At 37.4% G+C, this 72,089-nt stretch overlaps 1 protein-coding gene across 3 annotated transcripts; it reads left to right on the top strand.

The window, feature by feature from the left end:
- Positions 1–44,188: 44,188 nt before the first annotated feature.
- Positions 44,189–71,305, top strand: LOC121984548 (general transcription and DNA repair factor IIH helicase subunit XPB1-like). Of its 3 annotated transcripts, XM_042537521.1 has the most exons (20): positions 44,192–44,361; positions 44,445–44,497; positions 44,561–44,621; positions 44,719–44,887; positions 44,966–45,188; positions 45,291–45,347; positions 45,986–46,129; positions 46,206–46,286; positions 46,503–46,590; positions 63,438–63,775; positions 64,545–64,620; positions 64,726–64,919; positions 66,457–66,620; positions 66,700–66,772; positions 67,027–67,140; positions 68,071–68,151; positions 68,346–68,405; positions 70,630–70,713; positions 70,802–70,944; positions 71,040–71,305. In XM_042537521.1, the coding sequence occupies exons 1-20, from the start codon at positions 44,346–44,348 to the stop codon at positions 71,131–71,133; spliced, it is 2,313 nt and encodes a 770-aa protein (XP_042393455.1). In that variant the 5' UTR covers positions 44,192–44,345; the 3' UTR covers positions 71,134–71,305. The 3 variants fall into 3 exon arrangements, 2 of the variants coding, with proteins under 2 accessions (XP_042393455.1, XP_042393456.1); XR_006112940.1 differs by lacking the exon at positions 71,040–71,305 and having other exon boundaries at positions 44,189–44,361; positions 68,346–68,439; positions 70,802–70,867; XM_042537522.1 differs by lacking the exon at positions 45,986–46,129.
- Positions 71,306–72,089: the final 784 nt, after the last annotated feature.

Genomic DNA, 72,089 nt, shown 5'->3' with positions numbered 1-72,089 from the left:
GGCTGATCGATCCAGACTGGTCAATCGATCCAGTGATCGATTCCAGCGCTCTCTGTTCGCGGGAGCGATTTCTCGATCGATCGAAGGATCGATCCCCAAACTCACTGTTTGCGACAGAATATGACTGGATCGATCGGCTGATCGATCCAGAAGCTTACTGTTCGCGGAACCAGGCTCCCAATCGATCCGCTGATCGATTGGGGTTTCTGATTTCGCAGCAAACTCTGATTTCAGCACTGATTCGTTCCTAACACACCTACAAGAGTTCTATAATAGCTGAAAACATACTAATAGCAAACAACTAGCATCCTAAACATGGTCACTGACAATCTAAGCAGATTTTCTATAATTCCATGCATTTCGATAACTAAATAAGCAAAAGTAACATGGTAAGAAACACTAAGTTCTTAAATGTTCTAGTTCTTCCAAGGTCTTTATTCCAGGTTCCATCCACACACATCTTCCTTGCATTAACCTCCAGCCTCCGCTAGTCCATCTGTCCCTTACCTTTATCTGCAGTATAAAGAAAGAAGTATCTGTAAGCTTTAGAGCTTAGTAAGAAACCATCTACCTCACTAAAACATGCATACGATGCAATTTATGTTTTTAAAACATGCTGTTTGAAACATATGAATATTGAACATGTAAGAGCATAGCATGGCATACAAACAAACTGGTCATGGCAACAAGTGCTAACATAAGCTATCATATTGTATCAATAGAAAACTAAACCGATACAAAAACTGAGCTGAGCAAATTCTAAACTAATGCTAAAGCTATACTAAATTCACATAACTATTTGTGAGAGTTCGAAAACCATATATATAATAGATGAAAATACTAATCATGCTGCTGATGGGCCCGGCAACTGTACTTGCTATGCGTGCATCCCTAACTAAACCCGGGGTTGCAAATTCCGAATCAAGTAGGATTTACTAGGTTAGCTCAACCTAGGGACGACTATGGGAGTCAAACCCAATGGATATCTAATCCAGTACAGTGCCACTGATAAAATAAAATACTAGTTATAGCTGAATTTTGCTGTTCTTGCTATTTCTAGGTTATCTGAATCCAGAGTTAGGTTATCTGAACCTAGTGGCGACTATGGGAGCCCGCCCATTGGACCGTAGTCCCATATAAGCTGTAATAAAGCTAAACATACTGAATGAATGCTTCTATCGCATTTAGCTAAGCTAGTAAAATGCTTAAGTTGCATTTTAACCGTGCTAATAATTTAATCGAACACTTGGTATGCGCTAATTCGCATCCTTTGTGCCGAAAATCTACATACTACTAAACTGAAGCATAAAATTCACACGGAAGCTACTTATACTGCAGGTGAGGGGTTTCTTACATCCTGCGCTAGATTTCCTTACGATCTGATCGCTAGATTTCCGATGGAGACGATCTTCTCGACGATTTTCTCTCGTCCACGCGTTCTTCTTGCGGAGAGAAACATCCTCGTGTCGGAGTCGTCGCCGGAAGGTGCTCCTGGAACCCTTGAGACGGAACCATAGCCCTTGGGGCTTGGTGCGCCGAGAGAAAGAAGAGGAGAAGGGGGCGGCGTGACTAAGGTGAGGAGAAGAGGTAAGTCACGGTAAAATTAAAACTCCTCACTTAATTCCCTATTTATATTAAGGAGTTAATTCACTCAACTCTAACTTAAATAAAATTATTCCCCTTTCCTTTCAGCACGGCCCTGCTGGGTTCACTTGGTTACTAGAGTCCACTATAAGTCGTAGGACCCAATAGGTCTCGGGTTCGATTCCCGCTTAAGCTATTTTACATTTCTATTTATTTTTGCTACTTCCGCTACTCTAACAATTCCATAAAAATATTCTAAAATTCCAGAAAAATCATAGAATATTTCTAAAATAATTTTGAGAATTTTCGGGCGTTACAATCCCCCATACCTTATAAAAAGTTCGTCCTCAAACTTAGAACAATTCTGGGTACTTCTGTCTCATACTAGCTTCTGTCTCCCAAGTTGTCTCTTCTGCTGTGTGATTTTGCCAAATGACTTTTACTAATGGTACCTCCTTGTTCCGTAATTTCTTAACTGCTCGGTCTATTATCTGAATAGGTCGACTATCATAGCTGAGGTCTTCGCGGACTGGTACCGACTGGGGCTCAATCACCTGGGTGGCATCTGGGATATGCTTCTTCAGCATAGAGACATGAAATACATTATGGATGGCTGACATCTCCTGTGGTAGCTCTAGCTCATATGCTACCTTGTCAACTCTTCTAGTGATAAGATATGGTCCCACATATCTGGGACTCAATTTGCCCTTCTTCCCAAAACGCATTACTCCCTTCATGGGAGCTACTCTGAGAAACACTGAATCCCCAGCTGAAAACTCTAAGGGTCTGCGTCGTGTATCAGCATAGCTTTTCTGGCGGCTCTAGGCTGTCTCTATCCTCTGGCGGATTTGCTGTATAACTGCTGTGGTGTCTGCTACTAGATCTGTCTGGAGTTCTAGTTCCTTCTGCTCACCACTCTCATACCAGCAGATTGGAGATCTACACCTCCGCCCATAGACAGCCTCATAAGGTGTCATACCGATAGTGGCCTGATAGCTGTTGTTGTATGCAAATTCTGCTAAACTCAGATATTTGCACCAACTTCCCTTGAAGTCTAGGGCACATGCTCGGAGCATATCTTCGAGTACCTGATTTACTCGCTCCGTCTGACCATCTGTCTGAGGATGGAAGGTTATGCTGAATTTTAACTTAGTGCCCAATGCTGACTGTACACACTCCCAGAAGTGTGACGTGAACCTACTGTCTCTGTCTGAGATGATAGTCCGTGGAACTCCATGCAGTCTGACGATCTCTTTGAGATACAATTGAGCTAACTGCTCCATGGAGTAGGATATCCTGATAGCTAAGAAGTGGGCTGATTTAGTTAACCTGTCGACTATCACCCAGATGGCATCAAAACCATTCGTGGTTCTGGGTATTCCCACTATGAAATTCATAGAAATATCCTCCCACTTCCACTCCGGAATCTGAATAGGCTGCAGAACTCCTCCTGGTCTCTGGTGTTCTGCCTTGACCCTCTGGCAGGTCAGACAGGTGCTAACATATCTAGCGATGTCTCTCTTCATCCTGGCCCACTAAAATCGTTTCTTTAGATCTTGGTACATCTTGGTGGAACCTGGATGCATCGCATAAGGAGTCCTGTGAGCCTCATCTAAAATCTTCCTCTTTAGTTCCTCCTGATCTGGAACACAGAGTATGTCACCGAAGTATAATACCCCACTATCGGACACTCTGAATTCTCTACTTTCTGATTCTGCTAACCCTTGCTTGATTTTCTGAATTTCAGGATCCTGTTCCTGAGTTGTCTGAATGTCACCAAGCAGGGTAGATGCTAATGTCATAGTAGAGAGCTGTCCCACTATAAGTTCGAGACCAAAATCCGTGATCTCCCTCTGTAGGGGCGGTGACATGGCTGCTAATGATAATAAGGTAGCACTGGATTTCCTGCTAAGCGCATCTGCTACCTTATTGACTTTTCCTGGGTGGTAGAGGATATCTATATCGTAGTCTTTGACCAGCTCAAGTCATCTGCGCTGTCGCATATTCAGATCCTTCTGAGTGAAGAAGTACTTCAAACTCTGATGATCTGTATACACTCTACACTGAGCTTCATACAAGTAGTGTCTCCAAATTTTGAGAGCGAACACTAGTGCTGCAAGCTCAAGGTCATGAGTAGGGTAATTCTTCTCATATTCCTTGAGTTGTCTGGAGGCATAGGCGATCACCTTACCATTTTGCATCAGTACTGCTCCTAGTCCCAATTTAGAGGCGTCACTATAAATATCAAAGTTGTCTGTGTTTTCTGGTAGAGCCAAAATGGGAGCACTGGTCAATCTCCTCTTTAACTCACTGAAGCTGTTCTCGCAGCCCTCTGTCCACTGAAATTTTCTGTTCTTCCTGGTGAGAGCTGTCAGTGGGGAGTCTATCCTGGAGAAATCCTCTATGAACTTTCTGTAATAACCTGCTAGTCCCAAAAAGCTTCTGATCTCACTGGCGTTCTTGGGTCTTTTCCAGTTACTCACAGCTTCTATTTTACAAGGGTCTACCAGGATACCATCCTTTGAGATGATGTGACCCAGGAAGGACACCTGATCTAACCAAAATTCACATTTCATGAATTTGGCGTACAGCTGGTTTTGCTGAAGAGTCTGCAATACTATTTTCAGGTGCTCTGCGTGTTCTTCCTGAGTTCCTGAATATATGAGAATGTCATCGATAAATACAATAAAAAATCTATCTAGGTAGTCCCTGAATATTCTGTTCATGAGGTCTATGAAAGTAGCTGGAGCATTTGTCACGCCAAAGGGCATGACTACGAACTCGTAATGTCCGTATCTAGTCCTGAATGTTGTCTTGGGTATATCCCTTTCTTTAACTTTCACCTGATAATAACCTGACCCGAGGTCTATCTTAGAGAACACTGCTGCTCCCTTTAGCTGATCGAACAGGTCATCTATTCTGGGAAGAGGATACCTGTTCTTAATCGTAACTTGGTTCAGTGCTCTGTAATCTATACATAGGCGCATGCTCCTGTCCTTCTTCTTCACAAACAATACAGGCGCTCCCCATGGTGAGTGACTAGGACGTATGAAGCCCTTGTCAAGCAGCTCCTGTAGTTGCTCATGAAGTTCCTTCAGTTCTGCTGGAGCCATGCGGTAGGGTGCCTTAGAGATAGGATTTGTACCGGGAATGAGGTCTATCTCAAATTCAATCTCCCTATCTGGTGCTAGACCTGGTAACTCCTCAGGGAAGATTGCTGGGTAGTCACATACGACTCGGACCTCTGCTAGCTGTTGGTCCTTGTCCTGACTGGCATTGACTACATGTGCTAGGAATCCCGTACATCCTGAATCCATTAATTTCTGTGCTTTTAGAGCTGAGAGAAACTTCTTGGCCTTTCTCTTTGGTTCTCCGATGTACTCGAACTGTACCTCTACTTCCGGTTGGAATACGACTTTCTGTTTACGGCACTCTATAGAGGCACCGTATCTGATCAGGAAGTCCATTCCAAAGATGACATCATAATCAGTCATATCTAGCACTAGCAGATCACAAAAGAGTTCTCTGTCTGCTATAATAACTGGCACTGCTCGGAGCCAGCGCGTGGATGCCATAATTTCTCCTGAAGGTAGCGTTGTCAAAAATTGGCTACTGAGTACCTCTGGAGGTATTGCCAACTCTTCGGTGAATGCCCTGGATATATATGAATGAGTTGCCCCAGTATCGAATAAGACAGTTGTACTTTGCTGTAAAATACTGATCTGACCTATAACAACTGTCGAGGCATTTGCTACGTCCTCTCTGGTGAGTGAGTAGATCCTCGCATTGGTCGTAGCTGGAGGGGCCTCTAATCTACCCTGGCTGATGTGTAGACCATCTAGAACGGCCTGCATCTGATGTAGCTGTGCTGGCTGGCCTCCGTACTGAATCGGCTGTGGTTGAGGAAGAACTGTCTTGTTTGGGCACTGCTTAGCCATATGCCCTTCCTGTCCACATTCAAAGCATCCTCGTGTGCCCTTACGACAAATCCAGGGTGGAATTTCCCACAAGTAGCACATTTGGGATAACTAGGCTGTTTACTAGCTGGTCCTCCTTTCGGGTAACTCCCTGGTTTACGCTTGCTGCTGGAGTTCCCTTTCCAGTCAGAGTTGTGGCTCTGTTGTTTCTGAGTACCTGAACCTCCTTGTCCTTTGGACTCTGAGAGGACTTGCTTCTGCTGCTTGATATTATTCTGGTAGTGCTCGGTGGTCAGAGCACTGCTGACTAGTTCTTCGGTGGTTTGCGGCCTATGAACGTCGCCAGCCACGTTCATCGCTATTTCCGGCCTCAGCATCTTGAGCATCAACCGAACTCGTTCTTTTTCTGTGCTGACTAGTTCAGGGCATAGACGAGCCAATCTGTTGAATTTCTTCACGGCTTCCTCCACTGAAAGGTTGCCCTGGCGAAACTCAGTGAACTCGTCGTAGTGACGGTTTGTGACCCGCATGTGAAAGAACTCCTCGAAGAATTCTTTCTCGAAGTCAGCCCATGTCATCTGGTTTACTGGGCGCTTCACTCTAATTCTCTCCCACCACATGCGTGCGTCTCCTGTTAGACAGAATGAGGCGCACTTCACCTTCTCGTGTTCTGGCCAGTCCAGAAGCTCCATCGTGCTCTCCAGTGTTTTGAACCAGGCTTGAGCATCCCATGGTTCACTGGTGCCTGAGAAGATAGGCTTCTCTCTTTGCCTCTGTTGCTGGGGCTACTGGTGTCGTAGGCTAGACTGGTGGAACCTCTATAACTACTGGGGTTGCTATGTTTGGTTCCGGGTGACAGTGGGAGTATTCTGCTGATTAGCCTTTAAGGTGGCTATCTTCTGTTGCTGTTCAGCTAGCTGCTGCTGTAACTAAGCCACTAATGTTGTAAGGTCTGGGGGAGGCACTGAACTGTCTGCCTCGTGCTGGGGCTCAGTAGCTGGTGCCCTTATAGCTGGGCGTACTCTTGCCATTTCTAAAGGAAGAGAGGACATACATAACTAATACTATCACATTTAACTAATTACTATAATCAACCATGTTAAACACTATCATATATCAACATGCTTTAGCTATCTATAAACATGATAGTAAGAGAACATAAGTAAGAGAAGAGGTGTTCTTACTTGGAAGCTGCAGGTTCAATGCTGATGTGTGTGAAGGAAGTATGGAACTTGCTCTGATACCACTCTGTAACGACCCGCCTTCTACTGGCTAGGCTGTAAGGTCGGACCGTCGCATTATGCTGTGCTAAGCTATATCCATGACCATTACTAAGTCTAGGTGCGGAAAGCTGTACCAATTTAAAACTTTACTAAGCTAACACAAGTTCTTGGTCCTACATGTGCTAAGGGATGCAATCTAAGGTATTCATGGCATACCCTACATCCTCTATGGTCAAGGAGCTGAATTACAAGGTCTCTTGGTCGAAACCCAGCTTCCCAATCGATCCAGATTGAACTCAATTGATTGCAAGCTGTTGAATCGATCCATGGATCGATTCCGATGGCTACTGTGCTCGGGTTAATATTCTGGATCGATCGGCTGATCGATCCAGACTGGTCAATCGATCCAGTGATCGATTCCAGCGCTCTCTATTCGCGGGAGCGATTTCTCGATCGATCAAAGGATCGATCCCCGAACTCACTGTTTACGACAGAATATGACTGGATCGATCGGCTGATCGATCCAGAAGCTTACTGTTCGCGGAACCAGGCTCCCAATCGATCCACTGATCGATTGAGGGCCCCCAATCGATCCGCTGATCGATTGGGGTTTCTGATTTCACAGCAAACTCTGATTTCAGCACTGATTCGTGCCTAACACACCTACAAGAGTTCTATAATAGCTGAAAACATACTAATAGCAAACAACTAGCATCCTAAACATGGTCACTGACAATCTAAGCAGATTTTCTATAATTCCATGCATTTCGATAACTAAATAAGAAAAAGTAACATGGTAAGAAACACTAAGTTCTTAAATGTTCTAGTTCTTCCAAGGTCTTTATTCCAGGTTCCATCCACACACATCTTCCTTGCCGTTAACCTCCAGCCTCCGCTAGTCCATCTGTCCCTTACCTTTATCTGCAGTATAAAGAAAGAAGTATCTGTAAGCTTTAGAGCTTAGTAAGAAACCATCTACCTCACTAAAACATGCATACGATGCAATTTATGTTTTTAAAACATACTGTTTGAAACATATGAATATTGAACATGTAAGAGCATAGCATGGCATACAAACAAACTGGTCATGGCAACAAGTGCTAACATAAGCTATCATATTGTATCAATAGAAAACTAAACCGATACAAAAACTGAGCTGAGAAAATTCTAAACTAATGCTAAAGCTATACTGAATTCACATAACTATTTGTGAGAGTTTGAAAACCATATATATAATAGATGAAAATACTAATCATGCTGTTGATGGGCCCGGCAACTGTACTTGCTGTGTGCGCATCCCTAACTAAACCCGGGGTTGCAAATTCTGAATCTGGTAGGGTTTACTAGGTTAGCTGAACCTAGGGACGACTATGGGAGTCCAACCCAAGGGATATCTAATCCAGTACAGTGCCACTGATAAAATAAAATATTGGTTATAGCTGAATTTTGTTGTTCTTGCTATTTCTAGGTTATCTGAACCCAGAGCTAGGTTATCTGAACCTAGAGGCGACTATGGGAGCCCACCCATTGGACCGTAGTCCCATATAAGTTATACTAAAGCTAAACATACTGAATGAATGCTTCTATCGCATTTATCTAAGCTAGTAAAATGCTTAAGTTGCATTTTAACCGTGCTAATAATTTAATCGAACACTTGGTATGCTCTAATTCGCATCCTTTGTGCCGAAAATCTACATACTACTAAACTGAAGCATAAAATTCACACGGAAGCTATTTATACTACAGGTGAGGGGTTTCTTACATCCTGCGCTAGATTTCCTTACGATCTGATCGCTAGATTTCCGGTGGAGACGATCTTCTCGACGATTTTCTCGCGTCCACGCGTTCTTCTTGCGGAGAGAAACATCCTCGTGTCGGAGTCGTCGCCGGAAGGTGCTCCTGGAACCCTTGAGACGGAACCCTAGCCCTTGGGGCTTGGTGCGCCGAGAGAAAGAAGAGGAGAAGGGGGCGGCGTGACTAGGGTGAGGAGAAGAGGTAAGTCACGGTAAAATTAAAACTCCTCACTTAATTCCCTATTTATATTAAGGAGTTAATTCACCCAACTCTAACTTAAATAAAATTGTTCCCCTTTCCTTTCAGCATGGCCCTGCTGGGTTCACTTGGTTACTAGAGTCCACTATAAGTCGTAGGACCCAATATGTCTCAGGTTCGATTCTCGCTTAAGCTATTTTACATTTCTATTCATTTTTGCTACTTCCGCTACTCTAACAATTCCATAAAAATATTCTAAAATTCCAGAAAAATCATAGAATATTTCTAAAATAATTTTGAGAATTTTTGGGTGTTACATCTTAGACAAGACTTTGGAACCCAATATAGGTTCCAGCCAACTGAATTAATTAAGAACTTTTTGGGGACATATTTCTTTGAAATATTTTTAATTTATCCCTTGTGATATCTAAAATACTAATTTAGACTGTTAAATTTTCTATAACTTGTATTAGATGAGCATGCATGGTTTTTTAAATATCTACTTGTATTTTCAAATTATCATTTTCTAATTTTAATTTATCATTTTCTACTTCTAATCTTTTAAGATCTTCCAACAGACAAGATTTATCTAAAGTTAATTTTATCTTTTTATTTTCTTATTCTAGCATGCAGTAATCTTTAGTTAATAATTTAACAAATTTAAACATTTGGTCAGATGGTAGAAATTGTACCTGACTTACCTTGTCAATTTCTGATCCTCCCCCTATAGAGCTATTTTCCTCCGACATTGCTCCCCCTTCATCGATGCTCATTGAGGAAGGGTTGACTGTGTCCTTTGGAAGGAATTCAGCTATAAGGGTTGTCCCGGTAATTTCTTCGGTCTCGGATTCTTCTGACGATGACTTAGTGTCCATCAAGGAGTCGGATTCGGCTTCAATCGATTCTTCTTGGAGCTTCAAGAACTTTTCCTAGAGTTCTTTTGTACTTTGGTACTTGTTGATTTTGTCGAGATCCTCCACCAGTAGTACACTTATGAGATGGTATTCAGCCTTACCGTTTGACATGAAATCGTCGCGCTACTTTTTGGTCCATATGTGTTTTTCAATTTCTTCTCCGTTCGCATTCTTTGGTGCTTCATAACCATATTTCATTATTAGTAAAATACTGAAATCTGTTTTAAGAAATACCTCCATTTGTCGCTTCTAAAATGTGAACTCCCCCTCGAACGTTGGTGGATAGATGTTAGCTCCGGACATCTCGTTGCTTCAGTCGGTGGTTAGTCCTTCTGAGGTATCCTAGCTCTGATACCACTTGTGTTAGGGTCGAAATGTGCTAGAGGGGGTGAATAACTCGTCGTGCGCTCATCGTCTTGCTTCTTGGTGATGATAGGCAGCGGAAAATACAAGAAACAAAAATACAATGCTAACACGAAGGATTTACTTGGTATCCACCTCAATAAGAGGTGACTAATCCAAGGATCCACACACGACACACACTCTCCACTATAAAAATACTCCTTTACGGTAACTACCGAAGGCGGCGAAGCCTTGTACAAACTCACACAATAAATACAACTCACACAAGAAGAAAATATAAAATATGCAAATAAAAACTCCTTCTTCTTGCTTACTTGTTCCTTGTTGTTGCCTCTTGAACCTTAGTAGTGTACCTACACTTGTCTCCAAGAGCCTTTAAGATTTGGTTGTGAGAGTGAAGAAAGTGTTGTGAAGATCGGAGAAGAATCGCAATTGTAGCCGTGTAAGCCGTGCAAAGAAGAACGCTCGCCAACGGATATAATCTGCGCCAACGGTTGGATCCCAATCGATTGAATTGCTCTCAATCGATTGGGGAGGCTTTGGATCGATCGATTGATCAATTTAGAGCGCCTCTGTGCTCTCTGGAACTCGTTTTAATCGATTACTCGATTGATTCACTAACCCTCGCGTGATTCCAGTCTCTCAATCGATCGCTCGATCGATTGGAGGCTCCCAATCGATCGGGTGATCGATTGGGAGTGCTTCTGTGCGATAGCGACGCTCCCCCAATCGATCAGTGGATTGATTGGGAGAAGTTTTAGTCACGGCACCTCACCCAATCAATCAACCGATCGATTGGGCATGAGTCAATTGATCAGTTGATCGATTTGGCTCATTAGTGACTTGTCAAATCAAGTCCAAAGTCCCTAAAACTAACATCTGGTCAATCATGACCTGTTGGGACATCATGCCTAACATCCAGTCACCCTCGACCTGCTAGGACTTCCGCACCAAGTGTCTGGTCAATCCCTTTGACCCACTTGGACTTTTCTCCTCGTGTCAAGTATCCGGTCAACCCTTTGACCTACTTAGACTTCTCAATACCAGGTGTCCGGTCAACCTTGACCCACCTGAATTTCCACGTGTCTGACTTCACTCACCAGGACTTCCCTTCTGCCTAGCTTCACTCACTAGGACTTCCCATCTGCCTGGCTTCACTAACCAGGACTTTCACCTAACTTCACTCACTAGGGTTTCCCATCTGCCTGGCTTCACTCACCAAGACTTTTCCTCTGCCTAGCTTCACTCACTAGGTCTTTCACCTGGTTTCACTCACTAGGATTTTTCAACTGCCTTGCTTCACTCACCAGGACTTCTCAGTCAAGTATGTAGTCAGTCTTGACCTACTTGACTCTTCTTCACATCTAACTGGTCAACCTTGATCAGAGGAGAATTGTACCAACAATCTCCCTAAATGAACGATTGCCCCTACAATCTCCATGTATTGTCAGTCTCTATGTATTGTCAAACATCGAAACCCAAACATTAAGACTCAAACTTGAGCCATCTCAAGCTTAGTCAACCAGGTCAACCTTGACCTAGGGAATATTACACCAACAACTTGTTGGGACCGTTGGTGGCCAACTAGAAGGGGGTTGAATAGCCCTGCACAAAATCAAAACACAGCCCTTCTTGGACTTTTAAAGTAACACTTGCATAAATTAAATAAAGAACGAACCTGAAAAGATGAGGCTCACAAACTTGACTTGGTTACAATCGGGGAGGTTGTAAATCCAAGGAATGAATTACACTAAGTATCTCCTTCAGGCGGAGAAGCCTCTTACAGCAATGAAAGTAGAGAAAAGATAAGCTAAACTAAAAATAGAAGTGCACAAGTGTTGTATTGCTAATTGCTTAATCTATCTAGCTTCTTGGATCAAGGTTATATTTATAGCCTTGGTCGGGGTGCCTAGAGGGTTCTAGGCGCCTAGAAGGGAGATAAAGTTTTATCCCCTTCGCAACGGATCATGGTTAAACACAATCTAGTCAAAATCAGGTTCCAAGCGCCTGTAATCGCTCCGGGCACCGTGACTGGTCCGAGCGCTCGGATTGGGTCGGGCCCTCTGCTTCGGTGCTGCTTGCCTCGGTCCGGGTCTTCCGCTCTAGCTCCGCTTGCTTGGGTTATTTCAGCCAACCAAAATAAGGCTCACTTGAACCCAATTTTGGCCTTCTCGAGCAACCTTTCGCTCTAGCTTCTCATCCCTCGGAAACGCCATATGCTTCCTTCTCGTCCGCCCGCGTACTCTTCCGCAGCACCTCATCCCTCGGACGCATCGAGCCTGTCGACTATCTCCCGTGTCATCCTTCTCACTAGCTGTGTCTTTTGCTCACTTGACTTCTTGTGTTCCTAAGCTCCTACACACTTAGACACAAGGTTAAACACCAAAGGACCTAACTTAACTTGTTGTCCACATCAAAACAACCTTGGGGTTCCAATACCCACCTGGATTTCCACATGTCTGACTTCACTCACCAGGACTTCCACCTACCTTCACTCACTAGGATTTCCCATCTATCTAGCTTCACTCGCTAAGACTTTCACATATGTCTACCTTCACTCATTAGGACTTTCACCTAACTTTACTCACTAGAATTTCCCACCAAGTGTCTGGTCAACACTGACCCACTTAGATTTTTATCTTCTGTCAACCTTCTTGTTGGACTTCCCTTGCCTAACCTCCAATTTGGACTTCCCAGTCAAGTATTCAGTCAACCTTGACTTACTTAACTCTTCTTCATATTAAACTGATCGACCTTGACCAATCTATCCAAACGGACGATTGCTCCTGCAATCTCCATACATTGTCAAAACAATCTTCACATATATTGTCAAACATCAAAATTCACACATTACAACTCAAGCTTAAGCAATTCAAGTTTAGTCAACCTGGTCAACTTTAACCTAAGGAAATTGCACCGACATATTCATCCATCACTCACTAATTTCCACGTATTATAAAGAAGGAATCAGAGGAACCGTCTTTGACATTTCCCTATTTAATTATTGCCATGTAAACTTTGTCCATGATGAATCAGCCATAGCTGATCCTAAGCCTGGATAAAGGAGGAGGATTGCGTTAGGTTGCCAGCAAATGTTAAAACTATGACAAATGTTCAATGAATTGATCTATTAAACTATTGTGATAATGCTAGGTTGTTCACTGGAAGTAACGTGTTGCAGGGTCTAATTGTAACACCTTAACAAGGACTGCTACATCTCTAGAACACATGTGTCGTGCTAAATATTCAAGAGTTTACGTAGTACTGTCCGACTATAATATATCGGCAAGGACCACTACATCTCCATGAGAACTTGGGTGTAGTGTTAAATAGGCAAGAGTTCTCACATCATAGGTTGGATAAGAATAAATAGGATAGGAAAACTAATAATCTAAGATTTGAAATATGGAATATATGAACTCTCGCTGTAAATCAATGGAGATAGTAGATATGATGATTAGGAGAAAAAAATAATATTTCATGTGTACAAGAGATAAAATGGGTAGGCGAGAAGGTAAAAATGATAGAGAACTCGGATTTTAAGTTATGATACATAGGAAAGAGTAAAGCAAGAAATAGAATGAGTATTGTTGTAGATAGTTTGTTAAATAATAGAATTATAGGAGTAGTTAGAATAAAGGATAGAATTATATAGCCTTTAAAATAATAATGACGAAAGAAACTATGAACATATTAGCGTATATGCACCATAAGTAGGATTAGAAGAAGCTATCAAATTAAAGTTTTAGGATGATTTAGATGAGAATATTACCCGACGAACCTCCCCAAAATTACTCTGCAACCTTTAAGTAATATTACCCTGCCGACTTTGATAATATTGTCCTATAAACCTCCCCAAAATTTCTCTACAACCTTTAAGTAATCTTGCCCTGCAGGCTTTGAGAATATTGTCCGGTGAACCTCTCTAAAATTACTCTATGACCTTTAAGTAATATTGCCCTACAAGCTTTGACAATATTGTCTGGTGAACCTCCCCAAAATTACTCTACGACCTTTAAGTAGTATTATTCAGCGGTTCTTCGTAAGAACGCTCAATCATATTCCTCCAACCCCCAAAGAAGGAGATTCCCCTATATTGCTCAGGAGAATCTATTACATCCTCTACAATAAATCCGGTTACCATCACTAATCTATAAAAAAGAAAAAAAACAACTAAAATATGGTAGAAGAAAATATATATGTCTCAATTGATCCTAGTGAAAAGCTTCATCCTCGGTAGGATTTTAGATGTTGTCAGCGTTTTGGAGTTTTTTTAGAATGCTTGGAATTTTGGAGTACTTTTTCTATGTCGGGAATTTTGGAGATGTCGAAACAATGATTTACACTAAACAAAGTATGACATTTCAATTTTAAGGATGCTTTGCCTACCGGATGATTTGAGCGTTGACCCAAAAAAAAGAACAGAGTTGAGTTTCGCTCGATCGTTGCAATCGCAGCTAGTTGAGAGGAAGGTTGTGTTTCGCTAGTTAGGACTTCAGTGGTCGGAAGGTGAAGGTTGTTTGTCTTCATTGTGTTGCGGTGTTGTGCTATAGACCGTTAAAAATGTCGGTGTTGGAAATGGTGTGATGTTTATGTTCGGATTTTCTTATTTTCCTTTTTGATGAAGGAGGTGCATTGTTGTCGGCCATTGGTATTGATTCGGATGGACGTTGCAAGAAAAAATCGAACGTAGTTCAGATTTCTCTTTTGATTTGAATGGACACGACAATCACAAGGGATGATGCGAAGGGTAAAAAAGGAATCACATACCTGATTTGGTAATTTTCAAACTCACATACATAAATTCACACCCAACATAATTAATTAGAGAATCAATACCGCTAGGAAATAGATTTGATTGCTAGCTCATTTTAAAATAAACTATAATAATTTTTATTAATATTGTTTGCTAATAACAGGTAACATTTAAGGTCAGTCCTCGTACTTTTGAAATTGATGGAGTTCACCTATCATATCATTAGAGGTAAGGGTAAAAAAACTCCTTCCATCCTTTGATTACTTGACGGTCGACTATAAATTGATCTTATAATTTATTTCTATTCACATAATCTGAAGATGAATTATGAGGAGTGTTTAACATGAGTTTAATCACTTTTTGCTATAATTAGAAGTACTAAGTGTAGCAATTCCATGCAACAATCATAATATCTCCATGTTGTATTATGTGTTTAAATTTATGGCATGAATTTTGTTGGATTTAGCCCAAAAAGTATTATGTAAATAAGACTAGGGTTTGACTTATCCTTTTTGTTACAAAAGTAATTACGTTCATCCCAATCGTTCTTCACAATCCATTATTTCAATTAGTAAGAGGGATCATGGATTAAGAAATAAACCTAGAAGCTAAAATAGAGTATCATGAGCAATTGCAAGAATTGGATTCATTGATATTCCTTATATAGAAGATGCTATCACACATACAGTCATATTCAATTCTATGGAATTGTTTGATCATAAAAGAGATCTTTTATAATTTCACACGTAAGGGGCTATTTCTTGATTTTATCCGATCATTAATTACTTGATTATTTTTAGATAATAGTAGATGGAAATCGTGCTTGTAGGGAGTCTTATTGAAACCAAAAATAAAATAAAATATAGGACTAGACAAGTCTGCCATCCACGCTAGAATAAATGGAGTTACATGAAAAAAACCTAAAACTCAGGAGATCCTCTAAGCATAAAAGACATAGGGTTAAAAGAGAGCAAAAAAAGGATTTTTCATGTATAATTTTGTATAATCTCAAATATTACATAGACCAAATAATACAATGTGATCTACAGCAGGGCAGTCCTGGGTGTTGGGAGTTACACTTGGGAGATGAAAGGGTTCGTCCCTTTCGCTACTGCAAATGCATGTGTGCTGCAAACGCCAAGGAGACGAAGGGGTGTTCTTTCCCCTTCGTCTTCCTCAGCCTTCATATAAAAGGAGCATCCAAGTGGAGATCAAATGGAGTAGCTGAGCAGAAGCTTCACGAAGGTGATCAGAAAGCAATCGTGATTAGAGGTGTGCGAGCAAAGGGAGAGCATACAGAGGCTGGGATTTGGCTCGTGAACCTTGAAGCGCTTTCCGGCAGCTCCATGATCGTGCTTCCGACAACGGCAATCTCTTCATCGACCGGCGTCTTCTGTTGCGATTCTTCGGGAGATCACTGTGAGTGATTATGTTTTACTTCATTTTAGTTTTCATGCTCTCAAAATTACTAACAATAGTATCAGAGCATGCATGGTTTTGAAAGCATGGAAATCGACGTGAAAAAGCTCGTGTTTTTCTTCTGCTGTCGCGAAGAAGAAGATGAACAGTAACACTGTTCATCAATTGAATCGATTCAATTCAATTGAATCGATTGAAATTTCATTTCAATCAATCTAAAATCGTGAACAGTGTCGCTTTTGACGAAGCACAGTGTTGAATTGATTCAACACTGTGCATGGATCGATTAAAAAGCACAATATCTATGCTGAATCGATTGAGAAGAAAAAAACGAAGTGCACAGTAATTTTTTTTGGAAGTACAGTAAATAAATAAAAAACGCATGCACTTGAATCGATTAAGATTAGGCATGAATCGATTCAAGAGTGAAAAACAGTATTTTTTTCGAAGCACAGTAAATCATGCAAGAAAAAAAAAACGTGAACAGTTTGAAAATTTAATTAATGATAAATTTTTTTTTTGCATGAAACGTGAACTTTTGGTGTTCAAATTTAATTAAATATATTTATTAATTAATTAAATACATACTTAAATGTATTATTAATTAATAAATAAATATTTAATTAATTTATAGTTCAATTTGCTGAGAATAGAACCAGACCAACTTATCCGATCAAACCCAATCTGATTTAAATTATTAATTGATTTAAGTAGACCAGTTTGATTCAATGATACCTAAAGCTGGTTCAAATTATTTGTTGGTTTAACCATCTTGGTTTATTATTGGACTAATTAAGGTGATCTTGATTACAGAAGTTGGGTTGATCAAATATGACCGGATTAGTTCTAGTGTGTCAGATTTAATCATAAAATTAGATTTGTTTTAATGGGTATGACGAATCAAACGAACTTGAGTTTGGTTAATAAGTCTGAGATTGACTCAAATGAGCTTAAACAATAATAGAACATAGGTCCAATTAGATTAGTTCTAATGAGGTCAATAGACTAAACTTAAGATCCGGATTCCTGATCAACCGATCCTATGTGTTAGTCACATGAGACTCCCAAAATAAGGAAATTCGTTTTTCTTAATTGTTTGTGTATTCTGTATATTTTGTTCTATATGTGGGAATTGAATTAGACCAGTTTTTGTTACTGGTCTGTCGGTTTTGTATTGACATCATGATTTTCAATTCCAGATATACACGATGACTGGTCGCTATGGATGACAACATGAGCTATGGGAGGAGATCAAGAAGCTGGAATATGACCCAGATCACGGATTCGATAGGCTTATTGGTCGGCTCGATTGGTTGTTTTGGAATCTCGAGCAAGAAGGGTATCCAGTTAAGGAAACAGAAAGAAGATGGTATCTGGTTTATTCATTATCGGAACATCTAAGGCAGATAGCATTCCAACTTTGGGATGAGTCTGATTGGCACATCTCATATTTAGAGATGTGCAGACAGTTACTTCATTTGGAATGAGTCCTGATGAATCTGAAGAGAATCCAGATCCCGAAGATATGGACCTCAAAGAATCTGAGGAGGATCCATAAATGGATTCTGAAGATTTAGAGGAGGATCCAAATCCCGAAGAATCTGAAGATGATCCGGAAATGAACCTCGAAGAATTTGAAGAGGATCTAGAGATGGATCCAGAAGAATCAGAGGAGGATCCTCAAGAATGTGTAGAAGATCCAGAGATGGATCCGATGGATATATCTAAGGCTGATCCACCCATCATAGAATCTTGGATGAACGGGATGCAATTACCCACTGCTCTAGCATTTATTCTAGTGGGAGTAGTGCTAGCTTATCTAGTTTACTAGTGTTCTGTTTACTATCGTTATGTACGAACAGTGTTAGCTCATCTGGTTTTTGAGTCATGTAATAATTTCTGTCATTTTGTACGAACAGAATTAAATAATGAAAAGTTAAATTATATGTTAACTAACTTGGAAATGATTAGTTCATTTCATGACATGATTAGTTCATGTGAATATGATTTGTTCATATATCCATATGATTAGTTCACATGAAAAATGATTAGTTCATTTTAATAATGATTCATTCATTAGATGGGATATGTGTAATATGATTGATCAGTGTTGATTAGATTAGAATATACAAATGATGAGTGGAAACAATGTTATCACTTGATTTTGTAAACTAACTCTAATTTACACTGAGTCAATAAATAGTTGCACATATATGAATTACACTGAAATGATAAATAATTTATTTATTTATGTAGATCATGGCAACTAAAAACATCATAGCTGAAATCAATAAGGGTGAGAAATTATATGGGGATAACTACAAAATATGACACCTCAAGATACAATACGTTCTTGAGGAACAAGAAGTTCTAGAGGAACAAGAAGTTCTAGAGGTTGTAAATCAAATCATGGAAGAATCGATTGATGGTTCTGCAGCACAGCACAGACGTGACCTTGATGCCTATAAGGCATGGAAAAGGAAGGACTCCATTGCCAAGGGCATATTGATTAGTTCAATGGTGGATGACCTGGTATTTGAATATGAGCAATTACCATCGGCTCATGCTGTCTGGGTAGCCCTTAGAGAGAAGTACAGTGGAGTCAGTCTGAGTAAGCTCTGTCAGCTAACTATCAAGTTTGATAGTTGTAAAAAGCGCTCGAATGTTACCATGTCCCAACATCTCAGGGAGATGGGTAACATGATTCGAGAGCTTAAGACTGCTGGTTATACGTTGACCGATAAACAACAGGTTCAGGTAGTTATCCATTCCCTTCCTGATTCTTGGGAAATGATGAAACAGAACCTGGCTCATAGTGAGAGTATCAAGACTTTCACTGATGTCTCACGCCATGTGGAACTTGAGGCGGAGAGGATTGAATTCGCAAGGATTTCGGGTCAAGCTTTTGTAGCTGAAGGTTCTGTTTCCAAGAATAAGAACAAGTGGTTTAAGAAAGGAAAGGGGAAAGGAAAGGAGGCTAATGTTGTTGCTGCGAAAAACCAAATCAAGAAGAAAGGAAAAAATATGGACAAAAACCTAAGAGCAGGTTGACTTGCTTTAACTGTGGCAAGAAGGGTCATTTTGCTCGGGATTATACTGAGCCTAAAAATGTAGATCCATTTTTGTCTTCTTTCCACGAGCAATATGTTGCAAGTACAGTGTTGTTAGCTGATTCATATCCTTTGTGGAATGTAGATTCAAGAGTAACAAACTGTTGGAACCCCAAGGTTGTTTTGGTGTGATCAACAAGTTAAGTTAGGTCCTGTGTTGTTTTAACCTTGTGTCTAAGTGTGCAGGAGCTTAGGAGCACAGGTAGTCGAGCGGAAGACGCAGCTAGTGAGAAGGAAAGCACGCGGTGCGTCCGAGGGACAAGGTGCTGCGGAAGAGTACACTGGCGGACGAGAAGGAAGCGTAAGGTGGTTCCAAGGGATGAAAGCCGGAGTGGAAGATTGCTCGGGGAGCAAGAGATGCAACTAGCGAGAAGGTCGGCACGAGGTGCGACCAAGGGACGAAGACTGTGGATGAGTACGCTGGTGGACGAGAAGGAAACACGCGGCGATTCCGAGGGACGAGAAATCGGAGGGAAGCCTGCTCGAGAAGACCGGAAGTTGGGTTCGGGTGAGCCCTTTTCTGGATGGCAGAGATCACCCAAGTGAGCGGATCCGGAGTAGAAGACCCGGACCGAGGCGGACCGAACCGGAGCAAAGGTCCCGACGGAGAAAAGTCAACATCTGTTGACTTGGGGGGTCCGGGGCGCCCGGACCAGGATATTTGACCAGAACGTGTCTAACGCATTTTGAACGTTGGGGGATAAAGTTTTATCCCCCCAGGGTGCTCGGAACCCTTCGGGGCGCCCCGACCAAGGCTATAAATATAGTCTTGGTCCAGAAGCTTTAGAACGAACTCCAAGTAATTAATTTCAACGCTTGTGTACTCTAGAGTTGTAGTTGAGCTTCTATTTCTGTGCGTCAACATTGTAAGAGGCTTCTCCGCCTGAAGGAGTATTCTAGTACTTTCAACTTCCTTGGATTAACAACCACATTGGTTGTAACCAAGTAAATATCTTGTGCCTCGTTCTTTTTAATGTTTTTAATTTACTGGTTTGCTTTATTTATGCAAGTGTTAGCTTAAAGAGTTCGAGGAAGGGTTGTTTATTTTTGTGCTTATAGGGCTATCCAACAGCCCCCTCCTAGTCGGCCGCAACGGTCCTACAAGTGGTATCAGAGTAGAGACGCCTCAGAAGGACTAACCGTCGTCTGAAGCAACAAAATGATGGCCGGAGCTAGCGACTACCCACCAACATTCGAGGGGGAGTTTACTTTATGGAAGCCACAAATGGAGGTATATCTAAACTCTGATTCTGATATTTTTTCAATAATGAAATTTGGTTATGAAGAACCGAAGAACGCGTACGGAGAAGAAATCGATAAACGTCTTTGGACCCACAAGCAACGTGAGGAGTTTATGGCAAACGGGGCGAGCTAAATTTCACCTCTTAAGCACAATACCAAATAAAGATCTCGATAGAGTTGGCGAATACAAAAGTGCAAAAGAACTTTGGGAAAAGTTCTTGAAGATTCATGAAGAATCAGAAGAAGTCGAATCTGAGACTAAAGAAATTGTCGAAACAGCAATCATAGCAGAAGACCCACCTAAAGATGAAGAAAGCTCAACCGAGACAAGCATCGATGAAGGGGGAGAGTTTTCGGAAGAAAGTAATTCAACGGGGGGAGAACCAACGGCCGACGAGGTAAGTAAGGTATGGCCTCTACCCTCTGAATAACTGGTTCAATTAATCAAAAAATTCCCTAAAGATATTTGTGAATTAAAAATTGAATCATCGAAAGAGTTTTTCGGATTAGAAAATCAACTGCCAAACACTTCTTGCAAATTAAGAATATTATCGAAAGAATTTTTCGAATTACAAAATGTTTTGACGAAAGATTCTTGCGAATTATAAATTATTTTGTCAAAAGAATTTTGCAAATCAGAAATATTACCAAAAGATTCTTGTAAGCTACAAAATATTTTGTCGAATGAATCTTGCAAATTAGAAAAATTGTCAAATGAATTTTTATCAATTATTTTGTCAATACAATTTCTTGCATGTTTAATATTTATTGCTTTAAAGTTGAAAGAAATAGTCTGTCGATTAAAGTATCTCGACAAACTATTAACAGATATTAACATGATACAATTCTTCGCATGTTCAAATTTTCTTACTTCAAATTTGAGAAATTGTAATAAGTTAAAATGGAAATTTAAAACTTTTTGATAAAAGAAAAAAATAAAATTAAATTAAAAATAAATGCATAGAAATTTTTTTAATTATTTCTACATGTTCCAAAAAAAAATTTATGCATAAAGTTTTCTACTGAGAAAACTCTTAATTTTCATGACGAAAACTTAGAAATTTTCCAAAAGTTATTTTTAACTTAGAAATTTTCTCTGATATCTTGAGATTGCTTTTGTGAAAATTATTGTAAAATTTCCAAAGTTCTCAAAATTTTCTAAAAGTTCTTAATGACTTAGAAATTTTTCTTGACTTAGAAATTTTCCTTAACTTAGAAATATTTTCCAGAAAATTATTGAAATAGATCTTTATAAATTTTCTAAGTGTCAATCCTTAGATTTTTCTTACAACCTCAATTTTTTATGTGATCAAAGGGGGAGAAGAAAAAGTATAAGTCTAGGGAGAGGTAGAAAATTGAAAATTGAAAATTGAAAATTGAAAATTGGAATTTTTTTTAATTTAATGTTTCTATCTTGTTGCACGTTATTGCAATATAAATTGTTTCATTTTCATATATATTTTTGACCCTAGCTTAACTTGGGTTGATCACATCAAAAAGGGGGAGATTGTTGGAACCCCAAGGTTGTTTTGGTGTGATCAACAAGTTAAGTTAGGTCCTGTGTTGTTTTAACCTTGTGTCTAAGTGTGCAGGAGCTTAGGAGCTTAGGAGCACATGTACTCGAGCGGAAGACGCAGCTAGTGAGAAGGACAGCACGCGGTGCGTCCGAGGGACGAGGTGCTGCGGAAGAGTACACCGGCAGACGAGAAGAAAGCGTAAGGTGGTTCCGAGGGACGAAAGCCAGAGCGGAAGATTACTCGGGGAGCAAGAGACGCAGCTAGCGAGAAGGTCGGCACGAGGTGCAACCGAGGGACAAAAACTGCGGATGAGTACGCTGGTGGACGAGAAGGAAATACGCGGCGATTCCAAGGGACGAGAAACTGGAGGGAAGCTAAGCCTGCTCGAGAAGACCGGAAGTTGGGTTCGGGTGAGCCATTTTCCGGATGGCAGAGATCACCCAAGTGAGCTGATCCGGAGTAGAAGACCCAGACTGAGGCGGACCGAACCGGAGCAAAGGTCCCTACGGAGAAAAGTCAACATCTGTTCTGGGGCGCCCAGAATAGTCTCGGGCGCCCGGAACCCCTCCGGGTGCCCAGACCAGGATGTTTGACCAGAATGTGTCTAACGCATTCTGAACGTTGGGGGATAAAGTTTTATCCCCCCAGGGCGCCGGAACCCTTCGGGGTGCCCCGACTAAGGCTATAAATATAGCCTTGGTCCAGAAGCTTTAGAACGAACTCCAAGTAATTAATTTCAACGCTTGTGTACTCTAGAGTTGTAGTTGAGCTTCTATTTCTGTGCGTCAACGTTGTAAGAGGCTTCTCCACCTGAAGGAGTATTCTAGTACTTTCAACTTCCTTGGATTAACAACCACATCGGTTGTAACCAAGTAAATATCTTGTGCCTCGTTCTTTTTAATGTTTTTAATTTACTGCTTTTCTTTATTTATGCAAGTGTTAGCTTAAAGAGTTCAAGGAAGGGTTGTTTGTTTTTGTGTTTACAGGGCTATCCAATAACCCCCTCCTAGTCGGCCGCAACGGTCCTACACAAACCACGTAGCTCATGATCGAGCTACATATGTGGAGTACCGTCGGGTACCAGCTGACAACAAATGGATATATGTAGGAAACAATGCAAGAATTGAAGTCAAAGGAATTGACACTTGCAAGCTCAACATATGTGGTGGATGCACCTTGTTTCTACATGATGTCCTGTACGCTCCTGAGATTCAACGGAATCTGATTTCTGTTATTTGTCTTCTTGATTTAGGTTACAATGTAAATTTTTATAGTCGTTGTGTGGAACTTCGAATTAACTCTGTGTTAATTGGATTTGGTTATGTAACAAATGATTTTATGGTTCTTGATGTAGAACTAAATAATAATGATGGTTATTTTTCAAACATTGCTCTTACTAGTAATGCTGATGTTAATGATGAAATTTGGCATGCTAGATTATGACATATAGAATAAGAACGAATGAATAGATTAGATAAGGAGGGTCTTTTAGGCACTCATGCTAAGATTAACTTGTCTATATGTGAGCATTGTCTTGCGGGAAAGACGACTAGGAAACCATTTGGTAAGGCTATTAGGGCTGAATCATCATTGCAATTGATTCATTCGGATATTTGTGGTCCAATGAATATGAAGGTTAGAAATAGGAGTTCTTATTTTATTACATTTATCGATGACTTCACACGTTTTGGTCATGTGTATTTGATTTCTCACAAATCTGAAGCATTGGATTGCTTTATTCGTTACTTGAACGAAGTTGAGAATTAATTGGAATGTAAGGTTAAAACCTTGCGCACTGACCATGGAGGAGAATATTTGTCTGATCAGTTCAAGACAATGTGTAATGAGAAAGAATTATTAGACAACTAACTATCCCTGAAACTCCACAGCAAAATGGGGTTGCTGAAAGAAGAAATAGGACTCTTCTTGAAATGGTTAGGTCTATGATGGCGCAGGCTAATTTGCCAATCTCCTATTGGGGAGATGCATTATTAGTTATGACCTATATACTTAACAAAGTGCCTTCAAAGTCAGTTTCATCTACCCCACATGAACGTTGGACAAGCAAAAAGCCGGATTTGAGTAATCTGAGACCTTGGGGGTTAGCTGCCTACGTTCATAATAAGACTCACGAACATGGAAAATTAGGACCCAGAGGTAAGAAGCGTATCTTTATAAGGTACTCTGAGACTTCTAAGGGTTATGTTTTTATTGGTGAGCGACAAGATGGAACCATCTCTGAAATAGAGTCAAGAGATGCTACTTTTCTAGAAACTAAGTTCCCAACATGAGGTGAAGTTGATAAGACAATTCCTCTATATGAGATAGAGGAGGAGGATAATGTTCCTTTATCAACAGATCAAGAGATGCATGAATCTAGTCAACCAAGTGAGAGTAATTTGCCATGAATGAGTCAGTTTCTTAATAGCCTAACCTTTGAAGAAGTAGTCGTCAGATTATTCCTCGGAGAAGATTTGATATTGAGAATGAGGCATTGATGGTTCTCCCAATTGATGATGAGGAACCTCAACAGTTGAGGAAGCTTTGAGAAACTCAGTTAGAAAATAATGGAAAATTGTAATGGATGAAGAAATGGAGTCAATGAAAAAGAATCAAGTTTGGGATTTAGTCGATTTTCCTCCGGGCCGAAGGGCTATTGGGAATAAGTGGATTCTCAAAGTAAAGAGGAAAGCAGATTGATCGATTAATCGATACAAAGCTTGATTGGTTGCAAAAGGATATACCCAAATGGAGGGTATTGACTTTGAAGAGACATTCTCCCCAGTTGTGAAGTTTGTGTCAATATGTGTCATCCTAGTTATAGTAGCACAATATGACATGGAATTACATCAGATGGATGTAAAAACGGCTTTCCTTAATGGTAATTTTGACAAAGAAATCTACATTGTACAACCAGAAGGTTATGTTGCTGAAGGTCAAGAGAAAAGAGTATGTAGACTTCGGAAGTCTATATATGGGCTAAAGCAAGCATCAAGACAATGGAACATAAGATTTAATGAAGTAATATTGTCTTATGGTTTCGAAATGGTCAATTAGGATCATTGTGTTTACCTAAGAAAGGAAAAAGGAAAGTTAGTCATTTTATCATTATATGTTGATGATATGCTAATAGCTGGAAGCGACAAAAAGTGTATGATAGAACTTAAAAGTTGGCTTTCATCACAATTTGACATAATAGATATGGGAGATGCAGAGTACATCTTAGGAGTGAAGATCGTTAGAGATCGATCAAAGAGGTTTTTGGGTTTGTCTCAAGAAGCTTATATCACTAAGATGCTGCAACACTTCAATATGTTAGATTGCAATGTTGAACAGACGCCTATAGTGAAAGGTACTGTCTTGAGCAAAAGTATGTATCCCAAGACTCCTAAGGAAATAGTCGAAATGAAGAAGAAACTATATGCTAGTGCTATTGGTAGTTTGATGTACACTATGTTGTGTACTCATCCCGATATAAGCTATGTTGTTGGCTTAGTTAGTCGTTTCCAGTCAAACCCAGGATCGAGACACTGGAAAGCGGTGAAGAGGATATTCAGATATCTTAAAGGAACATCTGATTATTGCCTCTGTTTCCAAGGATCAGATATGAGCCTAAGTGGCTATTCAGATACAGATTGGGCAGGAGACCTTGATGACAGAAAATCCACATCTGGCTATGTCTTCTTGCTGAATGGTGGCGCCATCTCATGGAACGGCAAGAAGCAGGCTTATGTAGCCTTGTCGATAATGGAAGCTGAGTATGTGGCTTGTACAGCGGCTATGCAAGAGGCTATCTGGCTAAGAAGGTTCCTAAAGCATCTGAAGATTGCTGAGAATAGTGGGAGTCATGTTACTGTGTATTGTGACAGTCAAGCTGCGATAGCTTTTTCCAAGGATCCCAAATATCACAGCAAAGGCAAGCATATAGAAATTAAGTATAATTTTATAAGGGATATTGTTGACAAGAAAAAGATAATTCTTGAGTACATCCCTACACAGAATATGCTTGCTGATCCTTTTACTAAGCCATTGACTAAAGAGTCATTTCATGGGCATATGAAGTCTTTGGGACTTCGAAGAATGTAACTAATTGTAAAGACATTATGATAAATAAAAAATGTCATGATTTATTCAGTGTATATGTCTTTGTTACATTCGAATAAAAGTCTCGATAAGCATGTTCGCAGATTGAGATTGGTCCACTCACATGGACAATTGTCTCTATTTGTTAAGTACGAATAGAGGTAAGACCGTTACTTATGGGACAACTTATGTAGCTATGAATAGAGGCATACCCATAAGTTAAGGTCGCCTTGATATTTGTATCAAGATGAGATCATTTGTTTAATGATTGGAGTAAATGCACCCACCATTTACTGAATCTTCTTGAGGCCATATTAGAATTCATATGTTGAATTAAGGGTTAGACATTGGGAATGTCTAGATCGAAATCTATACGATGTTAAATTTTGGGAAAAAAACATACGCTTTTTTTGGAAAAGAGAATAACATCATAGCATGTGATTCATACCACATGTGCTATGGCGACAAGAAGGGTAGTAGGAGAATGGATCCTGTTAGAGTGTATACTAAAAGCCTAGCTTTTGTAAATATTTATTAGTTGAAATAAAAGAATCACATTGGTCAATATCTGCATTTATTTATTAAATGTAATTATTCAATTAATTTATATAATAGACAACATGGAGTGTGGTGTCACACTCAGAAGATAATGTTGTCGGTTCTCTATAAATTATAAATAGTTGCTCGCGACTAAGATGGAAAGGAACAAACCATCAGAATAGTCGTAGTGTAATTAAGTATTAGTTTATCTTGACTAATAAATTACACTGATATACTTTAAGTGTATTGAGTAGGATCATTTAGGTAAGTTCTTTTTGTACTGACTTAGTAAAAGAACTAAACCTTAGTTATTATGGAAGTGTGTGCTCTTAATCCTAATATAATAACAAGCACATATATTTAATATTTATTTCTTTGATTTATCAAAGGGTGAGGTTTAGCTCGATAAATCAATATGCCCGATAAGTTGGGAAATGATATTACTTATAGTGTGTGTTGTTGATTATAGAAGGAATCTGTCCTAGTTATCTAGGTTGAGAATGTCCCCAAGAGGAGCTCATAAGGATTGTCATGTTAAACCCTACAGGTGGACATAGTCCGACATGACAATAAAGTTGAGTGGTACTACTCTTGGAGCTAGATATTAATTAAGTGAGTTGTCAGTAACTTACTTAATTAGTGGGCATTCGTAATCTTAAACACAGGGAGACTAACACACTCATGATAAGAAGGAGCCCATAATGTAATTTGAGATTGGTGAGGTAGTGCGGTAATAACTCTCTAGTGGAATGAGTTATTATCGATGAACTTGAGTTGTGTGTTCGGGGCGAACACGGGATACTCAAGCTCATCGGAAGGTCAAAATCAATTTCTCCTCTAGGTCCCTGTTGTAGCCTCATTATAGCCTCAAGTCCATCCAAATGTAAGGCTCTTCTTGGTGTCCAAGAAGGGGGCCGGACCATTGCTTGGTGACCAAGCAATGGCCGGCCACATCCTCTTATAAGGGCCGGCCCTATAGCTTGGTGACCAAGCTTGTAGGGGTCGACCAACATTAATTCAAATAGGAGGGTTGTTTTAAATTTTTAAAATCTTCTCTTTGTAGAAAACTATAAGTTTTAAAAGAGATATTTTAATTTTTTAAACTTTCCTTATTTGAATTAGGCCATATGTTTAAATAGAGAGTTTAAAAGATTTTAAAACTTTCCTTTTTTAACCATCCTCATGGTTTAAGAAAAAAAGGGAAAAGAAGTTTTAAAATTTAAATTTTCTATCACCATGTTAAAAAAGGAAATTTTATAAGAAAAGTTTTAAATTTTAAAACATGGTTTTAATTTTTTAGAACTTTCCCTTTTTTAACTTTTACTTTAGGAAAGAGAGCTTGTAAAATTTTATAAGAATTTTTCTTGTAAAATTTTATAAAAATTATTTATTTCTTTCTCTTGTGGGGGCCGGCCAACCTTGCTTCGTGCCCAAGCAAGGTGGCCGGCCATATAATAAAATAAAATCATCATCCAATTAATTTTGGTGATTGATTCAATCAAGAGGAAAGAAAAGGAAAAAGGAAAAACTCTTAGATGATTTTATTTTTGTAAAAGTTTTTCCTTATTTGCCTTGGGCAAGTAATATAAAAGAAGGGGTGAGGGGACTTCATGAGAAACAACTCTTATTCTTTTGCTTGGGTGATCTCTTGGTGGTCGGCCATCTCCCTTCTTCCTCTCCCTTTGCTCTCTTCTCCTTGGTGGTGGTGGTGGTGGCCGGATTTTAGAAGAAGAAGGAGGAAGCTTTTGGGTGGTGTTCATCTTGGAGGATCGTCGCCCACACGACGTCCAAGGCGAGGCGAGGAATACGGCAGAAGATCTTGAGGTCATTAGCTTACAAAGAGAAGGTATAACTAGTATTTTTCTTCCGCATCATACTAGTTATTTTTCTTTGTATGAATTCTAAATACAAGAGGCAATTAGATCTAGTTTATCGAATTTATTTTTCGATTTTGTATTTTTTTTTTTCAAATTTGTGATTCGATTGTTCTTTTTGGTTAACCTAAAGTTATTTAAGGAAATAAATATTAGCTTTCCTTAAAAGGCTTTGCCTAGGCGGTGGTGGTTGCTCCCATATCCAAGAAGGCCATGTGCCTCGCCATGCAGTCTTGGAAGCCAATTTTAGAAATTAATATTTATGGAATTAATAACTTAGGTAGATTTGAATCAATAGTGTTAAGTTCTGCTTGCGATTCAAATCTAAACCATTAAGAACAGATAAGTTAAATTTGGAATCAATGATGTTAAGTTCCGTCTGTGATTCCTAATTTAATTTCTAAAGAACACAATAGGTTATTTAAGGAAAGGTTCAACACTTATACAAAAATTTCTATACAGTGGAACCGGTACGTTTTCCTAGGACTAACCAACAATTGGTATCAGAGCTAGGGTTTGCCTCTGTGTATTTTTAGAATTCAAATAGGTTATGCACATGTCATACATAATTTAGGCAGGATAATAGTAGGATGTGCTAACTCTTTGGTTGCAGGCTCCAACTATTATGGCTTATTGATATTGTGTGTGATTAGACCCTTGGACATGTCAAGGGCATTATTTGTGTGCATGATTGTATGTATAAAATACAGCAGGAGCTGTATTATTTTTAGAATTTTATTTTTTGTTCGATCTAGAATAAATGTACATTCCCTCGTGGAATATAGGATTGATATATGTAAAATTCTATTTTTGTCACGGATCGGATTCTTGCGAGGCGTGGTACTTTTGGAGCACCAGAGGCGCAGCGGAATAAGAAGCAAGAAGGATGCAACAATTCGACCCGATGGCGGTGGCTAAAGATGGCAGCAGCTAGGGTTGGAGCATACTGAAGACAGTGATGGAAAAAGCCATAATAGTTGGAAAATTAATTTTCAAATTTATTGTTTTTATTTACTGTGATGTTTATATGCATGTGATGTATGCTAGGATAGGTTAAAAATCCTCATTTTTAAATAACTAAGTGGGAGAGGGATTTTAATAAATCCCATGGTCTCCATTACTGGTTTGTAAGTGATGCAACAAGCCTGCGTGTTGACTCTGAGTGCCTCCCTCCACAACGGATGGGTTTGTTGTGGATCACTAGATCAAACTTCCTTTTATGGATGGTTATAGGAAATTATTTAGGAGTGTGTGATCTTCTCCAACTGAAGGAGCACAATCCTAATGGACTTAGTATCAAGTAATGATATACACTTAGACGCATTCAATAGTATCCTCCCCAACGGAGTCACTACTATTGTCTTGTGTGACCAAAGTGAAACCAACTATTAATTTTATTTGTCATAAAGTTAGGATGATAAGATAATAAAATTAATGGGTCACACCCTCCTCTTATAAATGATGAATTTGTATACGTCCACACTAACGTAGCATGCAATATTCACAGTGATTTGAGGTGTTGGTTAATTTAAAATAGTATTGTTTGAGGAATCAATATTATTCTAAATTTAGAGTCTTGACCAAAGTTTATTTTTGTGATTCTTAGGATGACTTTCAACCCACTAGCCATTATACTGAAAGAGAACAAACTTACTGGTCCCAACTATATTGATTGGAAAAGAAATCTGGACATAGTTCTTACTGCTGAAAGCTATAAGTTTGTACTGACTGAGGCTTGCCCTGATGCACCTGACGATAACTCTACCCCAGAGGAGATTGAGTATCATAAGAAATGGGTAAAAGCTGATGAGATGGCGCGGTGTTACATTTTGGCATCAATGTCAAATGTATTGCAACATCAGCATCAAGATTTATCAACAACTTATGATATAATGAACAATCTCAAAGAACTCTTTGGGCACCAGAGTCGGACTGCTAGGCAAGAGGTAATGAGAAAACTAATGACAACCACCATGTCTGAGGGGATACCCGTAAGGGACCATATCCTCAAAATGATGGCTTATCTGAATGAAATACAAGTCCTTGGAGGAGAAATTGATGGGGAAACCCAGGTCGATATAATTCTCCAAACGCTACCCAGAAGTTTTGAGCAGTTCCGCCTGAACTATAACATGAACAAAAGAGAGTATACGTTGGCGGAACTTCTGACAGAACTACAGGCAGCAGAAGGAATATTTCGTCACAATTCTCAGATTCACTATGCTGAAAATGGTTCTACTTCTAAGTCGAAAAGTAAGAAGAAGAAGAAACAGGTCTTTTCAATAAAGAAGGTGAATAAACCTCGGAATACAGGACAGAAAGCTGGAATGAAGAAGCCGAAGGGCAAGTGCTTCATCTGCAAGCAGTCTGGACATTGGAAAGCGGACCGTCCTCATAGGAACCAGAACAATAAAGGTATATCTCATACTCTAGTAGTTGAAACATGTTTAGCAGTGTTATCTACCAGCACCTGGTGTGTAGATACGGGAGCCACTGATCATGTCTGCAATTCTTTGCAGGGGTTCCAGGTTGATGGAGAGATAACCGTCTACATGGGCAATGCTACTAAGGTGGTAGCTGTCGCAGTGGGAGATGTCTACTTATCTTTTGATAGGAATAGAAATTTGATTTTAAGAAATTATCTTTATGTACACAGTTTTAGAAAGAATTTAATTTCAGTTTCTAAACTGTATATGGATGGATATTCAGTTTCCTTTAGTAACAATGTCGTTATAAAGAGAAATAAGGTGATTATCTGTTCTGGTGCATTGGTTAGAAATTTATATACTTTAAATCCAATTTCTTCCACAAAGCAAAATATGAAAATTAATAACACATCTTCTAACTCTAATAAGAGAAAAGAACCTTCAGAGATGAACCAAACGTATCTTTGGCATCTAAGGCTTGGACATATTAACTTAAGTAGGATTCAAAGGCTTGTAGCCGATGAATTATTGGGTTCATTAGAGTTGGAAAACTTTCCAACATGTGAATCCTGCTTGGAAGGTAAAATGACCAAGAGACCTTTTAAGGCCAAGGGGTATAGAGCCAAAGATGCGTTAGAACTGGTTCATTCTGATTTGTGTGGTCCTATGTCTGTCCAGGAAAGAGGTGGTTATGAATACTTCGTCTCCTTTATAGACGATTATTCAAGATACGAATACATTTACCTGATGCGTGATTTTTTTTTTTCCATTTTTTCCAACATGTTGTGCAACATTATACAACATCATCAATAACTCAAATAAATAGATACAAAGCATGGTTTACCTATGGTGATCAAGCATGGTTTACCTATGCTTTCCTTAAATTCCACTAAGCTATTTCTCTCCCCCCACACTTAAATTTTTGTCCGTCTCGGGCAAAACACTCATCATGTAACATCCAAGATATCCACATCTCAAGAGAGTAAGAGTGAAATAAATGGAAATAAATGGAAGAGAGAAAAGAATGATATGAAAAATGATATGGATTTTATTCAAGAAACATGTGATAACAAAAGGAATGAATGAAAGAAAGTGAGATAGCCTTCATAAAAATCATGCAAACCTATGATAATATGGTCTTGAAAGAATTAAGCAAGTTCTAGAGTAGCATTAACCACAAGTGCATCACACATCAATAGGAATAATAGGCTCAAAAATATCCTCACTAGGTATATCAAAAATTATCATCTCAATCTACCAACATGAAATCCATTATCAAGTTGTAATCACATGCAATCCAAGAATCCAATCGTGACAATAAATCATCAAACTCGACAATCAAATTTAACTAACTTTCACAATTTCTAAGATGATAAAAAGAATGCATAGGGAATTTATTATGAAAGCTGACTAGACAATCTAAAAATGAACTACCCAGCAAAAGTAAACTAAGCAAACAAAGCAACCAAAGTAAAGAAATATATACAAACAGAAAGGAAAAGTAAAAGTGAGATGGAACCAACTCCCCTGAATTTCTGGTGGTCGGAGTCGATTCAGTTCCAAAAGACATTCTGGAAGTGGAATGAATGTAGGTGAAGTGAAGACCGCTCCCTCCACCTTTGACTCCTCAAAAATTTTCTCTGGTGGCCGAAGACGGTTCAGTTGGAGAGTCCACTCCAGAAGCTTCATTATTGCATAAACTGTTAGGGCTTTCTTCAAGTGATAGAATGCATCCTTGCGTGAATGACTGCCAATGAAATATCTATAGAAATCCTGCACACTAAAAAGAAAAGGATGCATTCCCTGCACGCATGTTGTGTGAGAAGTACTAGAAATATTAACAAAATCAACAGAGCATGAATAACTAGATGTATCACATCCACTACAATCAAAATGAACTACCTCCATGGAATTTCCTAAAGATTCAGAAGAAATATCAACCTTACCATCCTGAAAGATACTTGGAGGTTCTAGTACAGTGAATGTGGCATCATCTTGGTCAGGTGAAAGAACTAGATCTGGATCAGGTACAACCAATGGAAGTGATTCTTGAGTTTCCCCTACACTTCCATCGTCACTAGGTACAATAAAAAGCTCAACCGGTGGTAGAATAATCGAAGGAAGCGATTCTTGGGTCTCCCCTACACTTCCGTCATCAAAAATATCACCTGCAACATCAAGAACATCTGAAACAACAATATCATCTACAACAACATAATCAGAATCAACTACAACATCACGATACAAAATACTAGAAGAAGTATGTAGAGTCGCAGCATCAAAGTCAGGAAAATCACAAACTCTACAATCCATCTCCTCGGAAATCGATGCGGTAAGATGCTCTGATTGCAACTGTAACTGTGTTGATGATTGTGTTCTTTCCTGGAATTGTGTTTCTTGGTGTTGTCCAAATTGTTGCAATTGCTCCCTAAAATCCTGCTCAGGCTGATGCTGAAGATATGACTGATAATGTTGAGACCACTCAGAGTTCCCTTGTTGTGTGCTCCCATACTCGAATCCTGCAATTGAATTATACCTATCCTGCTGATGGATCTGATAAGACTGAGGATCAGGCTGATAATACTGGATTCTGGTAGGAAGTACACTAGCAAAGGAATGAACATCTTCGGTAATCATCGGTCTAGTCCCATATTGCTGATAATTTGTAACCATAATCTCGATAAGTTCTCTGGCTTGAGCAGATGTCTTGTTAACTAGAGCCCCTCTACTAGCTGCATCAACCATACTTCTGTCCATGGGACACAATCCCTCATAGAAGTACATAATCAGTAGTTGATCGCTAATCTGGTGCTGAGGGCAACTAGCAACAAGTCTTTTAAATCTATCCCAATATTCTTGAAACGGTTCTCCTATAAATTGTTGGATTCCACAAATACTCCTTCGAATAGTTGCAATCCTAGAAGCAGGAAAGAACCTGGCCAAAAATAATTTCTTCATCTCGGTCCAACTGGAAATTGAATTGGGTGGGAGACAATACAACCAATCTTTTGCTGAATCTGCTACTGAAAATGGAAATGTTCTAAGTCTAATATCTTCTTCGGATATGCCAAGTGGGTTCCATGAAAAACAAACCATCTCCAAATCATGCAGATGTCTGTTGGGATCTTCACCAGAAAGTCCATGAAACTTCGGCAATAAATGAACAATTTTCCATAGCTCAAAGTCTGCATCTAAATCAGGATAATGAATGCAGAATGAATCAACTGACAAATCTGGAACCCAAAACTCTCTGAGAGTCATTTCAGTGTCGTTCTTCATTTTGCTTGACAAATATGAGATTCTGAACACACTGAAATTCTGAAACTGCTGATAACACAAAGATTTCCTGGTCTATCCTGAAACACTCATGTAAATATCATCAAAAGACACCAGAAAATATACAAGATAACACACATGCATACAAGAGATGAAACAATTAAGCCCCTAACAATGTTTTTGAATTTTTGCAACCACAAAAAAAATAGAAACAAGAAAAGAGAGAAAATAGAGAAACAATCCTAAGATTACCAAACACCGCTACTTGTTCCCCGGCAACGACGCCAAATTTGATTAGACCCAATTTTGTCATGAATTGGGCATCAAATAATGTATACCAAACCCCTCCTACACTAATGTAGCATAGGAATGACTCGGGTCGTCCGTCAACGAAAGTAACGATAGGATGGTAAACTTAGGATCGTATGTTATTTCTATTTTTTGGGGTTTTCAATATAGAATTGGGGTTTTGGATTTTAATTCTAAATTTAACAAATTAAAAGCAAGACAAGTAAGAAATTACTCTAATGCGGAACGAAATCTAACTAGGTGCAAATAATTAATCCACAACGCATTATCACTATACGCTATGGGTTAATTATCAACACGATTAATCTAGGGAATGAAATAGCGAAGCATCAAATAAAATCTAACCTAAATAATGAAAGACAATACAAGTAATGAAACTAACCCTAATGAATAAAAGACATTGCAAGTAAAGAAATCTCTATCTAACCATTGACGATTTTCCTACATCGCATTGTCACACTACGATACAAGATTATCTATCAATGGGCATAACATGAAGTAAAGTATTAACGAAACTAAGAATGCAATGAAACTTAAAGCATGTAATGAAAGTCTAAACTAATCTAGCCTAATTGCATTAAATCAAAGCTAGAACCTAACGAAATTTAAAGAACAAGACAAAACAAGAATTAAACAAACTAAAATGCATCAAATTAAACCTAACTCTTGGTTGAAGCAATTCATCGAACACGTTGTAGGCGTGAAACTAATTAAACGTAATTAATGCAATTTAAACATGAAAGATCAAATTAGCTACAAGCATTCAACAATAAGCATCAACACAAGCAAATTGACAATAAACATAAGAGAAACTAAGCTAATCCAACCACAATCCACATTTCAATTCTCAAATACCAACGACTATCTCCGCCGTCACACGAAGACCCGACTCCGAACCCCGAAAGCCGGTGGACAGTGCACAATCTGCTGGTGGCTGCAAACTTCGCCAACGACAATGGATGAGATGAATCTTGCTGGAGAACCCCTCCGGCAAGGTGAAGTTGGCGGGAAATGGTGGAATGATATGCTGGAACGAACCGCCGCCTGCTGCTCCTTGCTCTGCCGCCTGAACCCCAAGCAGTGGAGCTGCCAGGAAGAAGCTGGACGGTGGAGATCACACCGAAGAACCCCAATGGTGAGGTGGATGACCGGAATCGCTGCCGAAGCTTGCTGCCATGGGAAGAAAACTTGCTGTCGCTCGCCGCTGGAATCTGAGAAGAAGAAAGTGGGCTGTGGAGGTCCGGCCGGCGATGGGGAAAAGAGGAAGAAAGAGCCGCCGGCCGGAGAGAAGGAAGAAGAACGCGCGGGGGAGTTGCTGTCGCGCGTGCCCTAGCCGCGAGGAAGAAACGCGCACAGTGAAGGGCAGGATCTCACTAGATCTTGATCAACGGTCCACATTAATTCAGCTTGATCTCCTCCATTTGACCTCCAAATCAAGCCAAATTTGATCCGCCTCGACCCTAATCAATGACTCTTTATATTTCCTACAAAACCACATAAAAATATGAGATTAAATTCCATAATTATAGGAAATTTATATTTAAGTCCAAAATGAATTCCTACTCACAAAATATAATATAAACACCAAATTAAGCATGTGAGAAGGTAAAAAAATACTAAATCTAAGAGCCAAAATAACCAATAAAAATGCTCATTATCAATGCGCCGCAAGTCTGAATGCTTTGACAAGTTCAAAGAATATAGGGCTGATGTGGAGAAACATCTTGGTAAAAGTATCAAGACACTACGGTCTGACCGCGGTGGCAAATACCTCTTTGGAGAGTTTAGGAATTACTTATCAGAAGTCGGGATTCAATCCCAATTGACTGCACCTGGTACACCCCAGCAGAATGGTGTGGCAGAATGAAGGAATAAGACTCTTATGGAAATGGTTAGATCGATGATGAGTTATTCAGAATTACCAAATTCGTTTTGGGGATATGCTTTAGAAATAACAGTGTACATTCTGAATATGGTACCTTCTAAAACAGTTCCTTCTACTCCCATGGAATTATGGAATGGGCATAAGCCTAGTCTGAATCATATCCGGATATGGGGTAGTCCAGCACATGTGCTGAAGGGAGATACTGACAAGTTGGAATCGCGTACAAAAGTTTGTCTGTTTGTTGGATATCCTAAGGGAACAAAAGGTGGTTTGTTTTATAATCCTAAAAATCAGAAGATCATTGTTAGCATCAATGCTCGATTTTTAGAAGAAGATTATGTAATGAACCATAAGCCCATGAGTGAAATAGTTCTAGAAGAAATTAGAGAGGACACGTCTATTTCAGTACCAACAGTACAAGATGAAGTACCACAAGAGACTGCAACACGTGTTGCACATGATACACAACCACAGACGGTGCCTCGTCGTAGTGGGAGGGTTGTAAGGCAACCTGAGAGATTCATGTTTTTGGGAGAGTCTTCAGACTTGATCCCGGGTAAACATGAACCTGATCCCCGGACATATGATGAAGCACTCCAAGATATAGATGCAGTATCTTGGCAAAAGGCAATGAATTCTGAAATATAGTCTATGTACTTTAATAAGGTCTGGGAGTTTGTAGAACCACCTGATGGTGTAAAAACCGTTGGATGCAAGTGGATCTACAAAAGGAAAAGAGGGACAGATGGGAAGGTAGAAACCTTCAAAGCAAGGCTTGTTGCGAAAGGGTATACTCAGAAAGAGGGAATTGACTATGAGGAGACTTTTTCACCGGTAGCCATGCTTAAGTCTATCCGGATACTCTTATCCATTGTTGCTCATATGGATTATGAGATTTGGCAAATGGATGTCAAGACAGCTTTCCTTAACGGAAGTCTTGAAGAAAACATCCATATGAAGCAACCAGAAGGGTTCATTGAAAAAGGCAAAGAGCATCTAGTGTGCAAGCTTAATCGGCCTATTTACGGATTGAAGCAAGCTTCAAGATCTTGGAACATCCAGTTTAACGAAGTAATCCAGTCATATGGATTTATTCAGTGTCCGGATGAGTCTTGTGTATACAAGAAGTGTAACAGAAACGTGGTGGTATTTCTTGTACCATACGTAGATGATATTTTGTTAATTGGCAACAATGTCAAGGTATTATCGGACGTAAGGGTATGGTTGTCCAAATAATTTGATATGAAGGACTTAGGAGAATGTGCACACACTCTTGGGATCAAAGTTATAAGGGATCACAAGAAAAGAATGTTGTGCTTATCCCAAGCTTTATATATATATACAATCCTTGCTCGTTTTAGCATGCAAAATTCCAAAAAAGGTTTCTTACCTTTTAGGCATGGAGTAGCCTTATCTAAAGAGATGCCCCCAAAGACATCAAAGGAGATTGAGGACATGAAGGCAGTTCTTTATGCTTCGGCTGTAGGAAGCCTTATGTATGCAATGCTGTGTACGAGACCTGATATCTGTTTTACCGTGGGCATGGTTAGCATATATCAGAGTAACCCTGGACAAGGGCATTGGACTACAGTAAAGCATATATTAAAGTACCTGAGAAGGACTAGAGATTATATGATAGTTTACCAAGCAAACGATTTGCTCCCTGTGGGTTACACGGATTCGGACTTCCAATCAGATAGGGACAATAGTAAGTCAACATCAGGCTATGTGTTTACTCTAGGAGGTGGAGCTATTGCATGGAGGAGTGTTAAGCAGAAATGCGTCTCGGACTCAACCATAGAAGCTGAGTATGTGGCAGCCTCTGAGGCAGCCAAAGAAGCTGTATGGCTCAGGAACTTTCTAATAGACTTAGATGTGATTCCTAGTTTGCCCAAGATCATCACAATTTATTGTGATAATAGCGGTGCAGTTGCAAACTCGAAGGAACCACGAGCTCATAAGGCAAGTAAACATATAGAGCGCAAGTATCACATGATACGAGACATCGTCAAACGAGGAGAAGTTGTCGTCGCCAAGATTGTATCAGAAGATAACCTAGCAGATCCTTTCACAAAGACCCTTCCGGTAAAAGCTTTTAATCGGCATGTGGAGGGGATGAGAATCAGATGTAAGGTAACAGATATGGCAGCTTAGTCTTTTAGTATAAGTGGGAGATTGTTAGAGTGTATACTAAAAGCCTAGCTTTTGTAAACATTTATTAGTTGAAATAAAAGAATCACATTGGTCAATATCTGTATTTATTTATTAAATGTAATTGTTCAATTAATTTATATAGTAGACAACATGGAGTGTGGTGTCACACTCAAAAGATCATGTTGTCGGTTCTCTATAAATTATAAACAGTTGCTCGTGACTAAGATGGAAATGAACAAACCATCAGAATAGTCGTAGTGTAATTAAGTATTAATTTATCTTGACTAATAAATTACACTGATATACTTTAAGTGTATTGAGTAGGATCATTTAGGTAAGTTCTTTTTGTACTGACTTAGTAAAAGAACTAAACCTTAGTTATTATGGAAGTGTGTGCTCTTAATCATAATATAATAACAAGCACATATATTTAATATTTATTTTTTTGATTTATCAAAGGGTGAGGTTTAGCTCGATAAATCAATATGCCCGATAAGTTGGGAAATGATATTTTTTATAGTGTGTGTTGTTGATTATAGAAGGAATCTGTGTCCTAGTTATCTAGGTTGAGAATGTCCCCAAGAGGAGCTCATAAGGATTGTCATGTTAAACCCTGCAGGTGGACATAGTCCGACATGACAATAAAGTTGAGTGGTACTACTCTTGGAGCTAGATATTAATTAAGTGAGTTGTCAGTAACTTACTTAATTAGTGGGCATTCGTAATCTTAAACACAGGGAGACTAACACACTCATGATAAGAAGGAGCCCATAATGTAATTTGGGATTGGTGAGGTAGTGTGGTAATAACTCTCTAGTGGAATGAGTTATTATCGATGAACTTGAGTTGTGTGTTCGGGGCGAACACGGGATACTCAAGCTCATCGGAAGGCCAAAACCAATTTCTCCTCTAGTCCCTGTCGTAGCCTCATTATAGCCTCAAGTCCATCCAAATGTAAGGCTCTTCTTGGTGTCCAAGAAGGGGGCCGGACCATTGCTTGGTGACCAAGTAATGGCCGACCACATCCTCTTATAGGGGCCGACCCTATAGCTTGGTGACCAAGCTTGTAGGGGCTGACCAACATTAATTCAATAGGAGGGTTGTTTTAAAATTTTAAAATCTTCTCTTTGTAGAAAACTATAAGTTTTAAAAGAGAGATTTTAATTTTTTAAACTTTCCTTATTTGAATTAGGCCACATGTTTAAATAGAGAGTTTAAAATATTTTAAAACTTTCCTTTTTTAACCATCCTCATGGTTTAAGAAAAAAAGGGAAAAGAAGTTTTAAAATTTAAATTTTCTATCACCATGTTAAAAAAGGAAATTTTATAAGAGAATATTAAATTTTAAAACATGGTTTTAATTTTTTAGAACTTTCCTTTTTTAACTCTTGCTTTAGGAAAAAGAGCTTGTAAAATTTTATAAGAATTTTTCTTGTAAAATTTTATAAAAATTATTTATTTCTTTCTCTTGTGGGGGCCGACCAACCTTGCTTGGTGCCCAAGCAAGGTGGTCGGCCATATAATAAAATAAAATCATCATCTAATTAATTTTGGTGATTGATTCAATCAAGAGAAAAGAAAAGGAAAAATAAAAGGGAAAAGGAAAAACTCTTGGATGATTTTATTTTTTGTAAAAAGTTTTTCCTTATTTGCCTTGGGCAAGTAATATAAAAGAAGGGGTGAGGGGGTTTCATGAGAAACAACTCTTATTCTTTTGCTTGGGTGATCTCTTGGTGGTCGGCCCTCTCCCTTCTTCCTCTCCCTTTGCTCTCTTATCCTTGGTGGTGGTGGTGGCCGGATTTTAGAAGAAGAAGGAGGAAGCTTTTGGGTGGTGTTCATCTTGGAGGATCGTCGCCCACACGACGTCCAAGGCGAGGCGAGGAATACGGCAAAAGATCTTGAGGTCATTAGCTTACAAAGAGAAGGTATAACTAGTATTTTTCTTCCGCATCATACTAGTTATTTTTCTTTGTATAAATTCTAAATACAAGAGGCAATTAGATCTAGTTTATCGAATTTATTTTTCGATTTTATGTTTTCTTCTTTTTCGAATTTGTGATTCGATTGTTCTTTTTGGTTAACTTAAAGTTATTTAAGGAAATAAATATTAGCTTTCCTTAAAAGGCTTTGCCTAGGCGGTGGTGGTTGCTCCCATATCCAAGAAGGCTATGTGCCTCGCCATGCAGTCTTGGAAGCCAATTTTGTAAATTAATATTTATGGAATTAATAATTTAGATGGATTTGAATCAATAGTGTTAAGTTCCGCTTGCGATTCAAATCTAAACCATTAAGAACAGATAAGTTAAATTTGGAATCAATGATGTTAAGTTCCGTCTGCTATTCCTAATTTAATTTCTAAAGAACACAATAGATTATTTAAGGAAAGGTTCGACACTTGTACAAAAATTTTTATACAGTAGAACCGGTACGTTTTCCTAGGACTAACCAACAGATCCCTTCTTCTCTACTATGTGAGACCCTTGTGATTATAAGTTAATCTCGATTTTACCTTAAGTGACTATTTAGTTGCCTAATTGAAATTCTGATCAGTGTCTGCTACTTTAGCATGTTTCCTATTGGCTATGGATGATTCGGTCTATGCAGCATAACTAGGAAAGCAACTGATTAGAATGAATAGATTCTAGCTAAAAAGGAAGATTAAGATTGATTTACATCTGTGACATTTATTCACTGGTACCGGTTACATTTTTAGTTCAGTACATAAAATGTAATTGTGAATAATTTGTTTGATTGGAGATGTTGAACATGCTCTTGACATATGGTTAATATGAGAGATTAGAGATATTCATAATGATGTAAATAATTTAATCTGAGGTAAAAGCAAGTCATTTATATCTTTGATTCATTCTATGGATATTTATATCTCTGATTCGTTCTATGGAGCAGCTAAGTAAGGTGTGACAATCTTCTTAGCAATTGAATGCTCATTGTGCTTGCTGTCGCATGAACCATTTTCCCTAATGTATGGAATGAATGTTCTTATTTGGTCTTTGTGACTAAATTTTGCTCTGGTCTTCGTGACTTGATCCTCATAAAGTCTATGTGACTTATTTGGTCTTTGTGACTAATTTGCTCTGGTCTTCGTGACTTGATCCTCATAAAGTTTATGTGACTTATTTGGTCTTTGTAACTAATTTGCTCTGGTCTTCGTGACTTGATCCTCATAAAGTCTATGTGACTTATTTGGTCTGTGTGACTAATTTGCTCTTGTCTTCGTGACATGATCACCTTGTAGTCTATGTGACTGACATGGTCAATGTGACCATATAACTTTATGGATTGACTTGGACGAATGAGAGATGTTGGGCGATACACTTGGGAGACGAAAGGGTTCGTCCCTTTCCCTGTTGCAAATGCATGTGTGCTGTAAACGCCAAGGAGACGAAGGGGCGTCCTTTCCCCTTCGTCTTCCTCAACCTTCATATAAAAGGAGCGTCCAAGTGGAGATCAAATGGAGTAGGTGAGCAGAAGCTTCACAAAGGTGAGCAGAAAGCAATCGTGATTAGAGGTGTGCGAGCAAAGGGAGAGCATCCAGAAGCTGGGATTTGGCTCGTGAACCTTGAAGCGCTTTCCGGCAGCACCGTGATCGTGCTTCCGACAGCGACAATCTCTTCATCGACCGACGTCTTCGGTTGCGGTTCTTCGGAAGATCACTGTGAGTGATTATGTTTTACTTCAATTTTGTTTTTATGCTCTCAAATTACCAACACTGGGCTACAACCCAACCCTGCTCCTCTGTCTCCCATGAAGAACTCTTCTAGATTCTTGGCGTGGTCCTTGATTCCATCTCGAGGGCGACAAGAATGGGAGGTTGTAGTAGCTGAAATGAAGTTCGTTGCCCTGCTCCTCTGTCTCCCATGAAGAGCTCTCCTAGATTCTTGGCGCGGTCCTGGATTCCATCTCGAGGGCGGCAAAATGGGAGACTACAGTAGCTGAAATGAAGTTCGTTGCACCAACAGCCAGTAGGAATTCTCCGACTAGATACTCATGAGGGTAGCTTCTAGGTAGATAAAATCCGTTGTTGGATCAAAGTAAGACTAGGCAAAACAAGGAACTGGAAGGAAGATCCCAAGAAGATGTCATCTTGTTGCTAGATCTGAATGCAAAACTCATCTCCCATCTTCTTCTCTCACATATATATAAGGAAAATTAGATGGTAAAATTAGATTTGGCAAGATTTAGTATTTTTCTTTTCAAGACAGGAAGAATCATATCTCGAAATCTCCAACGAAAATGGGCGAAAAATTAAGGAACGGAGTTAGAAGAAAGATCTAACCTTAGTGTGCTTGCGTGTATTGCTTCGATCGGAGATCCGTCTCTACTGAAGAGTATTTTGATAAATTAATAAGTGATTTGATAATTTCTTTTAAAAATACAGAGTCATAATTTAAATATTTAAAAATATAATTCAAATAACTTAATTCAATGAAATTAGTAATATACGAGGATAATATTTGGAATTAATATACACTATCCGAAAATATTAATGGATTGTATAGATTAAAATTAGTTTTAATAAGTGATTTGATAATTTCTTTTAAAAAAAACAGAGTACATAATTTAAATATTTAAAAATATAATTCAAATAACTTAATTCAATGAAATTAATAATATACGACGATAATATTTGAAATTAATATAAAATATTAATGGATTGTACAGATTAAAATTAATTTTAATAACTTTAACAATTAATTGTATAACACAATTTAATTTTTTTTAACTAGTCTAATTAATTTTAAATGATATAATGTATTGGATTACACAAATTTTAAATTTTTTAATAGAAAAATAGCATGACAGAGAATAAATATATACACATTATATTACTATAAATAGATTAAATAATTATATTAATAATCAATAGAGGAATAAAAAATAATAAATTTATTTTAAAATTTAAAATGTTAATCTAAAAGAACTTTTAAAGGGTAAAATAAAATGAAATTTATTAAAAAGAAAATTCTATAAAAGAAAATTACTTTCTACAAAAGTTTTTGATAAAATAATATTAAGCAAAGCATAATCAAAATTTTTAACTTACTTTTACTACCATTACTGAGTAAGTATTTTTAATATTATGACAAGATGATTTACTCAATCTCTACTAATTCGTCTCTAGATTAAAGTATTTTTAATAATAAAATATGTGAAGATAGATATTTTGTAATAAAATAAAAAATGACTTTCTTACTAATTGTTTGACCTGTTTATTTAAATAGGATTTAATTAACAAGATAGATACATATTATATTATATTATATTATATATTTCAAATCTAGTACAGTACGTCCTTGAACAATGATCTTTTTTATAAATATATTTTAATGTATTTTTTTTATAAATGTATTATGTTCAAGTGTTCTAATTCTAATTTTTGGATCCGTTCTTGATACAATGTAAATAAAAGTTTCTAGATTCATGTGGCAAATAGAGAATGCATTTGTCCCTAACTTCCCGTCAATTCATCTCAAAATCAATCATGAAAAAAATAAATCATAATTACTGAAAAGATAAGTGGCAGATGGAATTAATTTATATAGGTTATAGGGAATCATGCCCCGTCAATCAACATTCGATTCTAAAATTAAGCTAGTGAGGAAAAAAAAATCTAGGAGGGATATTTTTGGGTTTTGGCTTGATAATTAGGATCTACCGTGCACAATTGCACATTTACGTAGTCCGGCTCTCCTCCGCTGCCCGCCACGAACCTCGACGAGAAGGAATCGCTTCATCACTAATGGCAGGCGGCGACGGTGGTTATCCAATCCATATGCTTCTTATAACATATCCTCCTTTTTATTGTTCTCTAATTTGTCAAAATACCTTTTTCTACTAGAAGAAAGAGGTCGATCGTCTAAGAAGCTGAAGACTCGCTTTTCCTCGTCTAAGGTGAGGCAAATGATCCGAACTTTTTTTGTTTTTCTGTTCCTAATTATTCGCTTGCATTTTTAGGCGACACAAGAAGAGTATTTCGATGACTACGGGAACGATTTCGACAATGATACCCGAGATGGTAGTAGGAAATTGATGGATTTTTATTTTTTACAATTTTTTGTGAGTTTTTATCCCCATGTTCTTGTTGTGATGATTGTGGTTTTGTGGTTCGTAAGGTGAAAGGGAGATTAAGGCGAGGGAGTTCACCAATCTCGAACTGAAGCCTGATCACGCCAACAGGCCTATCTGGGCCTGCCCTGATGGCCGGATCTTTCTAGAAACGTTCTCGCCTTTCTACAAGCAAGCCTACGATTTCCTTATCGCTATCGCCGAACCTGTCACCAGGTATCAAAATTTGATTTTGGGCCGATTTTTTTGCCTTAGGGTTTTTTTTGTACGTGTTGTGAGTATCTTTGTTTGCAGACCGGAATTAATTCACGAGTACAATTTGACGCCACACTCTCTCTATGCTGCGGTTTCTGCGGGTCTGGAGACTGAGACTATTATTAGTATCCTGAGCAAGCTGTCGAAAATTAAGTTGTCATCCGAGATAATAGACTTTATCCATGGATCAACTGCTAATTATGGAAAAGTTAAGCTTGTGCTGAAAAATAATCGATATTTTGTCAAGTCACAATTTCCGGAGGTAACTTCGATCTATGTGGAAGTTCTGAGTCATCTTTGTTTTGTTCACATCAGGTGGATTATTTGTCATCATTGGTGACAACATGCAAATTCATGAATATAGGTATTGAAGAGATTGCTCAAGGATGAAGTTATATCCAAGGCTCAGATTAATTTTGAGGTGCTTACAGAATTTGGACACTTGATTTTTGAACAATCATGTCGACATATGACATTCCTTATTCTTTGGTAACCTTCTCTGCATCAATCTATATGTGATGGTTGTATACCATTGTTTGCAAATAATCAAATACTATTAAATATTAAACACAATAATAATTATATAATAAAGTCAATCCTTGGCTTTGTCATAATAGATTCAAGAAGTGGACAATTGGCCATTGTCAAATGCCACTAAAGTGTATCCTAACTCTTTTATCTCAATTTTTATGAGGTACTGAGTAAAGGAGGAAAGGGATGAGAAATGGAGGGGAAGGATAATGAAAAGTAGATCTTCCATGGTTTTTTAATTCTTAGAGAAGGAAGAAAGTATGGAAAACATAACTACTAGGCAACTGGTCAACAATCTCATTTCATCTCCTCTCTAAACTTTTGCTTGAAGTTGGTTTGAGAAAAATTGTGAGGAAATCTTTTTCACTATTCTCACTTATGTTTCCTGTCTTCTTCCATTTCCCCTCCTTTATTCCTCTATCTACTGGAGTAAACATTCCTTGAATGTCAATATTCATTTATGTAATCTAGTGCCTTTTGTGTTTCCATCGTTGCTTCTACCTACTCATCTAATGTGTGCTTGTTTAGAATTCACAAGGTTCTGATACATTCACAATTAGTAAATCGGTGCATGAGATACATGGTGTACATGAGAACTTATTGGATGGGGTTGAGTTAGATTCTGCATCAGAGGAAAAGGAAATATATTCTTTTGAGATAGACCCTTCTCAGGTGCCTTATGGTTTCACATCCTATATTTAATGCATTTAATGGAAGTTGTCTAAGGCAGTGTTGTTTTTTATTGCAGGTGGAAAATGTAAAACAACGATGTTTGCCGAATGCATTAAACTATCCTATGCTCGAGGAATATAACGTTCACAATGATATAGTGAGTCATATTTCTGTTTTTTGTTTCAAATATGCCTATGTTATCAGGACATGCTGAATTTTCAAGTTATACTATCATTTTCTGTAATTTCAAGATGTTCACTCAGGTGATAGTGGATATAGTTCCTCTTTGGAACTTTTTTAGAATATTTGTTTTCTTGTTTCATTTTACATCTCATTCTATGTTATTGCAACTTGAAAAGAAATTTAAATGCAGGTGAACCCTGATTTGAATATAGCACTAAAACCTGAAGCGGAAAGAAGACCATATCAAATAAAAAGCCTCAGTAAGATGTTTAGCAATGGTAAGTATGTTATCACATATGTTTGCTTATTTTAATCACAACACAAATCTACTGATCATCAATATTGATGCTAAGCCAAGATGAAAAATATTGATGGTTGCTTTAGACATATATAGCCAGCGATAAAATTGTCTAAACCTATAGACATGTTCAATGGGGATTGATAGAATCTGATTGGTATCTGTTATGGTAGAATGTATAAGATGTGGAAGTCTAACCAAAAATTTCCAGTGAAGCAAAAATTTATTTATTTTATTTGAATATTATTAGTAATATAGTGATTCCGGACGTAATTGCCATTATCTTGTAGGCTAGTTCTAAAAGAGTATTTTAGGGAAGACAAGAAATTGCCAAGCGTAGAATATTCTTCTCTTAGTTTAACAGAATAATGTTAACTCTAATAAAGATAATCCCCTAACACTAACTAAATAAATATTTAAATATTCTCAAAACCCTAGCAATGCAAAAGATGAAAATAACCTTAATACAAGGACTATAATTCTTTGGAGTCTCCAAAAAGGTTTTTAATGATGTTTTTTAGCCTAAGACGGGCCGTTATGGTTACACCTGGTAACAAATATAGATATCTACATAACATCTCAAAGCTCGGATCCCCAGCATCAGTTGCTTTGGGTTGAAAAAAATCTCGTCCTCGAGTTTATAGTAGTGTCATCAGAATCCATAAAACAAGAACTAAAGTGCTTCACATTAAAGATATTAGAAGTCTTCAAGTGATTTGGAAGACATGACTTATAAGCATTATCATTAATCTTCTGCACTATCTCATAAGGTCCAATTTTCTGATATTTAAGCTTATTATAGTCGTCAATAGGAAAACGATCATGAGTTAATACAACTAAAACAAAATTATCAACAAGAAAAAGTATTTGATGAGATGATTGTCAACCCGAATCTCGTACTTTGTATTGTTCTCATGAATAGCCTGTTCACCTGCTCATAAATACACTAAAGATACTTTGTCATCTCATCTGCTTTAGGACTAAATCATCTAGACATGGGATAGGGGCTAAGTCCAGTACCTTGAATGCGTTTTGCCCATAAACAATCTCAACAAGACTTAAATCTGTGGTTTTGTATTTTGATCTGTTATAGGCAAATTCTACTTGAGGCAATGCAAATCCCATTGTTTGGGCTTAGTTCATGTCAAACACCTTAAAAGATTGTCCAAACTCTGATTCACCACGTCGGTTGGGTGGTAGGTGTTGTTAAAGTTTAACTGTGATCCAGATTCTCACTTAAAGTTCTTATGAACCTAGTGTTGGGACTTTGACGTCCGCTAGAGGGTGAGGGGGGAAGGGTGAATAGCGTCTCACCCAAATCGTTCGCTTCTTATAATGCTAGTGCACAGCGGGATACAAAACAAACTAACAAATAGAAAGCTAAACTAAAATAAGAAGAATGAAGACAAATAAACCACAAAGACATACTCGTTTATGTGGTTCGGAGATAAAGCTCCTACTCCACGACTATCCGTAAGGTGGACGATCCCGATCTGTCAGTGGATGATTCCCCGGATAACTTTCAGCTAGCTCGCGTAGCTCCTTGTGGGTGGAGAAACCTCATCACAACTCGCACAAGACCACACTAGATCACTTGAACATTTGTAGACTCTAATTAGGGTTAACCACCACTAATTTCGTCAACCATGCCCAAGCACCCCGAGCTCTATTAAATAGAGCTCAAGAGGAAAACTTCAAGCTGTTTTCCCGCCACCAGTTGACTGGTACAATCACCATTTGACTGGTCCTCTATGACTCGATACCAGTCGATTGATGAAAACATCAGTCGACTGATCCACATGGGTTGAGCGAACAGAGACATTCTGTTCGCTACCCGTTGACTGATGAAAACACCAGTCGACTGCTACAGTACTGCTACAGTACTACTACAATAATTGTTACAGTACTGTTACAGTAATTACTATAGTACTGCTGCAGCAAATCCCTAAACTTAGGATTTTACCCTGAGTACAATCTCTCGTGCACTCGTCTAGACCTAGCCTTCTAGTCTCGCATTCCTCGGATGCCTCCCCATCCTTCACGCCTTGCCTTCTAGAGTTTCCATCGGCCTTGTCATTGTTGTCGGGTTTTCCTTTGCCAAGAGGTCGCTCCTCTGGGACTTTATCCATTGTCAAGTCACACTTGGACTTACGTTGCCAAGGCTACATGCGTGGACTTACACCGCTAAGACTCACCCTTGGACTTTCATCCTTTGCCAAGATCACACTAGGACTTTCCTTGTTGTACCTGTATTCTGCACACTCATAATACATATCAAATACAACAATAAATCTAACTTAAACCTTTACCCAAACATCAAAACCTAGGGTACCCAGATTGCTCCAATACTTAGTATCACGATTTAAAGTGATGGATTAAGGTCTCCTTGATGAAAAGATGGGCAATTCGAACTATATCCATAGTCGTCTTGCAAATTATAAAATCGACCATCTTGAAAAACCTGTCAACCATGACTAAGATAGAATCTGAGGCTTGTTGGGTGCGGGGTAACCAATACAAAATTCATATTGGCATCAAACCAAGGAGTTTTAAAAACAGGTAAGGAAGTGTACAAGTCTACATTGGTGAGAACTCCCTTACACCACCGACATACATAATATCGGTATACAAAATGAGCTACATTACTCGTCAATTTGAGGCAATAAAAATTTGAAGAGATAAGAGCTCATGTCTTATCATAACCATAGTTATTTGAGACGTTAGGCGCCCAAAAGTACATAGGTGCTTTGGGGCTGAGGTGATACATTACTCGTCAATTTGGGCCAATAAAAATTTGAAGAGATAAGAGCCCATGTCTTATCAGAACCATAGTTATTTGAGGCATTAGACGCCTAAAAGCGCATAGGTGCTTTGGGGTTGAGGCGCTTGCACAAGGTGAGGCGCATGGTGCTTTGGGTATAAATTTTTTACGATTCAAACATATATAATAATTTTTTACCAAATATTTCACTAACAAAATTTAAATATTTCATCAACTATTAAATAATAATGTAAATATAAAATTCACTAACATTCAAATATTGAAATAGTTTATCTTCATAATCAAATCAAATTTCAAATTAAAAAAAAAAAATCAAAATTGAATGAAGATTCTAAAATAATTTACAATTGGAATTTGTGAGGAATGAAAAAACAAAATCATTAGAATGTAAATTGTGAACTAATTTACAATTTGATTATGTCAGAGAAAAAACAAAATCGATAAGAAAAATTATAAACTTAAATTTGTGTGGAAAAAAATATACCATTATGACAAAACAAAAGGAGAAAAGTAGTCAAATCTAGAAAACTAATGTTGATGTTGATGTTGATGTTGATGTTGATGTTGTAGGTGAGAGAAGAGTTCACATTTGAGAAGGGCGGGGAGGGGAGGTTGATGCTAATTTTTTAAGGGAGACGAAGAGTCATGCAAGACCAAATCAATGAAATAAGTTTACAAGAGACTAAGGGAAGTTAATGTTCATTTTCAAGGGAGAGCAAAAGTCAAATAAAAAAAATATGTTGCATGCATGCAAGTCAATGCAACCGACTGAATTTACAGAGTATTTAAAGGTATGAGTCGAGGAAAAACATGCTGTAAAAGCGCCTTAACCTTTCAAAAGGTGTGCGCTTAAGCGCACTTCATTCAAGTATTGCGCATGGGGCACTGTGTGCCTGACTGCTTCTTGTGCCTAGGCGCAACTAGGTGTGTACTTTTCACAACTATGATCACGACTAAAGTGTGCCTCATTATGAAGCACTCACTTACAATCTGCCATCTCAATAAATAATCTAGAATGCACAATGTTAATCCACGAAATAAATAACTATTATGCAAAATAAAATCATGACGATAACCATCATTTACCTCCTTGAATATCCTTTCGGTCGGCTGCACGTATGTCTATGAAAGCCTCAAATCCTGTAATTTTGGTACTCATGATAGTAATTAATAAAGAACAACGGATCAGGGCATTTCAAACTCTCTGCTTGGTGCCTCAGTATAAAGGTGAACTCATGTAAGTTAGCCATCCACTTGGCATGCCATCTACGGCATGCCATCTACTCATCTTGTGTTGACCATTGATGTACTTCAGGGTCTCGTGATCAGTAAACAGAATAAACTCATGTACTAGATACTGATGCTTATGCATCAATGATTGAATTATATAGAATTTCAAGTCATATGTAGAATATTTTTTTTGGATTCAGATAGTTTCTCATTAAAAAAACAATTGGACACCTTGATTAACTCAAAACAATGTTAATGTCGGATGCATCATAATTGACCTCAAACACTATCAAAACTAAAGTGTCAAAACCAGTACTTCTGTACTAGTTGAAAATCGATCTCTTCCCCTTCATACCACTTGAAATTATGCCTCTTGAGACACTCGGTGATAAGAACAATCAGAGTGTTAAAATTTTTGATGAATCAATGATACTAAGAAGCCAATCCATGAAAATTTTTGACTATCATGCAAGACCATTGGTTTAAATCATTCCAAGATTACATCTATCTTTTATTGATCTGACACCATCAGTGATAACAACAAAACAACGCACACGGTAAAGCACATGGTGCCATAAATTGGAAAATCATCATGGTTCAAAACTCCATTCAGAGAGCAATTTCTGCCTACAATGGGTTTCGAGTAGTGAAAGTCCGACGCCATGTACATGACGAGAGCGCTTCTCAAATTTATTCTAGTGGTCGGTAGAAAACTTCTAAGGGGTCAGGTTGGTTCAAAGAGTTGGATACCTAGATTATAAAAAAAACTAGGAAAAGTTACATAGTGGAAAAGGAACACTTCTTATTGACAAAAAAATACTATGTTTTTGGCCTTTTAAAAATAGAATAAAGTTGATCAAAGTGTGAATCCCACGTCAAACTATAAACGAGAATGTCATCAATGTAAACTACAATAAATTTCCTATAAAAGGTCTCAAGATTTGATGTATAAACCTCATGAATATGAGGGACACATTTGCTCAAAAGGTATGACCATCCACTTATATAACTCATGTTGTGTCTTAAATAGTCTTTCATTCATCTCTAGGTGTTATTTTGATCCGGTGATATTCTGTTTTTGGTCAATTTTTGAGAAGACCTTAGAACCAGACAATCAATTCAACATTTCATCTAAGTGGGGAATTAGAAATTCGGTTGATTATTCAGCTGTAACATATATAAGCTACAAATCATCTTTCTTTAGCATGAGTAGGGCAGATAGTGAACATAGGCACATGTTCTCACGATTATAACCCCTTTCCAATAGTTCGATGCAATTCTTCAACTTTCTTAGAATTGAGGCATTATGCTGGTTGATTAGGCAAACTCGACTTCGAAATAAGGTCAATTTAAGGATATCTCTCATAAGTGTTAGTGAAGATCTTTTGACATCAACTCGATAAAATCTACTACCAACTACTAGTAAATAGAGTCTATGGCTATCGTATTGTTTTGGCAAGGTAGCAAATCATTGACTGCATCTCCATGTTTCATCTCATGTTTCATCTCATCTAAAATCCTTGACATGCAAAGTAGGTTAGTATTATTGACTATCGGGATAGGAGTGGTTCTTTCCCGTCGAGGTGCTAATACAATCTTTTTTCTCTTGATGTTGAGGGAATATGTATTCTATAGTCCCATGAATAACATTGCGATAATACTACTAAGGTTGACCCAACTAGGGGTGTCAAAAATGAACTCAATCCGCCAATCCAACCAAAGTAAAAAAATATAGGGTTATGGTTAGGGGTTTTAGGGTTTGAGCTGGGTTTGGGTTGAATCTAAAATCAGACCGAAAAAATTTTGGGTCAGGTTCGGGCTGACTTAAATTATCTTGGTAGGAGAGAAAGGTGAAGGGTTTGTCTTTTTATTTTCATTTTAAAATTAGTTATTTTACTAATACAATTTTTTTAATTAAAGTATTATTATTCTGGGATTTGAATTTTTATTTAATTATTTTATTAAAGAGTTAGCCGAGTTAGTTGGGTTATTCGGGTTGGTCTTGGTTTTGGTTTGAGTTTATAGTTATCGGGTTCAGGTTGGGCATTTTTTGTACCGACTCGTACTCATCCGATCCACTCGAATTGACACCCCTAGACTCAACAATATATGACATGCATCACCAAGCATTATCATAATTTTTTCTATCAATTTAAAAAAATATGAGGCATCTCCTATTTATTGTTTCCTCACTACCTTTATTAAGCCACGACAACTTGTACGACTTAAGATGTTCCATTCTCAACTTTAATTCTTGGACAGTCACCTCAGACACAACATTCTCATGACTACATTGTCAATGATTATTTTACTGACTTTATCTACAATTGTGTAAGTTATGTGAAAAATATTAGTTCTCAATCAATCATCTCCTGAATCACCTTTGGGGTATATTTGGTGAGGGATAATCAATCTTGTAATGTAATCAAGATTACATTACAAGATTGGTTACTTTGTTTGGTATAATTTTAAATCCGTAATGTAATGTAATCTGTATTATAAAAGAATAAAATTTTGTAATCTGGATTACAAGACTAATAACATGTAATCTGGATTCATTCCAACTCGAAGATTTAATATGCCAAATATAACTCTTAACAAATTTGCCGAGCCCTAACAAACCAAGCCCTCAATAAATTCGTCGACATCACCTCCCTCGCCTCGCACACTCATCTCAGCTCCTTCATTAGCATTGGTGCCGACACCACCTCCATCCACCTTCATCAGCATCGGTGCCGACACCACCTCCATCAGCATCGGCGTCAACACCACCTCCCTTGTCTCCGCTTCCCATTAAAGCCTCGCCAAGGCTTTGATCCACCGTCGCCTCCATCAGCATCGGCGCCAAGACCACCTCCCTTGCCTCTATTTCCCATTAAAGTCGCGCCAAGGCTTTGATCCACCGCCGCCTCCATCAACATCGGCGCCAACACTACCTCCCTCGCCTCTGCTTCCCATTAAAGTCTCGCCAAGGCTTTGATCCACCACCTCTAACAGCATCGACGCTTAGCATCAATTTGACATGTATTTTTTTCCTCCTAAAGTAAACAAGCTTTTATTTCCCCTCTAAAATATCCTATCTTGTTCTTTAGCTTTCATTAAATTAGCAGTTACATGATGACTTCTAGCGATTCTGTAGTAATTTTGAAACTAGAGGCAAGTTAAAGTAGCAAGCGAAATGTAGTGTGGCAATGGAAACTATCATTGCTACAACAAATACTACAATTGCTTGTTATGTAAGACCTGACCATGGTTTGGAATCACCACTACGATAGGTCAGAATTGTCAGTTCGATAGTTCTAGGTTGACCCTTAACCTTAAACGTGATTCACGTTTCTGAATCACCGGTTCATGGTTCATCACATTCAAAATTATTATGTTAAAAAAAATAAAATTATAAATGTATTAAAAAAGTAAAGAAGGGCTTGCATATATTTAAGTTATCTATTCCCTTAGGGTATAGGGGAATCAAAGCCCATGTAGTTCATTACTTTTTTACCCTTTTACCTCATGAAGTGATGTTACTTTCATTTTCTGTTCTTGTAGTGTTTGTTCCTTGAGTGTTAAAGTCTTTTACATCGTTACATAATGTAAGATCGTAGACGTGCTAGAGGGGGGTGAATAGCACGTGTTGCTTTTTCACTTGTTTTGAAAAACACAAAGTAAATATGCAATGGAAATAAAGAAAGAACCAAAGGCAATTGCTAACACAATTTCTTTTACTTGGTTCGAAGCCTATGGCGACTCCTACTCCAAGGCCCGTGATTGTTGATCGCTTTCGTTGGCAATTCACTATCAGTTTGAAAAACTTTACAAAGGAATAATACAAGTATGAAGCTTTACAAATATGAAATACAACTTGTTATCAACGACTTGATGAAATCTATCTTCTGACTTGATCGTCGTTGGAGAGCGTTTAGATGTTGTCAGAGTGCGCGCAGTTGTTCGTTCTTGATCTCAGAAAGTGTTGTTCGAAGTAGCTGGCCGAGATCCTTTTTTATAGCAGCTTCAAGCCTGATCCAGATCCCCTGATCTTCAGGATCAAGTCTTGACTCGGCCCGGATCGGTCGACTGATCCCTTGGTTCGGTCGACCGAACCTGCTGAACTTGCTCGACCTTCCGTCCAGATGCAGCCTTTCTGGATAGCGCCTACGTTCGATCGACCGATCAGCCGATGGTCTCTGCCTCATCTGATCCGATCAACTCGCTCGACCAGGTCTCTATCTATCTTCGGTTCAGTTGACCGATCCCCGAGGTTTGATCGATCGATCCCTCTGGTCAACCTTTCACCGAGAGCTGGATTTTGATTCTTTGTGTACTGGGGTTCGATCGACCTATTAGGTCATTCGGTCGACCGATCAAGATTATGTCTGATCCTGCAGAACTGTTAGTTTCCTGCAAAACAGAGTTAGGCAAATAGAGCAAATAATATAAACAATTAAGTTGATAGTGTTCGGACTATCCGGTTCTGACTTCGGATTTCCTCTGGAAATCCTAGGTCGAACTGACGCCTACTGTTCCCTCAACGGCGAAGGCGTCCTCACCTACTCACTCAGGAGAGTTTACCTGTTGCCAGATCGGTCCTCCAAACTGACTGGACTTTCTGCCTAGGGTTACCACCCCCTAGGACCTAGGGTTACCACCCCCTAGGGTTTTCCTCAGCCTAGGGTTACTGTCCCCTAGGACCTAGGGTTACCGCCCCCTAGGACCTAGGGTTACCACCCCTTAGGGTTTTCTTTAGCGTAGGGTTACCACCTCCTAGGACCTAGAGTTATCACCCTCTAAGGTTTTCCACTTGCCTAACCGCAGCTAGGACTTTCCATCACTTAGGGTTACCGCCCCCTAGGACCTAGGGTTACCACCCTCTAGGGTTTTCCACCTGCCTAGAATCCACTAGGACTTTTGCCTAAGACAACTTAGGACTTTCCTGCAAGCTCAATAAACCTTGTTAGATAACAAGACAACTTAATTTTGGACCCTTTGACATAATCAAAACACAGGTTCGATCGTCGGATGCTTCCCGCACCAACACATAAAAGTTGCATTCCTTGAGTTTTTTTTTCAGCTCTTGGTCCAATCATCAAATAATGCTTGGGCTTATAAAGAGTAGGGAGACAAAGTAGATCGTCATTCATCTAATATATTATCTCCGACACTAAACGTATGTTCTATAGCAATGATTGATATTGCACAAGCTAAATTCTTTTTGCAATGATGGAGAGGATCAAAACTTTGAGCCTTTTATGACCACCACCGTAGAATATTGATCCGACTCGCTATGTGCTTTATTTAAACTAAAAGAAGTCGAAAAATAATTCTCAAATTCCTGTATGATTGTTTCACCTGTTGTTTTAATAAAAGTTATATTTTGTAAGTTTTAAATTAGTTTAAATTACTACTAATACTAATATTTTGTACTATAATATTTATATATGATATAAATAATATCTGATATTATGTATAAATATAAAATTAACATTTCTTATAAAACTTCTAATTTAAATCTAGGATCTAAATCAAAAGTAACAAAATAAATTTCAGAAATATGAAAAAAATACTTTTTCCATTTCATTTTTATTGCTAAATATGCAAGAAGATAATAATTTATTAAATAGTACATTTATAATTAACACTATACTACTAAAATTAATCGTAACTAAATGTGTAGTAGGATAAACAACACCGAAAAGTTAAATAATTTTAAATTTCACAAATACTTCCATATATATTCTATTGGTGTAAAAAAATATGTATTAATATTATTAGTAATTTGTAAAAAAAATAAACATAATAATTCTCTATATTGAAATAAATTTTATAATAATTGATATATTGAATTCTACCCCGTAGAAATTTTTTAAGTTTCATTTCATTACTTTTACAAAATATACTACATTGTTTCATTATAGTATTATGCCACCATAAATAAGAAATAATAATTCTAATTTATTTAATATGATTTAATTCATTTTGAACATATAAATTTAGAACATAATATACGCAACGAATATGAAAAACTAAACCATCAATAACAAGTTAACATATAAATTTATGTTCTTCAATACTAGCTCTATTTGAACTAGTATTATTAAATGATATTAAAAATATTTTAGAAGTTAATTCATATTTTTTAAAATTAAACATAATAATTAAGAGATGTTGTGAGCATTATGTGATTCATAAAAAACTCAACAATATAACAAATATTAAATTTTCCATGCGTTATTAATTCAATGACAAGTCACACCCATATACAAATGTGTTTGCCAATGATCATTTCAAATATTAGAATGAAATTTTATTTAATTTAGTAATTTTTTAATTATTTTTTTTCATTTGCTAATCTTTTAATTGTACGAGTAAATGGTGTTTTGAGGAACACGTGTAGCAGATGAATTAAATGATTCCTGACAAAAATCTTCCAAAGTGCATTTAGACCCAAAACTAAAATAAAGAGCGACAAAAACAAATCTAACTAACGATTTTTAAAATTTATTATTAGAATACATACATAAATTGGAATCAGTATTTTTACTAGTCAAAAAAATCTAGATAATTGTTTTTGAAGAACATTCGATTCCATATTTCGTTGGGTGTTTCGTGTCGTTTCAATGACCTATGATCGTTGCTTGTTTGGAATTTGTAGGAGGCTTTGCAATGCTTACATTTTACCTGCAATTCTTCGGACGAAAGAGTGACATTAAAATATTAACAATAGATAATTTTAAAGGAGGAGCATGTTGATGCTCAGAAGTATTGTCATCGGTACTTCTTTGTGTGTCGAGTGTCGAAAGTTGCTCGGTCTCATCATCAATAAATTGAATATTGAGACTTCACAATTGAGAATGCGAATATAGATCATATGAGAATGATGAAATGAGACTTTATTTATAGAGTTTAGATGCTAAATCATAGTCGTTGATCGAAAAACAATCAAATAATCTCAACCGTTAAAAAAATTATAAAAAACCCCTCCCACTTGCTATACAGATGGCAGTTGCAATGGCTACAAACAAAAAAAACACAAAACCGATGATTTGAATTAACGGCTAATCGTTGGTTCGACGACTTATTAGGTCTCTGAATTGTAGCAATCGAGGTCAATAGGTAATCGGCCCATTGACCCGGTTTCACGCCCATATTGGGTTTGATTACTGACTTGCGCTAGGTTCAGTTAAAACCCGAATCATGGGCAGGTCTAGCTCCTAATCACAAGTTTCCTACTCTATTATTTTTCAACAACTCTGCATGTCAATATGCCTTTGAAACAGTCACAACGAATGCAAACTTAGGATATCTTGTAAAGACTGGCACAATCTCCTTAAATATCATGTCAACATTTGCTCCTATGTCTCATAAATCACTTGACTAATTAATTCGTAAAACTTCTTCGTATAATCATGGACCGATTTTGCACCCTGCCTCAATGCATGAAATCGTTGAAACAAAGTTTGAGTGTAATTGAATAAAAGAAAATAACTCATCTTTTTTTTTCATCTTTCCCCAATCAGTGATCTTGACTTTACCACGTCTATTTCGTGAGCACTCCCACGACCTTGTCAAACACTTTAAAAGATTGCCTAAACTCTGATTTACCATCTTGGCCATCTGTTTAGGGTGGTAGGTGATGTTAATGTTTAATTGTGTTCCAGTTTCCCACTTAAGTTCTTATGAACTTGGTATCACGATTTAGAGTGATGGATCAAGGAGTATTATATAAGTGCTCGATCTCTTTAATGAAAGGTTGGGCAATTCAGACATCCATAGTCTTCTTGCAAGTTACACAATGCCATTTTAAAAGAAATTTCTGCCTACAATGGGTTTCTAGCTGTGAAAGTTTGATGCCATGGGCTTGACGTGAGCGTTTTCCAAATTTATTTCGGTGGCCGTTGAGAAATTTTCATGGGGTCCAACCAATTGCCTCTAGAATTAGTCGATTCGAAGTGTTAACTATCTAGATTATCAAAAAAAAAAACCAAGAAAAATTATTGACATAGTGAAAAAGGAACACTTCTTGTTGGCAAAGTAGCACTACATTTTTAGTCTTTTAAAAATAGAAGGTGATCAAAGTGTGAAGTCCATGTCGGATTATAAACGAGAATGTCATTAAAGTAAATCATAATAAATTTTCCCATAAAAGGTCGCAAGATCTGATGCATAAACCTAATGAATGTGATGGATGCATTTGCTCAAAATGCATGACTATCCACTCATATACTCATATAGCCCATGTTGCATCTTAAATACTCTTCGATTCATCTCCATCACATTTTGATGCATAAGCCTCATGAATGTAATGAACACATTTTATCAAAAAAACATGACCATCCACTCATATAACTCATATCTCGTCTTAAATAGTCTTCTATTCGTCTCTAGACCTTATTTTGATCTAGCGATATCGTATCATCTAACAGCTAATCCAACATATCATCTAAGGGAAAATTGGAACTTATACTTCACATTAATTCTATTGATGGCTTGACTATAAATACATATATACACTACGAATCATCCTTCTTTGATACAAGCAGGGCAGAGAGTGCACATAGACTTAGGCTCTTATGAATATAACTTCTTTCCAATTGTTTGCTGCAATTATTCAACCTTATGATTGAGGCGATATTCTTGGGATTGAGGCGATATGCTGATCAATTTATCAAACTTGACCTTTGAATAAGGTCAATTTAAAGTTGGATCTCTCATAGGTGTTAGCCGGGAGGAAGATCTTTTGACATCAACTTGACAAAATTTGCTTGCAACTATTGCTCTTCTACTAGTAAATAGAGTCTATGACTATTGCATTGTTCTGACAAGGCAAGAAAGTATAAACTACGTCTCCATATTCCATCTCATCTAAAACTCTTGTATTAGATAGTAGTGGTTCCTTCTCGTCGAGTACCAATACAATATTTTTTCCCTTGATAAGGAAATACATATTCTTCAGTCCATCGTGAATAATACTCATACTATCAAGACAACCCTATTAGGGATGTCAAAAATTAACTTGACCCACCAACCCGACCTAAGTCGAGTCTAAAAATATCAGATTAAAGTTGGGGTTTTAGGGTTCGGGTTGAACCCAAAATATGAATCGAAAAAAAATTCGAGTTGAGTTCGGATTGGATTTTAATTGTGACCTGAATTGACTTTAATTATGTTGGTCGGATAGAAAGGTAAGTGATTTGTTTTTTATTTTCTTTTAAAATTATTTATATTATTAATATATTTTTTTTAAATTAAGATATTATTATTATGGTGTTTTGAATTTTTATTTAGTTATTTTGTTAAAGAATAAAAGAATAGTAAAAAAATCAAATCGGGTTGGTATGGTTAGTTGGATTATTCGGGTTGGTCCTAGTTCGAGTTCGGGTTTATAATTTTCAGGTTCAGGTCGGGTGTGGGTTGTTTTTTTTTTTGTAATATCCTTGTTTTAACTCGAACTCACTCGACCTACCCGAATTGACACTCCTAGACTCAACAATATGACATGCATCCATAGACACACCACACTAAGCATTATACTACTAAAATTCATCCGTATTATGTGAATTTAAAATTAACACTACACTACTAAAATATGACATGCAATGAATATGAAAAAATAAACCAACAATTGACATATAAATTTAAGTTCTTCATTACTAGTTATATTAGAATGAACATTATCAAATGACATCAAAAATATTTTAAAATTTTAATCTATATTCCTTTAAAATTAAACATAATAATTGAGAGATGCTGTGAGTACTATGTGATTCATCAAAAATTCTATAATCTAACCAATATTTTTGAATTTTTCAATCGTTATTAATCTAATGGCAAGGCACACTTATATACGAATGTGTTTGTACCATTTCAAATATCATAGCATAAAACATTTAATTATTTAATTTACTAATTTCTTCAATTATTTTTTTTTCCTTTACCAATCTTTTAATTGTACGAGTAAGTGGTTTTCGAGAAACATGTTTAGGGATTAAGTAATTCCCAATTCAAAAGTACATTTAGATCCAAAAATAAAAGAAAGATGTTTTACAAACAAAAATCTAGCTAATTATTCTTTTAATTTATTATCAGAATACATAAATAAATCAAAATCGGTACTTGTACTAGACAAGAAAAATTTGGATAATTGCGCTTGAGAACGTTCAATTCCACATTTCATCATGTGCTTCGTTTCGACTTGTCGTTTCAATGACCCATAGCTACTGCCCGTTTGGAATTTGAACGAGGCTTTGTAATACTTACATTTTGCATGTAATTCTTTGGACTAAACAGTGATAGCCAAATGTTTAGTAACAATGGATAATTTTAAAGGAGCATTCTGATGCTTAGAAGTATTGCTATCAGTACTTACTTTGTGTTGGGTGTCAAAAGTTGTTCAATATCATAAATTGAATATCAAGATGCTCATTCAGATTTACTTTTTCCTTGCCTCTTTGAGATTGAGAGGATGAACCTCCTCTTTCCATTATAATTGTTGAATTAAAGTCGAAAGCATGTAAAATTAAAGTTGAAAGCGATCAAAATTTTGAAATTGAGAATGAGAATAGAGAAGATGGAATGGAAATAATGAAATGAAACTTCTTATTTATAGAACTTGCAGAGTAATAGACACTAAATTATAGCCATTAATCAAAAAACAATCAAATAATCTCAATCGTTAACAAAATACAAAAAAACCTCACCAATCCTCCTTTCAACGGTCAAGACCATCGGTTAGCCAACGGTTCCAACGGCTACAAACAAAAAATAAACCGAATTGAAGATTTGAATCGTCGGTTAACCGTTAGTTCGGCGATTAATTGGACCTCTGAATCGTAGTGACTTGGGTCAATGGGTAACCGACTCGTTGACCCAGTTACAGGATTGGGTCAGGTCTGGTTAAGGCCCCAGGGCCGGGTTTTGTTGCGCAGGTCTAGCTCCTGACTACAAGTTTCTTGCTTTATTGTTTTCAACAACCATTGCACATTAATATGCCTTTGAAATAATCCACAACGAATGAAGACTTAGGACATCTTGCAAGAGTGGCGCAACCCCCTTAAATATCGTGCCAACATCTATTCCTATGTCTTAGATAAATCACACAGGATAATTAATTGGTATAACTCTTTCATATAATCATCGACCTATCTTACACCCTCCTTCAACGCATGAAGTCGATCAAACAAAGTTTGAGTGTAATCGAATAGAAGAAAATAACTCTTCATCTTTTTTGTTCATCTCCTCCCAATCAGTGATCTTGACTTTGCCCCATCTATCTCGTATGCATCACAACTGCTCCCACCATGCTAATGCTCGACCTTTGAGTTTGATGGAAACTAGTTTAATTTTTACTTGATAGAACTTATAATTAAATATTTTCTTCAGTTCATTAATCCAATCAACGAATCTCTCAGTTTGGGTTTAATCCGAAAATTGAGGTCTCCATATTGTTCCTCTCATCTATAATGTTTTCAAAAGTTAGCACAATTGTGATATGAATTTTCGTCAAAATCAAGATCAGTGATCTCATGATCTTCAAAATCCTACGTCGCCTGATGCTGGGTTAATTTTGCGACTTGCCTTTGTAAATCCTCAATCATGATATCTTTCATGCTACAATCACGAAGTAGAGCTTCTGCTTCCCACGAACACGACAACTAGCCATTGAAATCGCTGAAGTTCATCAAAGATGATGGTGAGGCTCTGATACCAACTAACACATAATATAATGGCGATTATTTTGTATTCTAATGCAGAGTATTCTTCTCTTGATTTAAAGGAATAATGTTAACTCCAATAAATATAATGCCCTAAGCCCTAACATCAACTAAACAAATGTTTAAATAGTCTCAAAATTCTAACAATGTAAATGATGAAAATAACCTTAATAAAAAAGGCTAAAATTCTTTGAAGCCTTTGAAATGTTTTAAATAACTTTTTTTTGAGCCTAAGAATAGGTCGTTGTGGTTACACCCGATAAAAAATGTAGATTTTTAAATGAGTTTCAATTTGATATATTATAGGTCCCATGATTCAACCTGATTCAAAAATTATGACCTCATAAAGCTTGAATCCCCTTTTATCATATAGCTTTAGATGCAATGTAAGAACTACAATGACCATAAAATTGTTGAGAAAACACAACTTGATGTTGCTGCTGAAGAACACACAGGAATTGGTAACTAAGTAAGTTACATACTTGATATTATGTTTCATTTACTTGTTTGATTTCTATGCTTGTTTCCTTCTTGTTATTAGTTGTTATTTTGTATGATTTCTTGTGGATTTTGATTGGAGAGAGTTATTATGAAAGAGAGTCCAGACTAAAAGAATTTAGGAAAAAAACTTGAGCTAAGATAATTGTTTCTGCCTTTGTACAATTTGTTGTTATGTATATCTGGAAATTTATGCAAATACATTTTTTTTATGTGGTGAAACTGTGTTATTTTCCAACGTTCATTGCAAAAAAGAGTTACGACTAATTTCAAATTTCTTTGCATTTCCTTCGACATGTAGTTTTGCTCTATCCTCATTACCATTTTGCCAAATTCAATGGATCCAAACTCTTTTTCACTGAACGATTAAAGTCTCTTCTCTAACTCTATTACAATATAAATTTCAAACGAGAACGTAGCTGATTGTTATTGTTAGAAAATAATGTCATACTATTTTCAGTAAAAGAGTTGAATTTCTATGACAATGTGTGATTAGAGCTATTGTTGCTGAATCTTCCCTGAATTGTGAATGCTGCAGTACATTTCATGGATGCTCTTAAACAACAAGTTAACTTTGAGAGATTTTGCTTTACTTTTTTGTTGTAATTCCAGGTCGAGCTAGGTCTGGCATCATTGTGTTACCTTGTGGGGCTGGGAAATCTCTGGTGGGGGTTTCTGCTGCTTGTTCTATAAAAAAGAGTTGTCTTTGCTTGGCTACAAACGCTGTATCTGTGGATCAATGGGCTTTTCAGTTTACTCTCTGGTCGACCATACAAAAAGAGAACATAAGCCGTTTCACATCTGATAATAAAGAAAATTTTCGTGGGTCTGCTGGTGTAGTTGTGACCACCTACAACATGATAGCTTTTGGTGGGAAGAGATCTGAGGATTCTGAAAAAATCATTGAAGAAATACGAAATAGAGAATGGGGATTACTACTTATGGATGAGGTAATTTTTTTTTACTAATCCATAACATATCTATGTTTTGGATAAATTAGTTTCAGTACATGCATGTGCATTTCATAAATTCTATAATTAATGGATTGCAGTTGAGGGCCTTCGAGTAAAGGCCAAAGGGAGGCAAACAAAATTATAGTTAACATAATTAAAAGTTCAATTTGGATATTGCTAGTGACAAAATCTTTCTCAAATTCAATGGAGATATAAGATTGATGTAGTTGTCCCCAAATAATTGGGGTAAAGACAGCTTGAGGTTGATTATTCTATAATCACATGCTATTTTAGAAACTTGAATGAAATAAAATGAAATTTCCCTCATTGATCAGGATTTTATTACAATAGTCCAGATGTACGCTTGTGACAGAATCGCCATGGAGATTAAGACCATGGAATATAATCATCTCGGTGACTTAATGATGGGTACTTTTATATTCCTTTGTTTGATGGGTTATAAAATTTCATGATGATTGCACAATTAAAGCTATTCCAGACTGAACATATAAGGGATCTGCAATTGATATTTCATTGAATCACTATCTAAAATAATAAAGGAGCAGTAGGAAATCACTGCCATCAAAATCAAGAGTGAACAGAAAGTGCCACCTACCATTCTGCATCCAAGAATTAAATTTTTCTTGTCATAATATATCTAGTGTTAAGTAATAGTTTATTGTCCATGCAAAAACTTTCCTTTCGATTCAACAGAGTTTTCTTTATATTACAGATTCACTTTCTATTCTCCTTTTTTTCCTTATAGGTCCATGTTGTTCCAGCACATATGTTTCGCAAAGTAATTAGCATCACCAAATCTCATTGCAAACTTGGACTTACTGGTCATTTTTTCTTCTATTGAATTACTTTTATGATTACCTGTACTGCATAAGCTGCCTGATATTTCATGTTTCTTTTTGCTGAATGTTGTTTTCTTGTCACTTTAGCAACACTTGTGAGAGAAGATGAACGAATCACAGACTTGAATTTTCTTATTGGACCAAAACTGTATGAGGCAAACTGGTTGGATTTGGTAAAAGAAGGATTTATTGCTAATGTCCAGTGTGCTGAAGTCTGGTGTCCTATGACCAAGGAGTTTTTTGCAGAATATTTGAAGAAAGAGAATTCAAAGAAAAAACAGGTATTTCATTTGTTTGGAGATGCTAAAATTTTTATATTAGATTATCTTGGATACAATGATGTAGCTTGCATAAAGTTAGATTCATATTTGGCCACTACTACCTAGAGAAGGAGGTCGATCAAGTCGGGAGTCGATTGTCATTATATCACGAGGTTGATGATAGGAAGGATGGTAATTAGTGTAAGCTTAACAAGTTAGTTTAGTAAATAGTGGATTCAAGTTATTAATTAGCATGTTAGATTATGAAGTGCGGCTTCCTGCTTTTGCCCACCCTTGATTTTTTGAAGCCGCCGCAAGGTGGTGCTACAATGATATCTATCCAAGATGAATCTTAGGCAATCAATGGGAAGCACCCATGACAAATAGTATGATGTTGAGGTAGTTCTTGTTCATGCCTACCTTATTTTGGTTTTGAACCAAATGGTAGTTTTGCTTGTGTCCACCAAATGGAATGACATTTCAGTCCATGGGCCAACTATCATCCTATCTCACTACACAGATGTTGTTTGGAAGCTATTATATTTGTTGATGGTTTAGCTTGATCTAAATATTATCTTTTCCCTCCACAACCATGGTTTCAAATTTTGTACGATGTCTGGCAGTATAGTTGGATTGTATGGTTCCATCAAATTTCTGGAACTTGATATTTCTCGGCACATCATTTGGCATATCATGTTGATGAGTATCATATCATATTGACATTTGACACCACTAGACACGCTACAAATGTTTTAAGATGTATTGAAATACTATTTATTATTATTTTAACTTGTTTATGTACAATATAATGTCAGAATTGTATCATCCTAAATTAGACATGAGACATGAAGGTTAAATTTTGATATATCTATCTATATATATATATATAGTTAGGTTCTTTTTTTCTACTTTTTTATCTCCTTTTTCTTTCTTCTCTCCTTTCCAATTTTACACTGGCACTATACGTTGAAACACCAATATGATATCAACATTAATATTGTTTCAATCAATGTTTGAAATTCTGATTGGGCTCGAGATTTTTAACCTTGCCCTCAATATAATACAATCAAGTACTAGCACTACTTAGTTCACGTAATTGTTTGAAACTATGACCATGTCTCAATGCAAGAATTAATTTATGTGGAGAATCTAAAGATTAATAGAACGATTTTCTTTTTATGTGAAGATAGACATCTTAAAGAGTTATTTAATTAAATATACCATTATCATGTCCATATTCATAAATTCAAGTTTTCCCTTGATAGAGCCAAATGACTTAGAATGTTGTACATGTAATCTATTCTAATATTGCTTGGAGAATTAGAAATTTTCTTTCTTAGTATATATATATAATTGTCTACATTGTAATTTTTTTGCATCCTTGACGGTTTAGTTTACCTAAAGAAGATCTGGACTTCTTTCATTGTCACCAAATCCTATACTAATTTACTTTGAGATTTAATCAGTTTTTCTTTGCTATTTATATGTTTCAATTCTAATTTTATGTCAATTCATAGTCTTGATTAGTTTTCAAACTAAGTAGATTCTATCTTGCAAGGCACTATATGTGATGAATCCGAATAAGTTCAGAGCTTGTGAATTTCTTATTCGCTTTCATGAGCAGCAACGTGGAGATAAAATTATTGTTTTTGCGGATAATCTATTTGCACTAACTACATATGCAATGAAGCTCAGAAAGCCCATGATCTACGGTGCAACCAGGTTCTTTCTGAGTGGTTTGATGAAAATTTCCATATAGTGACCTTTGTTTTTTATTTAATTTTTAAAATATTGGTTTCAGTCATAATGAAAGAAGTAGGATTCTTGAAGCTTTCAAGAGCAATCCTGATGTTAATACAATCTTCCTGTCCAAGGTTTGTGAATTATTATTTTTATACTACATATTTTAGTAGCTTCTAAATATTTTTTTACTAGATATGAGATTGAAGATTACAGTATTCATGGTCTTTGAAAAATAAAAAAGGATGGTCTTAGACTTAATTCATTGAAGTAGTGAAAGAGTAGACCAGCTCATTATTTCGTTAAAACTTTTTTCATTTTTGGATGTCAAGCATCATTGGTCATTAATCAAGATGATTGTATCTTTGTTTTTTTTTTTTTTTGCCAGGTTGGTGATAACTCAATTGATATTCCAGAAGCCAATGTGATAATACAGATTTCATCTCATGCTGGTTCACGGCGTCAAGAAGCACAACGTTTGGGTCGTATTCTTAGGGCTAAGGTAATTTATAACATAATATATGTAGGAAAAGAAACTAAAGGACTAGTTTGTGCCATGATATGATTCAAAAAATCCAATAACTTCATTTTTTTAAGTTGCGTCATATTAAGCCTTTGGAATGGCTGGGGATACCTTGAGCTTGCATTAGAAACTTCAAATTGTTGTATTTGATTCTGACGGAAGAATCTCTCTAGTTGATTTTACGCAGAAATTTATCTTGCAAAAACTTGTATTATAATTACTTGGAATTTCAATTGTGCTAGCTGACTTGTATTGTGAACTTTCCCTTTGGGTTGGGTCAAGCTGGTAAGCTTAAAATTTAAAAGGTTTGGTTAGTCCTTGACCAATGGATCTGCCGTAGGGTCCCAATGGAATTGGCAGGAAAAAGCAGATAGTGTTTGAGGAAGACAAACCAGATTAATTGATTGGGCAACATAAATTAGTTGACTTTCTTGTATAGTTGATTGCTTTGAATCCAGGTTATCACTATATAAAACCTGCAGATCTAAACAATTTTTGGATTTGACTACATATATGATAGTTCCCTTTGTCCTGCAAGCCAACATCTTTTCCTATTATAGATTGCCACAACATTAGTGCACTATCATATGAAAACAATGAAAACTGTGTCTATTTAATTCTCTACTATCAATTATCTTTCAATTCATCGTATAAATAGATTATTTGATAAGCACTGTCTTGTTACTCTTGTTAACTTCTATGTTTTTACTACATATAGCTATTATGGCCTCACTTGATTTTCTGGTGTCACTTTTGGATTGGACATAGAATCAGTTTGTGTGATTTATTTTGGCAGAAACATGTCTTCTTTGTTTCTGAATATGTAGATAAAATAGCCTTGTGCATTTCATTGTTTTTGTGTTTGTTTTTTTTTTTTTTGTCATTCCTCGGCATGGTCTGCCATTGCAGGGGAAACTGCAAGACAGAATGGCAGGTGGAAAAGAAGAATACAATGCTTTCTTCTATTCCCTTGTTTCCACAGATACTCAGGTGCAATATTCTGTTTTTTTTTAATAGACATTATGCTGAACTAGTTCTAAAGTTGTGGAGCATATGGAGTTGTAGTCATTATTTCATCTGTTGGTTTTAGTAGTAATTGTTCCATCTATTGGTTATATTGACGCTCAACTCGCATCAAAGTTGTGGAGCATGTAGTCTAATAATTGTTCTCTCTATTTATACAGGAAATGTATTACTCTACTAAAAGACAGCAATTCTTAGTTGATCAAGGGTATAGCTTCAAGGTAAACCACATTGGTTTATCCTATTTTAACAAAGGTTAATAAATACCTGTCCTAAGTTTTTGTTCGCCATGCTTCAATTATTTCCTGTCATCTAATGCAATTGGCTCATGTGTATCAATCACAATTTTTTTCTCCTTGAAATTTCTGAGCTCTCAATATATCGCACATTTTCTTCCATAGGATTATTTTTAGTTTTATTTTGAAGTGTTGGTCAAATTATAAATGTCTTCTTATATGGGATGTTATGAATTTGTAGTGCTTTATTTGATGTCAAACAGAAGAAAATTTTTTATTAGGCAATATAGAGGTATAAGCATTTCCGATCTTTTTTTTTTATTTATAAAAAGGTAAATATAAATCACCAATAAAATACCAAAAGCATACAGTGGTCATGGTTCATACTGATGCAGTATCAGATTTGAGTAGGGAACTAAGGTAATATGTACATGTGCAATTGTGGGTACCATCTATCTTGCTAATCAATGACTATCAGGTGCGCTCTAGCCTCGTGCCTGCCATCCATCAAGGAGTGTGTGATCAGGCATCAGTCATCCCCTGTCGTCTCTGTTATACAGGTGTCTGTTAAGGGCGCTCCTGTGCCTCATCCAGCTCAGCATCTGCCTCTGGCGATCCTTTGTCCTACATGAGCCCCACTCCTCTGCTCTGTAGTCTATGGGACAACATTCTCAGTCTGCTCTAGGCATCTTCTGCTGTCTCCCTCAAGTCCATCAGGGCTGCTCAACAAATGCTATCCAACAATGGTACCTGAGGGGGTGTTCCTCTCCACGATCCCCTGACTACGTGTGCCCCCCTACATTCACTCTCTCCTTAGCTCCACCTCCTGTGGACGCAGTTTGTGAACCATGATACATCATACTTCTCAGTTCGGGTCCATCTCCTACTGCCTCCATTGCAGTCATCTGATATGCCTCCGCAATTGTGGTCAGGCCGCGGTGTATCAAATGAATAGCAACTCAACGCCTCCTCAGCAGTCCTGCATGCATGTCTGGAGCCCTGCTTCCCTCTCTCCCCTTGCGTGTTAGGATGTAGATGTTACCTCCATGCAAGGCACTAGTGCATCCTGTACACCTCAGCTCCTCTATCACCCGTGGTTCTCTCCTCTATGCATCTCCTACCTCCATCATCCATACGATATCCCTGTCATCCATCACTAGCTCTGCCAGTCACATCCTCCCTTGCCACCTGATCAATCCATGCCCATGCTAAGCATGTGCTGAGGACATACTTAATAGTATATCAGGTATGAGGCTCATCAAAAACGCAAAAAGGGTCGCTGCTTGTGACTCGCGGGGTGCTAGTGGGTAGTCGTATCCCCAGTGTGCATCACGGGTATGCAAGATGTATGCCTCCAATACCCTCTGATGTGTGCTTGTCTTGTCCATATTACATACCCTATCTGGTACTGCTGCCTTGGACAGCTACTCATGCTTGCTGATGGGGCAGCCTAAGTAGTCTGAATCACAGTGCAGTAGCTAGAACTCTACTAGATGCAGGCGCCCATGTCAATGCTGGATGTGGACTCTCAATTATGGCCAGGGAACTGGAGGCCTTATCTATGAGGCTATCTACATGCATGCTCCCTATCTACTCAAAATGCATGCTCTTTGTCTCTGTGCAGCATTCTGTGGCCCCCTCCCCCCTCTATCAAAATGTAGTTAGCTCATCATAACTGGGCCCTATCTACATGTATTCTCTCTCTGCCTCACTTGTTTCTATATGTAAGTGGATAGGCATGCTCTCATATGCACTTGCAAGGGCTGTGCATTTAAATCTGCTCATAGCTGATGAGATGTCCGCTTTTTTTTTCTCTTTCAATCTTGCCTGTCTTTAGATTTATGGGATGTGTGAGCTATAACTAAATTTGGTCGACCTAATTCCATTAAGTTTTAAGTTCAAGATGTGTATTTGAACAATTGTATATTCGGTTTAGAATTGGAATACAGTTTGAGAGCTTGTGTGATTGCTAATGAATGATGAAATTTTCTTACTAGGATAATATAGTAATGCTCATAAACAAGGTCCTTTTTGCAATTTAATTCTTTGCATACTTTGCAATATTTTCAGTGAAATTCGTTTTTCCATCTAGATTGGTTTTGAATTATATTTTAATTATCAATGTGCTTATATTCTGACTTTCTGAGGGTCGAGTGTTGTTATAGGAAGTTTTATGTTCACACCTAATAAATAAACAACACTGTTATAGGTAATCACTAGCTTGCCCCCTCCTGATTCAGGCGCTGATCTCAGTTATCATAGTCTTGATGAGCAAATTGAACTACTAAGCAAGGTTTTTTTTACCACTTTGATCTTTCTTGAATTTTGGTGAGTGTTTTGTGTATTGAGATTATAATAATGGAGTTTTTCTTTTTAAACAGGTGCTGAATGCTGGAGATGACATGGTGGGTTTGGAGCAGTTGCAGGAGGATTCGGATGATATCACGCTTATCAAGAGCAAGCGCTCTGCTGGCTCAATGAGCGCTTTCTCCGGAGCAAATGGAATGGTCTATATGGAATACACGCAAGTCTTCCACATGCCTTTTCCCTTTTGCAACATTTATTTAATTTTGAATCATTTAACATACTAATGATTTGCTTCATTATTGGATTTTTCAGCACTGGGAAGAACAAGCAAGGACATGGTTCGAAATCGAAACCAAAGGACCCGTCAAAGAGACACACGTTGTTCAAAAAGCGATTTGCTCCTTGAATGCTCATCCAACAGATGGTATTCTTTGTTGGTAAGAGAATTCAAAGTGTATGCTGCAAACAATGGTTAAAGCTGCTTGTGATTTTCAAAAATTATTGGCCTTTATCGTGTATGAATTAGAAATAAAGTTGTATTTATTCTAAGAATGCAGAGGACTCGTGCTTCATTCAAATAAACAGGTGTAGTTTAATTATGATGGATTTTTCAAATGCAAATAAATCCAAAATCAATCAAGAGAATAAATAGATTTAACCGCTTAAAGTTGAAACTGTTGAAAAGTATGGCCAACAGTTAGATTAAAAACTCAAAAATAATTCACTCTTCTCCTGCATCTAATAGGTTAGTAATATGACAAAGTTCTTTGTTCCATATGTTAAATCGAATGAAATAAATTATTAAATAAAAATATATATTTTGATATCAAGCTGAAGTAGTGAATTTTATAAATTAAACAAAAAAATGAACTTACACTTTGTCATTTATATTCCCTATAAAATACAAACACTTTCAACAACATATATGACGAAAGCAATATGATGTCGCGCAAATAACGAACCAATAACAATTTGAGATGTAATTAATAAAGAGCCAATAACATTCCAGATAAAAGTAAACAGGAAGAACGAGCTTTCCATCCGATGTACGTTGCAATTTTATTTATACGATTTAATATGAAAAAAGGTTGACATAGAATTGTATCTTGTAGCACGATAAAGAGGCCTATACGACAATACATATGCTGGCACCTGAGATGGAGTATATAATTGCAAGAAACCAGATCTTAACATCTACGTGTTTGAAGCAAGTCGAATAAGTCCAGTGTTGGCATGGCGACATCCACTCAAATTCTCAAAATATCGCATCCTTTAATTCATGTAGTTGTTTGTGCTATGATCTTAGAACAAACAAATAATATTATATGTAATAAGCCGTTGGAACAAATGAACAATTCATTT

This window comes from Zingiber officinale, chromosome 5B, assembly GCF_018446385.1.
Source record: "Zingiber officinale cultivar Zhangliang chromosome 5B, Zo_v1.1, whole genome shotgun sequence".
NCBI lineage: Eukaryota > Viridiplantae > Streptophyta > Magnoliopsida > Zingiberales > Zingiberaceae > Zingiber > Zingiber officinale.
Note: the sequence above shows the minus strand (reverse complement) of the source record. Positions and strands in the feature narration are given on the sequence as shown.

Bases quoted from the DNA above. Each gene is read 5' to 3' on its own strand.
- LOC121984548 (XM_042537521.1), top strand. The intron at 46,287-46,502 runs GTGAGTCATATT...ATTTAAATGCAG, and splicing joins ATAACGTTCACAATGATATA to GTGAACCCTGATTTGAATAT. The intron at 46,591-63,437 runs GTAAGTATGTTA...TTGTAATTCCAG, and splicing joins CAGTAAGATGTTTAGCAATG to GTCGAGCTAGGTCTGGCATC.